At 41.8% G+C, this 71533-nt stretch overlaps 3 protein-coding genes and 5 non-coding genes across 9 annotated transcripts; 3 read left to right on the top strand and 5 right to left on the bottom strand.

The window, feature by feature from the left end:
* The first annotated feature begins 24921 nt into the window (after nt 1-24921).
* On the top strand, nt 24922-26973 carry LOC148671487 (uncharacterized). Its single transcript, XM_088631780.1, has 7 exons — nt 24922-25053; nt 25261-25395; nt 25512-25646; nt 25895-25960; nt 26422-26513; nt 26635-26759; nt 26861-26973. The coding sequence occupies exons 1-7, from the start codon at nt 24973-24975 to the stop codon at nt 26971-26973; spliced, it is 747 nt and encodes a 248-aa protein (XP_088487906.1). The 5' UTR covers nt 24922-24972.
* Nucleotides 26974-34198: 7225 nt separating this feature from the next.
* trnat-cgu (transfer RNA threonine (anticodon CGU)) lies at nt 34199-34270 on the bottom strand. The gene has a single exon. It is a non-coding gene; the product is annotated as a tRNA-Thr (tRNA).
* Nucleotides 34271-35077: 807 nt separating this feature from the next.
* Nucleotides 35078-35171, top strand: trnai-uau (transfer RNA isoleucine (anticodon UAU)). Its single transcript has 2 exons — nt 35078-35115; nt 35136-35171. It is a non-coding gene; the product is annotated as a tRNA-Ile (tRNA).
* A 3613-nt stretch (nt 35172-38784) lies between these two features.
* Nucleotides 38785-43306, bottom strand: LOC148671484 (uncharacterized). Of its 2 annotated transcripts, none has more exons than XM_088631778.1 (5): nt 41900-43306; nt 41077-41271; nt 40753-40972; nt 39742-40071; nt 38785-39554 (listed from the first exon to the last, which is right to left on the bottom strand). In XM_088631778.1, the coding sequence occupies exons 4-5, from the start codon at nt 40009-40011 to the stop codon at nt 38913-38915; spliced, it is 912 nt and encodes a 303-aa protein (XP_088487904.1). In that variant the 5' UTR covers nt 40012-40071; nt 40753-40972; nt 41077-41271; nt 41900-43306; the 3' UTR covers nt 38785-38912. The 2 variants fall into 2 exon arrangements, with proteins under 2 accessions (XP_088487904.1, XP_088487905.1); XM_088631779.1 differs by having other exon boundaries at nt 38785-39551; nt 41900-43305.
* Nucleotides 43307-47317: 4011 nt separating this feature from the next.
* On the bottom strand, nt 47318-47411 carry trnai-uau (transfer RNA isoleucine (anticodon UAU)). The gene is made up of 2 exons: nt 47374-47411; nt 47318-47353 (listed from the first exon to the last, which is right to left on the bottom strand). It is a non-coding gene; the product is annotated as a tRNA-Ile (tRNA).
* A 3900-nt stretch (nt 47412-51311) lies between these two features.
* Nucleotides 51312-51383, top strand: trnaa-ugc (transfer RNA alanine (anticodon UGC)). The gene has a single exon. It is a non-coding gene; the product is annotated as a tRNA-Ala (tRNA).
* Nucleotides 51384-56468: 5085 nt separating this feature from the next.
* Nucleotides 56469-56550, bottom strand: trnas-gcu (transfer RNA serine (anticodon GCU)). Its single transcript has one exon. It is a non-coding gene; the product is annotated as a tRNA-Ser (tRNA).
* Nucleotides 56551-67831: 11281 nt separating this feature from the next.
* On the bottom strand, nt 67832-70434 carry LOC148671480 (uncharacterized). Its single transcript, XM_088631052.1, has 4 exons — nt 70415-70434; nt 68233-68833; nt 68016-68131; nt 67832-67940 (listed from the first exon to the last, which is right to left on the bottom strand). Exons 1-4 carry the CDS (start codon nt 70432-70434, stop codon nt 67832-67834), a joined length of 846 nt encoding a protein of 281 aa, XP_088487178.1.
* Between the last annotated feature and the right edge of the window lie 1099 nt (nt 70435-71533).

Genomic DNA, 71533 nt, shown 5'->3' with positions numbered 1-71533 from the left:
AGCAAGGGAGTTTTTATGTCCGTTGCAGTTCTTTTGCAACATGAATATAATTATATCGTTATTAATTTCTTGAGATACGCGATTCCATATTATATTCCCTTTTAATCAAATTCTAAAAGTATGCTTGTTGACTCCGGTATCGTGTTAGTTAAAGACTTCGATGCTTAAAATGTTTAGGGAGAAATGGAATACTGGTGTGTATTTTTTTCTTTAAAGTACCAAGACCAGCCATATACTGTATGTTTATGTTCCAAAATTAATATCGTTTATGGCCTTCACACGCGTTGCAGTATGCTCCTATTCTTTTTATGCTCAGGCACTAAGTAAAAGGAGATGCTTCATATTGCTTGACTAATTTTAAAAACTAAGTTAGAAATGCAGACGCTCCCTCGGTGCGCTGCTCTGGTGCGCCGGCTCTTACACAGTGCCTGTCTGCCGTAAGCGTTACAATATACATACCCAACACTGCTTGTACCCATCTGTCATGCAAATAAAACACCTTGAATTGAATTGAATTGAGGGGAGAAGGGGGGGATACTAAAGCCAATACTGGCTCAATGGGCTTCGACGTGCTAATGCGTTGGTTTAACAGTCCGGGTGTGGCAGGCTTCCAATGTCAACTCGACTCGATTGGAAGACAATGAACGTATTTTAGCCCTAAATGAATTAATAGCAAACATGGTTTACATAAAATACATTTTTCCAAGAAAGTTTATAATAATACGATCTATAGTTGAAATCTGAGCCTACTTTAAAAATAAAGGAAAAGCATTTTCAGAGAGCAATCACGCCATGTTTATGTAGAAAAAGCGATTAGGTTTATGAGCAATCTAATTACCTAATCGCTTAAAACGCTATATAAAATAAAGTTTATTTAGAGATGAATGATCAATGTGGTAGTTTAAATAATGTGAGTCAGGAAACTAACACAGCGCCACCGGATTTAATAACACAATAAAAACGCTATAAAATAATGTGACACAGTACAGCACAGTACAATAATACTGACCATGACTTTAGAAGCATAAATTACCTTACACTCGATTTAAACACAAGCTGTCTTTCTGTATGAACCTCTAAGCTGGTTCATACAGAAACTGTAGAAATGCATTAGCCTGATTATGATTAAAAACACATAATTAAACACGCGTTTGCGATTTAAATCAGAACACGATTTAAATCAATATAAATGTTTATATTGTAACGCATACTGTCCAGCCTCCATTTCTCTATAAAAATTTACTGTTGCACACACACACACACAATAGAAGCGGGAACCGCTGTCAGAAGGGAAGATATGTTCAAAATATCGCAAATATCGATCATGTTGCGATATTTTGAAATATAAAAGTCAACTGATTGTCCATAATATCGCTTACCTATATTTTCGAAGAAATGTTTGTTAAAAGAAAAGTTCAGCACCAGCTGGATTCGATCACACAACCTACCAGTTGGTAGTCACGCACCTAGACCAGTAGGCTACAAGAGAGCTCGCATGATCAGGCAGGCGAAACAGCCCTACACAGCCCTGCCGCAGTACACGGATATAATCATACCGTTATTAAATTCTTTAGATACGCGATTCCATATTATATTCCCTTTTAATCAAATTCTAAAAGTATGCTTGTTGACTCCGGTATCACGTTAGTTAAAGACTTCGAAGCTTACAATGTTTAGGGAGAAATGGAATAACGGTGTGTATATTTTTCTTTAAAGTACCAAGACCAGCTATATACTGTATGTTTACGTTCCAAAATTAATATCGTTTATGGCCTTCACACGCGTTACAGTATGCTCCTATTCTTTTTATGCTCAGCTACTAAGATTTCCCTTCAGTGGTAAAATTCAATATCTACAACGGGCACAGTAAAGACGTTTACAGTAAGTCTTTCTACGACAGACCAACGGACCACGAGTGCCCCTGTCGGTCAACCAATCACGCACCGCGGTATGCCGTGTCATCATACCTGCGGTATCTGTACCGCGGTGTCTGTGCCGCGCACTTTGAATGGCTGCATCTGTATATTCAACAGTGCAGGTGCATCCAAAGAAATAGAGTTTCCCAAGCCCTCGGAAAGAATGACCATTTCCAAAGATGTCTGTTGTAATTTACACACCTTGCCCCAAGGTCCAGTCAGTCAAAAGCATCTTTATTAATAAGCCTCAGTGCCTTGGTATTTTTTATTAATCTAATATCAAGAATCTCACAATGTGCATGATGAGCTGTGGAATATATGTATTGTTTTATATACTGTAAAATTGAAATACCACCTCTTTCTGGTTACTTATCCTTTATTGCATAATCAGGGCCAAATAAAACTAAATCAATGTCACCTGCTGGGTTCAAAACGCCTTCAGGGGACACCAAATAGGAGGCACTGGACTATAAATACCCATCCATGTTATAACACACTCACCAAGGGTTTTTTAGTTTAACTCTGAGCTTTGAGAGATTTAATACCTATGGTACCCATATTCATCCTTTATTTAAGGGAAGTACACATCCTAGACACACAGGAAACCCTCTTGCCCCAAGGGAAGACCGATACTTTGGATGGTAATGATTCAACCTGGCTTACAACAGACATCTTTGGAAATGGTAATTCTTTCAGATGGCTTGGCAAACTACCTGCCCCAGCTAAGACAGGTACTTTGGATGTTAATGCTTGAAACTAGACATCTTTGGAAATGGTAATTCTTTCCGAGGGCTTGGGAAACTTTATTTCTTTGGATGCACCTGCACTGTTGAATATACTTTAAACCCATGCTTAGCCATGTTTTTAAAATTAAATTATAAGAATTTCTGTGTTTGATAATGGTAGCAAAGGCTTCCTCCACCCACTGCTTTGCTAAAGGGGAGTCCTGTTTTCTGGGAGAGGTGGAGTCTTTGCTCGGGGTAACTTTCAGCTGAGTGCAATATACCTTTCACTTTTCACCTGCAATCGAGACAGGAGGTACAGTAACTCTGAGACTTGACTACGGTCCTGGATATTGAATCACCACTACGATCAAGAGGTAAGCCTTTACATTTTTACTTTTAAATGCATTTGCTGATAACCTTTTAAAACTAATATGCAGTCAGGCAGATGCATCTTTATTCTTAAGCGTATCTCAGTGCATTGATATTGCTTTTACTAATCTAATATCAAGAATCTCATCATGTGCATGCTGAGGTGTGGAATATATCTTTGTGTTAAATGGTATTGTTTTGTATATTGTATAATTGAAATACAGCCTCTTTCTGGTGACAAGTATTGGCTTAGAAGACTTCTCCTTGCATTGTATAATCAGGGCCAGTTCAATGGGGCATTTAATTAATTGAGAGCTCTTTCTAGTAGATATGAATGCAGAATGGATACAGATTAATTGCAATAGTGTAACTGCAAATGAATATAGATGAGAATGTTCACTTTTTTATGAAACCATTATTTATTTTGGAGTAATGAGCAATACAATAAAATCATTATGCTCAAACTATGAGAGAGAAAATTAAGGATAATTTAAGAAATCAGTCTTAGCTTGTTTCTATACACAAATTATATTATTTATTTTCAAAGGAAACCGGCAAGGATTCCCCTGGTGTGCAAGATGTGCCTGAATACTTTTGATCAGCTTCCTGCTCACTTGAAGAGGGCGTGTATGAAGCACGCCACGGCAGAGGAGATCAGGATGGCCTCTCAACAGGCGAGGAAGGACATGATAAATCACCTGAAGAACGGGGTCATCGTGATTTACAACAGAATAGAGATCGTGTCTGGTGAGGCAAACAGGATAGCGGTTGTAAGACTGCTGGAGTCCTTGGGCCTTTTTGTACGTGGGAAGCCTGAAGACACATTGGCAAGGTGAGATATTTTTAATTTGTAAGGCTTCTGTAGTTTCTTTTTGAAATCATTGTTACAACATATTATGTAAAAGCATGTTGAACAGAAGGAAGAGATGCCAGAGGCTGCTCCAGAAACTGAAGCAGAAGCGGAGGAGGAAGGGGAAGATGGGGAACAGTAAGACTCTCTGCTCAATAGGGTTTCTAGTGCTTTATTTTTTATTTGCACGTTGTATGTATAAAAATTGATTTTGTTTCACAGAGGCAAGAAAAAATGTAGCCTTAATTGGGATGTCAGTGAATTGGTAGATATACATATTCACACAGGGCCACATCTAAAGCCATTTTCTCCCAGAAGCCAACTAAGAAAACGGAAACACTTATAATACATGTAATTGTCCATGTGTCTTATATCTACAGGGTGTCAGTTAAAGGTAATCTAAAAGCTCTCCGAAAAAGAGTTGCCCTGGCTGGACTTCACAGAAAACACTCTCTTGATTCTCCTCTCCTGGCTGGCTTTAAACAATACCTTATCCAGGGCCTGGGAATGGTAAACTGCTCCAAGGAGGTAGGTATTGGTACATGGTTTTACTCGGCTTAAACTTCACATACCACGGATGTTGGTCATAAAAATAATGACTTTCTCTATATATGTTTTTCAGGTTGAAAATGTCTCCAGGTTCCTGTTTTTTATGGAACCATCGGAAGTTGCCTTAAGTTTTCTGAAGGACATTTCCAAAATGCAGACATTTGTTTCCCAGTTGAAGATGACTGGGCTGTCTCACCAGACCATTGCAGGTTATATCATTAATATCAGCAGATTCCTGCTCTTCATCCTAAAAAACACTAACCTGCAAGTGGAGGATCCCAGTCTAGCTAAGAGTTTAATAGACTTCCAGAGCAATCTAAAGGATATAAAAAAGAGAAACAACAAGAGTGTCATACAGGAAATAACCAGAAAGAGGTACTTTACTTATTAAATGTTGGTTCAACTTATACTTGGTTTTCTATTCAAACACATGAATGTTGCCTTTTGGAGGCTGATAGTATTGCTCTCTCTCCCCCAGACAAACACAGCTGCAGAGTCCTCCACCTAAACTAAGCGATAGCTTGAAGGTGTTGAATGTTGCAAAGAAATATGTGCAGCGGATACTGGGCAAGACACACACCTCTCACCACGAGTGAGCGGATTGTTGTGATGCTTTACCTGCAGGCCATTCTCCAGCTGAAGCACCTTCAGCGCCCAGGGGTGGTAAAGAATATGACACTAAGCATCCCTTCATACAACCGAGAATTTTGATTATAGATGTTCTTTTCGAGAAATTGTATTTAATTAATATTTGTAAAAAAAAAATCTTCTGAATTCAGGTCCTGGATTGGATACAGTGAAAAATAGTTGTGAATAAAAGTGAGCAAAACAGGGTAATAATCTCTGTCAAAGAGCACATGGCTGCAACTCAGCGATTAGCTTCCTTTGCACTAAATGAAGAAGAGGAAAAGGTGAGTTGAAGGTTTTATTGATATTTCATTGCTAAAAACTGTCTTTAGCATTCAATGGTATGTGAAGAATACTGCATTTAAACTGCATTTTTATTTTTTTTATTTTCTCAGATGTTTCACTGCTACTTCATTAACTTACGCTGTAATGCAAACTGCAGAATGGAAATAGAACATTTTTTTGTGTATGCAGGAGGAGAACCAGTTCACAATCCTACCTATGATCTGCGAAAGACTGAGTGAAAAGTACATTGAATTATATTATTATTTTGATGTATTTTCTTTTTACTTTTCTGTGGCTTGAAAACAACTATTTTATATATGTTTGTTTTGCAGGTACCACCTACCACTGATTACTTGCTATGTTGCAAGAAGGGCATTTGAAATGGAAATAAAGAAGCTACCTATTGATCAGAAAACTGTCCTGAATGATTATTTAGGTGTTTCAAATGGAACTGTTGAAAACCTAGCCAGAAGGCTGACAGATGAGGACATGTGGTCAGCCAGCGAACTAATTCATGGCATTGTAGAAGCAGGATCTCTGTAAGTGTCACAGTGATATCAAAATTCAGTATTTGAAAGTCAATATTTAAGATAAACATACATTTCTCATATTTTTTTAAACTTCAGTTCAGGATCAGGAGAGCAATCTTCAGGCTATGGACAAGAACGTACAGCTGCTATACGGTAAGTTTTAATTCAATATCCCTCTTTCAGTTACCTTTTAGCCACTCTGTCTTAGATCTGAGATATTTAAGTTTTCTTTTTACAAATAGGTCGACTGTGGCAGCTGCTGCATATAGATGCCCAAAGATGGATGATGCTGCAGCCTTCCAGAAGCTGATACAGATGTTTCCTGTGACATTAGATGGCCAGCCTCCCAGAAACAAAGAGCACCTGAGAGTGACCGGCATTCACGACCACCACTGTTACAATAGATGGAGAGCTGAGCAGAGGAAAAGGAGGCAACAGAACATATTCGGTAAGAACAGGATTTCTTCCCTTTTTAAAGAGTAATATTTCAAGAGTCTATTGCTGGATATATTCTTTGGGTGGATTTCTGATTTTTCACTACAGATCAATACAAAAGACAGTTACCAACAGAAAGCCAAGTGACCCATTATATAGAAAAAATGGGATGGTCAACCAATACACCAGCTGTGTCCGAGGTACTTCAGAACTGGAAGCCGCATGTAGAAGTCCAACCAAATGGCAAGGACATTGAAAATCTGGTAAAACTCCAAACCTGGAGAGGCCTGCACATTGTTGACGATCCTGTGAAAGGGAAGAAGGTTATAACTTCCAGGCGTTTCCAAAAGGGAGGGGTGGTGTGTGATTACCATAGCAAGGTTATCACAAAGACAGCTGGAGAAGCCCTAACGGCACAGATGGCAGAAGGAGACATGGGATATCTATTCTTTTTTGATGGACCTAAACAAAAAATGTGCATTGATTCGCGTGAAGAACACTGCACCTGCCACCCGGATATGGACACAATTGGAAGGCGCATAAATCATTCAAACAAAAAAGCCAACATCAGACCAATTAAAGAATCTTTTGTAATTGACGAAAAGACTGACATAACAATTCTGTTCTTGGCAAAAAGAGAGATTGCAGTGGGAGAAGAGCTCCTATATGATTATGGTGTCTCCAGGAAGTCGTTTAATGGCGAAGGACAATCTCTGGAGTGGTTGGACGAATGATCATAAAATAAAGCTTTTATTTTAATTCGACTTCTTGATTTATTGGTACATGCCCAGGGCAATAAGCAGTCTGAGGTTTTATTTCCAGACGGCTTAGATCAGTGAAGTAGTGCAACACACTGGATCATTATATTATTAGAATCTATTCTACTTAAATTATTAAGTAGGTTAGGGTTAGGGTTAGGTGCAGGAACACTGTATTTAGGATGTGTTTGCAGTGATTCTGTGTTTCTAGCTTCAACACAGTGATATATATATAGGCTCAGTGATTTATTGGTACATGCCCAGGGCAATAATCAGAATGAGGATTTATTTCCAGACGGGCTCTGCGGCTCCTGCGGAGTGGAGTCCTGCCTGGAGCCGTGTCGCAGGCGGTGGCTCCCGTCACTCTGTCTGTGCGTCGTGTCCAAGAGCTCCTGGGAGGAAAAGAGAGCCCTCCCACTCGGGGGCTTTTCCACGGTCTGTGTGAGGAAGGGCGGGTGTGTCCAGTAGCTTATCGAGCGGAAGCCTGGGGCGGCGGAGAGCTGTGATCGTGCAGACCTTGAGGTGTCACCTCTTTGTCTGCTTTCCCGCCCACACCTGCACGTGTCACAACCTAAGGTGTGGTCATGAGACACCCGTGGGGTGTTGTTCTGTTCTTGCTAATTGTTTCCTGCCTGTCACAGGCAGGAGTCCACGCGAGCAAGATGCGCTGGACAGAGCTCAGAGGGCGCAGCTGGGTGGCTTTCCTTCTGAGTGACGTTCCTACAACACTCTCCCGCTCCTCTTGGTGCGCTCATGCTGTAACACAGGAAGGCTGGAGCAGGTGGGTGTGGGCTGTGTACACCGCCGAAATAGCTTAGCTGGGAGAGCATTAGACTGAAGATGTAAAGGTCCCTGGTTCGATCCTGGGTTTCCGTGTTTTGTTTCATCGCGCCCTTTGTTCCTCTCTCCAGCGCCCCCTGCCTAAAGTGACGCTTCCCTTTCTCAGCCTGAAACGCATGCGAGACACCAGCAGCAGCCCCTGCAGGTTTCCGTAGTGTAGCGGTTATTACGTTTGCCTCACATGCGATAGGTCCCCAGTTTGAGACCGGGCAGGAACAGCCTCTTATTGCACGCTCCCGTACTTCACAGAGGTCTTGAGCGACCGGTGATTTGTTCCCAATGTATTTCCTGTGCCTTCATGCACTCTTGTACCAAACGCACGTTCCTTCTGTACGCGTACCTATCATTTGCAATTGGGCTGTGCCTACAAAGCAAGACGAGCTCTGTCGGCTCAAAAGCAGCGCAGCACCTGCGAGAACAACAGAACGATTAGCATCCAGCGGGGGCCTCTTAGTGAGCCGAAAATCTCATCAAGAATCGGCTCCAGCAACAGGGCTGGGCGCATTGTTCCATTCTCCGACCACTCTCGGTGTAAACAAGTCCCTCCTGGTCTCTGCTTGAAATGCACTTTCCTGCGTTTGCTTTGGTGTAACTGGCTTCCCCTGCATGGGCGAATGTGAAGAAGATCCTTAGTAAGTCATTGAAGAAAACCGAGAAGAGGTCGGAGTGGCCTCTGTCGTTCATCAACCATCCAGGCAGGCAGTACTCCTCCTATTCTGCCAGGACGCAGATTCGAACCGGGGTTGTTGCGGCCACAACACAAAATACTGACCACTATACGATCACAGCGAGTTACCGAGACAGACGCAGAGGGGTGGGAAGGATGTACTCTCTTCGTGTGACACTAGTCGGAAAAGTCCTGACGTTGTATTTCAACTGAGCCCTAGTATACATCGACCCTTCGACACTCTGAGTGCCAACTCTCTTGTATGTTTCCTCCACCAAGCAGGTCATGAAGGCAGCAATTATAGTTTGCTTACATGACGCACGGAACAGCATGGCTATATGGTCTAGCGGTTACGATTCCTGATTTTTCACCCAGATGGCTGGGGTTCAACTCCTGGTATGGGAACGTGTCAGTTTTGCCTCCTGCTTTCCAAAAGATCTGCACCATACAGATGCAGCCATTCAAAGTGAGCGGTACAGACACGTACCGCAGGTAAGATGACACGGGGTACCGCGGTGCGTGATTGGTTGACCGACAGGGGCACTCGTGGTCCGTTGGTCTGTCGTAGAAAGACTTACTGTAAACGTCTTTACTGTGCCCGTTGTAGATATTGAATTTTACCACTGAAGGGAAATCTTAGTAGCTGAGCATAAAAAGAATAGGAGCATACTGTAACGCGTGTGAAGGCCATAAACGATATTAATTTTGGAACGTAAACATACAGTATATAGCTGGTCTTGGTACTTTAAAGAAAAAAATACACACCAGTATTCCATTTCTCCCTAAACATTGTAAGCTTCGAAGTCTTTAACTAACGTGATACCGGAGTCAACAAGCATACTTTTAGAATTTGATTAAAAGGGAATATAATATGGAATCGCGTATCTCAAGAAATTAATAACGGTATGATTATATCCGTGTACTGCGGCAGGGCTGTGTAGGGCTGTTTCGCCATCCTGTTCATGCGAGCTGTCTTGTAGCCTACTGGTCTAGGTGCGTGACTACCAACTGGCAGGTTGTGTGTTCAAATCCAGCTGGTGCTGGACCTTCCAGTTTTATTTATTTATTTTTTAATCGCGTAACATAAACATATTACCGTATGCAAACTGTACTGTATACAATATGTATATGTATATTTAATGTCTTAACTGTGCCCGTTTAAGTATTGAATATTCATATCTAATTTTACCACTGAAGGGAAATCTTAACATAAACATACAGTATATGGCTGGTCTCGGTACTTTAAAGAAAAAAATACACACCAGTATTCCATTTCTCCCTAAACATTGTAAGCTTCGAAGTCTTTAACTAACGTGATACCGGAGTCAACAAGCACACTTTTAGAATTTGATTAAAAGGGAATATAATATGGAATCGCGTATCTCAAGAAATTAATAACGATATAATTATATTCATGTTGCAAAAGAACTGCAACGGACATAAAAACTCCCTTGCTTTTAACAGAGCGTTCCATAATTTCTAACTACGAAAATGCCAGGTGAAAGGATTTGTAAACATATTTTGTTAAAGCAAGTCAGTTTTTTTCTGCAACACATAAAATACATTTTTCCAAGAAAGTTTAGCCTTTGTCACTAATGAAACCACTAAATAAAGACATAAATATAGAAATCTTAAGATTTGTTTTATTTAATGTTGGTAGCAGGATGAACTGTCAGAGTGTATATTTTGTCGCAAAGTTGCTGCAAGATGTTAACAGTGAAAAAGGTATTTAGAAATGAGTTATTTCAAGATGAAAAAGAAAACATACACGAAACATGGTTTCATTACGACCAGAATCGGTCTTGAGATATTTTTAACTTGATTTACAGTATTTGAGAGGTATGTCTTAACACCGATACTACAGTGCTTAAGTACTGCTCACGTATGTTTCTAGGTTTATATTATGCATTTCATACGGTCAAATTACTTTTGAGCAACTAATAAGAAGCGCGAAACGGTATGCGTTTTACTTTCGTTTTGTGCTGGGAGCCATGGATTGATTAGAGATATCAAGTACATACAAGTCATTTTTTAAATGTTGTAGTTCATCTTGAAAAAATGTTACGAGTACATCATCTATCAACAATCACACAGGTTCTGTTTCCATATTGCGGATTTTGGTTAGGTATTATCAAATCCAGTGGCGCTGTTAGTTTACTGAGTCCCATGTCACATGGTCTGTGATTGAAACCGGAAAAAACGGTTTAATTCGTCACAGCCAGCACTCTTCAGGTGTGAGGGTCTTCTGCTCAGAATGAAACGCTAAAATGTTTGTGTATATTCTAATGGTAGTGGGGGCAGGGTGTGTGGGAACAGGTTTGGTTGAAATTGCATTGGAGATCTATGTTCTTCACACCTGAAACATTTTCTCTGAAAGCATTTTCTTCGCAGTTTAACCGATCTTGTTACAGCATGTTACAGTTTACTATTATTAACCATATTAATTTTAAGTGCTTAATGTAAAATCTTGTAAAAATATATTTTCATTGTTCAAATATACATTAAGTCTGACTATCATATAATAAGTTAAATACAAAACTAAAGAAAAAATAGGGTTAAATATAATTCAAAATATTTTGCTAACAATGTTAACTGTTTATGAATAATAAAATGTATTAACTAAGGAGTAGGATGGCACAGTTGTTAGTATGTTTTTTGTTTTGTTTCTTTTTCATAAATACAACAGTAGTACCTGATGTCTCAGTGGCTTTCAAAATTAAATTATGCATGCAAACCTGTGAACTAGAAAGATAACTAAGATATCCATCCATTATATTCCATAATATCCATGAAATATATGGCGCTGAAATACAGTATGTGTGACGCAGTGGTGGCCTGACACGGTGAGGTGCCCTGGCAGCTGTGTGATGCAGTGGTGGTCGGGTATGTAGAGGTGCACTGGCAGCTGTGTGCTGTGACGCAGTGGTGGCCTGGCACGGTGAGGTGCGCTGGCAGCTGTGTGATGCAGTGTTGGTCGGGTATGTAGAGGTGCACTGGCAGCTGTGTGTTGTGAAGCAGTGGTGGCCTGGCACGGTGAGGTGCGCTGGCAGCTGTGTGGTGTGACGCAGTGGTGGCCTGGCACGGTGAGGTGCGCTAGCAGCTGTGTGATGCAGTGGTGGTGGGGTATGTAGAGGTGCACGCAGCTGTGTGTTGTGACGCAGTGGTGGCCTGGCACGGTGAGGTGCGCTGGCAGCTGTGTGATGCAGTGGTGGTCGGGTATGTAGAGGTGCACTGGCAGCTGTGTGTTGTGACGCAGTGGTGGCCTGGCACGGTGAGGTGCGCTGGCAGCTGTGTGATGCAGTGGTGGCCTGGCACGGTGAGGTGCGCTTGCAGCTATGTGACGCAGTGGTGGCCTGGCACGGTGAGGTGTGCTGGCAGCTGTGTGATGCAGTGGTGGTCGGGTATGTAGAGGTGCACTGGCAGCTGTGTGTTGTGACGCAGTGGTGGCCTGGCACGGTGAGGTGCGCTGGCAGCTGTGTGATGCAGTGGTGGCCTGGCACGGTGAGGTGCGCTTGCAGCTATGTGACGCAGTGGTGGCCTGGCACGGTGAGGTGCGCTGGCAGCTGTGTGGTGTGACGCAGTGGTGGCCTGGTACAGTGAGGTGCGCTGGCAGCTGTGTGGTGTGACGCTGTGGTGGCCTGGCACAGTTACATGTGCTGGCAGCTGTGTGGTGTGACGCAGTGATGGCCTGGCATGGTGAGGTGCGCTGGCATATAATGAATATATTAATGTGCATCCAACACACAGTTCAACGCTAGCAACTACACAAAATCTAAAATAGGAGCTCTACTTGCCACTTACAATACCAACAGTACCAGCTAACTTTAGTAGTGACATTTTCATGGATCTTTTTAACAATAAAATTTACAACATCAGACTTCAGACACAATTAAACAGGCCTCAAAAAAGTCTGGTACAAACATTTTGAGCATGGTGAAACATGGTGAACATTTCCACCACTGCGTCACACCACACAGCTGCCAGCGCACCTCACCGTGCCAGGCCACCACTGCATCACACAGCTGCCAGCGCACCTCACCGTGCCAGGCCACCACAGCATCACATAGCTGCAAGCGCACCTCACCGTGCCAGGCCACCACTGCATCACACAGCTGCCAGCGCACCTCACCGTACCAGGCCACCACTGCGTCACACCACACAGCTGTCAGCGCACCTCACCGTGCCAGGCCACCACTGCGTCACACCACACAGCTGCCAGCGCACCTCACCGTGCCAGGCCACCACTGCGTCACAACACACAGCTGCCAGTGCACCTCTACATACCCGACCACCACTGCATCACACAGCTGCCAGCGCACCTCACCGTGCCAGGCCACCACTGCGTCACAACACACAGCTGCCAGTGCACCTCTACATACCCGACCACCACTGCATCACACAGCTGCCAGCGCACCTCACCGTGCCAGGCCACCACTGCGTCACAACACACAGCTGCGTGCACCTCTACATACCCCACCACCACTGCATCACACAGCTGCCAGCGCACCTCACCGTGCCAGGCCACCACTGCATCACACAGCTGCCAGCGCACCTCACCGTGCCAGGCCACCACTGCGTCACAACACACAGCTGCGTGCACCTCTACATACCCCACCACCACTGCATCACACAGCTGCCAGCGCACCTCACCGTGCCAGGCCACCACTGCGTCACACCACACAGCTGCCAGCGCACCTCACCGTGCCAGGCCACCACTGCTTCACAACACACAGCTGCCAGTGCACCTCTACATACCCGACCAACACTGCATCACACAGCTGCCAGCGCACCTCACCGTGCCAGGCCACCACTGCGTCACAGCACACAGCTGCCAGCGCACCTCTACATACCCGACCACCACTGCATCACACAGCTGCCAGGGCACCTCACCGTGTCAGGCCACCACTGCGTCACACATACTGTATTTCAGCGCCATATATTTCATGGATATTATGGAATATAATGGATGGATATCTTAGTTATCTTTCTAGTTCACAGGTTTGCATGCATAATTTAATTTTGAAAGCCACTGAGACATCAGGTACTACTGTTGTATTTATGAAAAAGAAACAAAACAAAAAACATACTAACAACTGTGCCATCCTACTCCTTAGTTAATACATTTTATTATTCATAAACAGTTAACATTGTTAGCAAAATATTTTGAATTATATTTAACCCTATTTTTTCTTTAGTTTTGTATTTAACTTATTATATGATAGTCAGACTTAATGTATATTTGAACAATGAAAATATATTTTTACAAGATTTTACATTAAGCACTTAAAATTAATATGGTTAATAATAGTAAACTGTAACATGCTGTAACAAGATCGGTTAAACTGCGAAGAAAATGCTTTCAGAGAAAATGTTTCAGGTGTGAAGAACATAGATCTCCAATGCAATTTCAACCAAACCTGTTCTCACACACCCTGCCCCCACTACCATTAGAATATACACAAACATTTTAGCGTTTCATTCTGAGCAGAAGACCCTCACACCTGAAGAGTGCTGGCTGTGACGAATTAAACCGGTTTTTCCGGTTTCAATCACAGACCATGTGACATGGGACTCAGTAAACTAACAGCGCCACTTGATTTGATAATACCTAACCAAAATCCGCAATATGGAAACAGAACCTGTGTGATTGTTGATAGATGATGTACTCGTAACACTTTTTCAAGACGAACTACAACATTTAAAAAATGACTTGTATGTACTTGATATCTCTAATCAATCCATGGCTCCCAGCACAAAACGAAAGTAAAACGCATACCGTTTCGCGCTTCTTATTAGTTGCTCAAAAGTAATTTGACCGTATGAAATGCATAATATAAACCTAGAAACATATACGTGAGCAGTACTTAAGCACTGTAGTATCGGTGTTAAGACATACCTCTCAAATACTGTAAATCAAGTTAAAAATATCTCAAGACCGATTCTGGTCGTAATGAAACCATGTTTCGTGTATGTTTTCATTTTCATCTTGAAATAACTCATTTCTAAATACCTTTTTCACTGTTAACATCTTGCAGCAACTTTGCGACAAAATATACACTCTGACAGTTCATCCTGCTACCAACATTAAATAAAACAAATCTTAAGATTTCTATATTTATGTCTTTATTTAGTGGTTTCATTAGTGACAAAGGCTAAACTTTCTTGGAAAAATGTATTTTATGTGTTGCAGAAAAAACTGACTTGCTTTAACAAAATATGTTTACAAATCTTTTCACCTGGCATTTTCGTAGTTAGAAATTATGGAACGCTCTGTTAAAAGCAAGGGAGTTTTTATGTCCGTTGCAGTTCTTTTGCAACATGAATATAATTATATCGTTATTAATTTCTTGAGATACGCGATTCCATATTATATTCCCTTTTAATCAAATTCTAAAAGTATGCTTGTTGACTCCGGTATCATGTTAGTTAAAGACTTCGAAGCTTACAATGTTTAGGGAGAAATGGAATACTGGTGTGTATTTTTTTCTTTAAAGTACCGAGACCAGCCATATACTGTATGTTTATGTTAAGATTTCCCTTCAGTGGTAAAATTAGATATGAATATTCAATACTTAAACGGGCACAGTTAAGACATTAAATATACATATACATATTGTATACAGTACAGTTTGCATACGGTAATATGTTTATGTTACGTGCTTAAAAAATAAATAAATAAAACTGGAAGGTCCAGCACCAGCTGGATTTGAACACACAACCTGCCAGTTGGTAGTCACGCACCTAGACCAGTAGGCTACAAGACAGCTTGCATGAACAGGCAGGCGAAACAGCCCTACACAGCCCTGCCGCAGTACACGGATATAATCATACCGTTATTAATTTCTTGAGATACGCGATTCCATATTATATTCCCTTTTAATCAAATTCTAAAAGTATGCTTGTTGACTCCGGTATCACGTTAGTTAAAGACTTCGAAGCTTACAATGTTTAGGGAGAAATGGAATACCGGTGTGTATTTTTCCTTGTGATATTTTAAGCTCTAGTTGAATGATAGGTGTCGCATTTTAAATCATTTTCGTAGTTAGAAATTATGAAACGCCCTGTTAAAAGCAAGGAAGTTTTTATGCCCGTCGAAGTAAAACAAAATGCCTGACAAAGTATGGCTTGGACAGATTCCAAGTGCTTGTACAAATGTGCTAAAGAAATTATACTTTGAGTATACAGCTTGTCCAAAGTCATCCATTATTAATACTATTAGTAATATCTTCAGTAAAGGCTTTGATGCATAAATATTTCTGATAAAGGTAGGTTGTGTACTTTTGTCCAACTGAGCAATCTTGCTTTCATAAAATATACCAACATTTTAATGACTGATGATTAACATGCTGTAATACACAGTTCAAAATTAAAGGCTCAAATGCTGTACATGAGAGGTTAAGCTCCCCCTGGCGGTTTTACAAGGCGACGCCGGATAGTTAGTCACGTGACACACGTGAACCGCGTGATACCCCGGTGGGCGTGTCGCGGTATGCCGCGAAATACCTCACCCATTTTGAATGGCTGCATCTGTATACGAAGGAGCCACATTTAAACCACTCGATCATGTGCAAAACGTACGAGAAGAGGGGGCACATGTTTTCAACCAAGGACCTCTCGCGTGTGAGCCGAACTGATCATCGCTGCAGCTCAGAAACCTGCCAGAGGTGGGAGGGGTGACTCTGGTAGACAGTTTTGACCTTCGGCAATAGGATTTATACTCTCCAAGATGATATTTGCACTTCCTGGAGAGGAGATTTTCTCCAGTTCAGTAGCCCGATTTTGTCGATTGTGTGGAGAGGGCTGTAGAATGTGGGGCCGCCTTTCCTGCTCCATCCATGACAGGCATGCTGGGCTCTGGTGTGAGAGCACAGTCAATCAGCGCACTCCAACAAAGATACTGGAAGCAGCTGAATAGCACTGGCGAAGCTCAGCGCTGGGCCACTGGGCACGAATTCCCATCGTTCCCTTTCTCAGCCCGAAACGCAAGCAAGACACCAGCAGCAGCCCCTGCAGGTTTCCGTAGTGTAGCGGTTATCACGTTCGCTGCGTGACTATGTTGGTGAAGCTCTTCTGTGCCTAGACCTGTAGGAGGAGCTTCTCCCAGACAGCCCTGTCAGTCTCACAGTGCCCATCCTCTCCCTGAGACACTGACACAAGGAGGGTTGGGACCTCAGTTTTCCGCCTCCCCTGAAGGACGGCGCCTGTTTGTGCAGCAGAGTGTCGCCATCAGGATGCTGGGGCATAAGAAATCCACACGGACCGCAGGGTGAGTGCTCCGTACTGGTCCCAGTAACACCTCTTGCAGGAGCAGCAGCAACCTGAGCTTTTCCGGGGGGAATCTCCCATCCTGGTGCCGGCTAGGCTCACACCTGCTGTGCTGCCGTGGGTGAGCCCAGTATAGAGAAAAAGGGTGAGATCTAGTCACAGGGGAGAAACGATACAAGCGAAGGATTACTCGGCTCCCAGCACTTGAAAAGACCGACAAATGACTCGTTCCCGCCGGAGCTGAATGTACATGCATGTGTCGTGTCGTCTTCTTCCCCCGCCCCGCTGTGTTTGCTGTACTGTCTTTGAAGCCGGCCCCCGAGACGAGACGGGCTGTTCCTGTGCCCCAATTAACACTTTACAGGTGCCATTCCCTGGCATTGTGGCCATTGTCGGTGGTCACACGTGATAAGATAAGGTGGAGGAGAGCGGGACATGCCCAGCGCCAGACATTCAAGGAGGGGGCTGTGCAAGGTGAGGTGAGGTGCGACACGCCGGAGCCCCGACGCTGCTAATGCGGAGCACTTGTTGAACTGGCATTGAAAGGACGTGTGCGCACGGAGCAAGCCTCCCCTGCGGCGGAGCGTGGAAACTTTCTCACCGCGCTGCAGGAGTTGTGTGCGCTGCAGCGGTGCCGAGAGAACAGCACAGAAGGCAGCAGGCTCTGGAGAGCGGGTAACAGACGGAGCCTTGTGGGCAGGCGAGCAGGCCCGTTTTTTGGAAATTGCTGAAAAGGCTCCGGTGTTTGTTCGGTGTGTGGCAATTTACATCTCTAAAGATCTAACCTGGACTGTGAACACTGACTCTATCATGAAGAAGGCTCAGCAGCGCCTTTATTTCTTGAGGTGCCTCAAGCGATGGGGGATGCCAATTCATGTGTTGGTGAACTTCTACCGCTGCACCATCGAGAGCGTCCTCACCAACGGGATCACCGTGTGGTATGGCAACACCTCTTCACGAGAAAGAAAGGCACTGCAGAGAATGGTCAATATGGCCCAGAAGATCATCGGCTGGGGTCTCACCGAGATTAAACAGCTCTATGAGGACCGCTGCCGTGGTAGAATTCTGGCCATCACAGAGGACAGTCACCACCCCGGGCATGAGCTCTTCACCCCACTGCCCTCAGGCTAGAGATATAAGAGCATACGGACACTTACCACTAGATTCTTCAATAGCTTCTATCCACAAGCAGTGAGACTGGCGAACACATTTAGCCATCCCCCTCGGACCACACCTACACCATCACCATCTACCTCTTTATGATTTCTTATCTATTGTACATCTCCAGTCATTGTTTACAGGTCTGTATTGTTTACATTCAAACTGTCTACATGTTTACTTGCACATTGTCTATTGTTTGTTTGTACATTGTCTTGATGCACTGTTTGCACTTTGTCTTGTTTTTTACACTTGTTTTACAATCGAGAGACTTTCTGTAAGTAAGAATTCCATTGTACCAGTACCGGTTACATATGGCAATAAAGTTCAAGCTCAAGTTCAAGTTCAAGTTCAAGGCGCACGACGCGAGCTTACATAGTGATCTGCCGGTCTTGGAAGAAAATGAGAAGTGTACTCGGTTCCTTTTCAGGAAAGTGGTAGGCTCCAAGTCTGTCATGGAAAGTGTAGTTGATGAGGAGGGACGAGAGAGAACAGAGCCGAGTGCTATCCTCTCCTGCACCGAGGCCTTCTACTCAAGACTGTACAGCTCTACAGAGGTAAAGGATGAAGAAATTCATTTTTTTACCTCAAAGCTAGAAAACGTTTTGAGTGAAGAAGATAGGGAAGTACTTGAGAGGGATTTGACAGTAGAAAAGCTGAGACAGGCTATGGAGAGCTTACAGAAGGGGAAAACTCCGGGTGCTGACGGGCTCCCTAAAGAATTTTATTGCCTTTTGGGATCTGCTTCAGGATTCGCTACTGCTCCTATTGGAGGAAAGCTATGAGACAGAATTGCTGAATGACTCCTTAAGAGAAGGCACTATCTCTCTCTTGTTTAAGAAAGGAGCAAAGAATGACATAAAGAACTGGAGACCCCTCAGCCTGTTAGGCGTGGACACTAAGATCCTGTCCAAAGCCCTTTTCCTGCACCTACAAAATGTAGTGGCCTCACTGGTAGGGAAAGAACAGACTTGTGGGATAGCAGGACGCCTGATGAGCGACAACCTGGCCTTGTTGAGGGATGTCTGTCTGTACTCAGAGGATCGCTCCCTCCCTCTGTGCATTTTAGGTGTAGACCTAGAAAAGGCCTTTGACCGCCTAAACTGGCAGTACTTAACATCGGTACTTGAGCACATGAAGTTTGGCCCCATCATGAGAAAGTGGATTAACCTGCTGTACACAGGTAGCAACAGCAGAGTAATGGTTAATGGCAATAGATCACGCCCCTTTGAAGTCTGTTCAGGGGTGAGGCAGGGCTGCCCATTATCCCCCTTGTTATTCGTTTTGGCTATGGAGCCCTTAGCCTGTGCCTTGCGCCAGGATCAGGCCATTAATGGGATACCAGTGCCTGGAAGCGGGGGAGGAGAGGTAAAGACATCTCTATACATGGATGACGTCACCCTGCTCCTCTCTGACAATGCCTCAATTAGCAGAGCTCTGCAGTGCTGTGATTGGTTCTCTTTGGCTTCCTCTGCAAAAATTAATAAATCAAAGAGTGAGATTTTTTATCAGAACTGGAGGGACCCAAAAGAAGGACATGATCTCAGGCTGCAAGAGAAGAGAATTAAGGTCCTGGGGGTGTATTTTGGAGAAGACATGGGAACAGTAAATTGGCAGAACAAATTGCCAATCTTAAACAAAAAACTGATACAATGGAAGGACCGAGACCTCACCATGACAGGGAAGGTGCTGGTCATCAAAGCCGAGCTCTTGCCTGTCTTGAATTTTCTGGCTTCTACCTTCCCTATCCTACACCGTGTTGCAGTGGTGCTGAGGAGATTGATGTTTTAATTTCTATGGGGTGGGAAGCAGGAAAGACTCAGAAGGGAAATAATGTACAGGACGCTACTCTCAGGAGGGAAGTCTGTCCCAGATATTGCTACGAAGCTGCTGTGCATTTTCCTGGCCTCTGTGCTGAGAGGCTTTGCAACAGCACCTGCAGCGCGTACCTGGACTTATTTTTCCAGGCTCGGTAGGTAAGGAGGTGTTCAGAGTGTGGGGTGTCAGACCCAAGCTGGATGTCCCACTCTCTGACACATGCCCTGCAATTTATGGGACAGTTAAAAGTTTTCTAAGATCTCACCCAATTGGCCATATTCCTCTCTGAGATGTCAGCGTCCAAAAACTGGAAGATTTCGTTGCACCCCAGAATAATAGGCAGACCCCTGTGGGCATTTTAACATCAGCCCAAACAAAACAAGGCATGTGTGGAAACACACATCCTCTAAGTTTCTGTGCAACATTCACAGAGACGTAGCTGGAGTGTCGTCCACCAGTGCGAACCTTCTTGTACTGCAGGGGCCTCACCCCCAGCCCTCTCTGTGTTAGAGTGGGTTGCGGTGAGGAGGACCCATCTCCTGTGGTCCTGCTTTTTTGCTAAGGTCTTCTGGGCCCAGTTTGAAGACTGGTTGCTAGCTCTCTCGCCCCAATTTTCCCTGACCGCTGCTTTCGTCATATACGGCATCTCTCCTGTCAAACTTCCTCCTGACGTGTTTGACAGGATCTTGGCCATGGTGAACAGTGGGAAAGACGCCCTGTGGAGAGTGAGGAACATGGGAGTATTCAAAGGCATCGAGGTCCCAGTCAAGGCAGCAGGTAGCCTGGCCCTGTTCATCACCCAAGAGAACTATTACCTCAGAGATCCTCAGAGCAGAAAACCTGTGGTAAATAGACTCCATAGGACTATGTATCTGAAGAAGCTGTGAAAAACATTATCATGTTAAAGTAAATAATGGGATTTGCAGCGGAACAAGAGAAATTGTTGTTATGTAACTGTTACCATGTCAAAACTTAACAAGATGTGATCATATATACTGTTTTAATGTAACTGTATGTATATTAATGTAAAGCTTTCTATTTTGTGATTCCCTGTATTTATTTGTGAAAAGAAAATAAAGTTCTTAAAAATCAAATAATCCAAAAGTTGATGAGTAAAAAAAACAATTTAGTACAGATGCACATCCATGAAAAACCATTAAAGAGCATAATGGTTGTTATCACATGGACTTGTTTGACTGATGAGGATTAATGTTTTGGTGGCGGATCAATTAAAGGACAACAACCAGAAACACTAACTTTTGTCTTTCCAGAGTAGTCATTCCAAGTTTATTAACTTGTCTCTGTTTTTGTTTGTACTTTTCAATAGCCACTGATGTTATTTACAACAGCTATTTTTGGACTAATTTTAAAGAATTGGGACATTAGGCAAAGTGATGGCTCTGTGGCTAAGGATCTGCACTTCTGACTGGAAGGTTGCTGGGTCACGTCCTATGGTTGGCAGAGGAATTCTACTCCTTTGGGCTATTGACCAACGTCCTTAACCCCAACTGCTCCAGGGGTGCTGTATAAATGCCTGACCCTGTACTCTGACCCCCAGCTTCTCTACCAGTCTGTGTATCTCATGGAGAGCAAGCTGGGGTCTGCAAAACATTAATTCCTAATGCAAGAAATTGTATATGGCCAATACAGTGACCATATCTTGTTGACACATGGTAATCTCCCAGGAACAAGTTTATTCCATGCTGAAAAGAGAAGAAAGAAAACACAATGTTTTGACCATGGAGCGTTCTTCAGTTATGATTTGATTTTTTACAATCATACCCACACAAACGTTGCAATTTTTAAAAATCTTGCAAACACATCCCATATATGTTGACTTTTTAAAAAAACAATTTGCGGATATTTTTTTCAAGAAACGCATACTTCTTTTCTTGTTGTTTTTACGTGGTGACTGTCAGGAATCCTCAGTGAAAGGTATGCAGATCCTGTGCAGACACAGGAGCAAGTAGTTATTGAGACAGGCGAACAACCCAGAACATCAGGCAAGGTCCAAGGTCGAGAGGCAAAAGGGAGTTCAGTAACCAGTAAGCGAGATTCAGAGTTAACGCGAGGTAGAGCTCAAGAGAAGACTCAATACCAAGCAGCGGGAAGAGGGTTTGGATGGTTAAAATAGTGCTGCCTGCCGCACAGAAGAGTGTGTGCTGATGGATTAACACGTGCGGCGGCGCTTGCTATTATTAACCTGCTGCTGGTACTGGTTAGTACTTTTGTGAGTTGATCTCCGCTGGGTGGTGGTAGTGACAGTGACAGAATGCTGTTTTGCGATTGATGCTATATCAAAATATAGCGTAATTAAAAAATTAAACGGAAATAAAAACATTTAATGGACTTGTACATCTGTTGCACTCCTACACTATTAACATGCATTGGGCGTAGAATTTCAATTTTGTTTCCACTTCATTCAGATGTGTTTTCTATTTTTCAGATTGTTGGCAATGCCACATGTTAAAGGAAGACAGAGGAGTATGAGGCCAGACCTGTGGTCAAGGGCTGGTGGAGTAGGGAATGTGATCAAAGAATTTCTGAAGTTTTCCAAGTTCGAAAAAAAAAAAAAAGGTGGTATGACAATATGTGGTCAACACTGTCAAACAGAGTCCTTGGAGAGGATTGCTCCAGCAACAGGAAATGGTTATCAGTGATTTGGCATGAAGATAGAAAAAAAGTAAGAACCCAAGTGCTTAGGGTGCAGAAGAAGGAGAGTATTGATAAGGATTCCAAACCAGATGACAGTACACAATCTATAGTCAATATTTCAAGTCAAAGTGAGGGACATAGTTTGGAAGGCAACACAGAGCTCAGAAGTTCATCAGAAGATACAGAAGATGCATGGGCTGCACACGGCAGCACAGACAGTGGTGACATGTTAGAGGGAGAAAAAATCTGTGTAAAATCAGAAAAAAAGCCTGAAGAGCACAGTGAATATTCCCAGGGGGCAAGCTAGCCTGGGACGTCACCTCCGGATAAAAGGGGATGAAGAAAGATTGTGCCTAAAACTTTCCAAGTATGTCTAAAGGCTGAACAATGGAGAAAAATACCATCTCTAAAAAGTTACATCTAAACGAAGGGGATGAAGAAAGATTGTGCCTAAAACTTTCCAAGTATGTCTAAAGGCTGAACAATGGAGAAAAATACCATCTCTAAAAAGTTACATCTAAACGAAGATGACCATGGACCCAGATGTTATATAGCGAGTTCAGGAAGATAAATCCTTGCTGCCCAATAGCCTTCAAATACCAATACATCAGGAAAGAGAACAGCAGAAAAAAAAAAAACTTTCTGATGATTAAAGCAGTCTGTACCTTCAGGTCCTGCAATGTAAAATACATAATGACAACAAGACACAAACCAGTGGGCAATGATGACATCACAATTGATGTTGTACGAGTAGGGCAAATACAGCACAGTAAAAGGGAAACAAAATTTTGACACGTCAGCCTTATCGTCGAAAGATTGCCCGTGCCCTCACAAAAGGAATCAGCAATGTATACTACAGGAACCTGAGCAGAACTCCGCTTGCTGAAATTGCAGCAGGCAATTTATCTAAATCACTAACACAGAATGTCCTGAAAGTCATCTCATCAGAGTTCAGGAACAGTAAACGCATTCACTATGATCCAGTGATTGAATTACATATGGCACAAAAATATATGAAAGCATGCGACTTCTACACTGTCCATTTCCCAGGATATATACAGATTTTGCAGTTAGACACATTTTGCTGCCTATCTTTACACAGAACAGAGTATGCAAATTCTTATTGCCCATCTAAAGATGAAGGAGAAAGTCAGCCTTTACCTGGATGCGACAGGAGGGGTGGTCAGAAAAATTCCATCGGAGAACAAAATAATTTTGTACTACAGTCTTACGTTACCTGGGGGTGGAAAAGAAAGCCTCCATTACCAGTGTCTGAAATGTTGACAACTGACCACACCATTGTCAGTATAGAACGTTGGCTAAGTAAATTCATGTTTGACATCTCAACATGTACTACCAAGAGAGTGCAGCATGTAGAAACTGACTACAGCTGGGCCCTGATTCACAGTGTTTTTTTTGCCTTCAATGGGGACACCATCCATGCATACTTAAATCGTGCAATGAAAGTCTGCCAAGGCAAACTTAAGTACACAGAACTTCAGATGTTCACTGTTCTGCACCTTTGCTCTGCCCATGTCATGAAGGCTGTCTCTCAAGCAATTAGTAAAAAAACAACAGACAAAGGACTGCGAGACTTTGCAACATTTTCCTTTGCCATCCTGCAAAACAGCACAACTTTGATTGTCTCCAGAAATGTTTTCAAACACATGTATTGTACTCTCAAGCAGGAGGTTCACAACTGAAGTCCAATCTAGTGTCTGCCTCCTTAACGCTTACATTTCTCAAACAACCACACCAGACCAGATGGAAAAGGAAGCGGAAGTCAAAGACACAGATGAGGTACTGTACCCAAAAATGAGAAGCAGCCTGGGCCGCTCTCCTTTCGCTGTGGAGTTCAAAGGTATTTATGAAGACAGCATATCAGCTCAAAGACATGATGACTATGGGACACAACACAATGTGAACCCCTATTTCTGTTGCAAAGATACATGGCACTATTTCCACTGTGGAGTGGAATTTTGTTAGGTGACCTGGCAAGATATGCTTCAGACAGCAAAAAAGACATATCAATGTCAGAGGTAGCACAAACAAGAGCCACTAATTGTCATGTTGAGACCTGGTTTGGCATTGTCAAGCAATCAATACTTCAGCACAGGAGGAAACTGAGGCCAGCAGAGTTTATTACGATAATGAGACAATCCCTCCAAGGCCGGTACAGAGAACATATAATCCAAAATGCTCTCCCCAAAAAGGTTTTGACAGCACCATTGATCACCACTAAGACACGTCATGAACATGCACAGGAACAATGGGCAAAGAGAGCACCAGGTGTAGGCAAAGAAACAAAAAATAAATTCTACAGTGCACCACAGAAAATTCCAATCCCCCAAAAAATGAGAAAACAGGAAAAAAAAGTTAGCAATAGAAATATTGAAACAAGTGAAAAATCGCCAGATGACAACAACAGCCTGCAAGTACAGCAGGGGAAAGCAGGAACCACATAATGTAAAGAATGGCAGCACAAAGAAGAAGGGAAAGTGTCACCCAAGCAAGCTGCCGTGGGCATGACTGAAGTGATCACACCACACTGTGATGCACGCCCCATCTCAAAACTTATAAAAGAGAAAACAGATTTCAGAAAGAAGGTAGGATTTGTATTTCAAATATTTCTCTGTGTGGACATTCACTTCTTTTTCAGAGCTTATGAATGTCATCTTCTACTACTGTAGGTGTTCTTTGTTGTTTCTCTCTAACTTGTTATACTTGTTGACAGTGGTGTGTAATCGCAATTTTCATTATGTTAGCTCCAGTGATCTCTTGTGTATGCTTTTGGCTTGGTAAATCTTTTTTAGGTTCACGCCCTTTGGAACATCAATCCTAGTGAATTAGTGGTTGCAGTTTTGCCATCCATGCACAGTGCAGACACATATATTCTCAGACACTCGGAGTTTGTGTCTCTGAAACCAGATGAGTGGCTCATAGGCGAGGTAAGATGAAAGTGTTTGATTGCATGCATTTGTTAAGGTTTCTGAGCTTTTGTGTAATCAAATGTGTGAGTGCGTGAAATCACATCTTCTTCAATTGTGTTTGCTTTTTCCATAAGACCATTGAGTGTTACTTTCAAGTAGCGAAAGAATCCATGGACTTGGGGAAGAAGGTTTTCCTAATGAAGCACTACACAACTGGTGTAATCATGAGTGGGAATAGAGAGCGCATGGCTAGACAACGTTTGTCCAAGGTAAGGACATCAAACACAAATGTTGATGGGTTACATTAGTGAGGGGCAAACATGGTTTTTCACTAACTGATGATTGTTTTATCAATAGAGAAACAAGGAGAGCTACAAGCAATCAAAACACGTCACAACTGTGCCCATGGTGCTGCCTAAAGAAACTACCTTTATAGTCAGAAATCAAAATTCAAAGGTAGCACACCATCCCTGTGAGGCAGCCTGTTGTACTAATCTTGTCATTCTTTTCATTACAGGTCAACTTTGAAAACTATGAAGCCATTATTAGCTTTTTTAACACTGGTGTCCACTGGAAATTGTTGGTAAGTGTGGTGCAGGTAATCCAAAACAGCGTAGGTTTATAATTACACTTGGAACCATTACACAGTTCAAGTGATTATCCCTTTTGCATCTAAAAAAATTACAAAGTCACAATATATTGGTTCCTCTCCTGTTAAAAAAGGCAGACATGGATAGTGAGTATCCAAGGCAATAGTGACAGTGCACTTTTCCTAAAATATTATTGTGAATACTGCTGTGTAATGAACAGACAACCAAGCAGGTCAAAGTGTCATGTAGGAAAAAAAAAGTACTGTTAGGTCATTTCCTGACTGTCTTTGCTGAGGTTTGCAAAATATTACGTTAAATAATATAAATATAAATAAAATATTTAAATACCAAAAACTTTTGTTTCCACAACATTAAACTCCTGAAACTGCCTGTGTGTCTGGCCCCACATTAAATGCAACTTCATGTCTGATGATGGGCCCTTTGTTTCTTGCAGTATCTGTATGCTCCATCCCAGAAAGTCTTTGTGGTCGACCCTATGGGGAGTGACGAGATGGGAGACTCCACTGCAGCGGCAAAAAGGTTCAGGTAAGAAATCAAGCATTGGTTTCGTGGTGAAACTCTGCACGGGCACACATGCATTTCACATTCAAATTCAGCATGACAAATATGTCCTCATTTATCAATAACCTATTATTTTGATTCACAGGGACTTTCAAGATGCGAAGGAACGTCCTAGGAAAAGAAGACTGGTTGAATATCATCTGGCACCCAAGCGTGATTGGTCACACCAAGCAAGCAGATGCCTCAAGCTGTGGGGTCTTTTTGATGCAGGTCAGCATAACCTTTCCATGCAGAAATTTTGGACTGTCTCAAAACTATTGTATGAGATATTTTTAGGGAAATAATAATTGTGACAAACCTTTGTCTGTTAGATGGGCGCAGACATCGTGAACAATTTCCCGGATATTCCAACATACATCGAGATGAACAGCAGCGCCAAAGAAATAAGAAAGTTGCGGGAAGACCTGTCAATCAGAATTCTTGAAGCTTCAGGTATTGTACCATTTGATCATCATTGCCTGCGTTTATTGGTGTATGTTGTTTTCCTGAAGCATGTTCTGTCTATGTAACAAGTCTGAATGAAAAAAGATTCTCGATTTATTTATATGCAGAACTCATTTGGGTACTCTTTTTGTACTATATAACACAGAGATGAAAAGTTAATTAAATCACATTTCGCACAGTTAAAATTCAATGACACTTTGGCCTTCGTCGTGGTTGACACAACCATAGTCTGGGAAAAGTGTGGGTCTTGATTGCCCATAGTGAAACAAACTGGTTGAACATGGCTGTGTTATCATGTGCCCCCTTAAAGTCATAGCAACACACGCTGACCCAAAAAAGGGTAACAGGTGTTGACAGGAGTATTCTGAGACATGACAATGTCCGGTTTAAGAAGCAGTAGAACACCTAATCAGGAAAAGCTCTCTATCAAACTGTCTTCAATTATGCAACAATGTTCTGTAGATAACAACATTGGAGAAATCAATCTATTTGGCATGTTTGTTATAGCTCCTCTCCAGGACATGTGTCTGATGTGTGGAGAAACACTGGTGCGGCAGACAAACTGGGAAAGTGAACATCATCTCTATCTGTATGTGTAATTGTTACTTCCCAGTGTGTGGTCTGTGTTTTTTTAATGTTCCACACTGCTGATCCTTTGATTGTTCTTCCTCCCCCATAAGCCCCCATTGGCCCACCATTACACCACTGTTCCGTATGACATCATGATCAATTAGCTTCTCAGCCAGAGTGCATCTTATTCACTATATAACATGGAGGTTTTCTGAAGGAAGAGCCTTTCATTTGACTTTGGTCCTGCTTGGTTTTGCTTTGCTTCATTTAATTGTGGTTATCGCTTTGTTTCGGCTTTGTTGGTTTGTTGTTTTCTGTTCATTTCTTTGTACTTTCGTTTGTTTGTGTTTGTCCTTGTTTTGCCATTACCTTGCCCTAACGTGTTACATGTTCAACCTTTGTGTTCTTTTGTACCCTGTTCCTGTCGATTACTCTCGTTTTCCCTTATTTGTATTCCTAGTTCACTTTTGTTTTTGTGTAAACGTTTGTGTATAAGGTTAGTTCAGGTTGTTGGGTACATTCTACACACTTAATTGATTTTGTATTAGTAACACTAGTTAAGTACAGGTGAGTGCCATTTTTCTTGTATGGTTTTGAGTAGTCAGGGGAGGTTAGCTAGGGTGTTGAAGACGCAGAAGACCGTGTGTTTCGGGTTTTCTTTTGCAGTCAGGTTAGCTTTCCCTCACTTTTTTTAGCCAGCTCCATTTTGTTTGGTTATTTTCTTTTCTTTGGCACCACTCTAGTTCCCTTACCCCTGTGTGTTATCGTGTCTTACCAGTCACTTATTTAACTTAAAATCATCACTTTTACACCCACCTTTGTTATCGTGCTTCCTAGTCACTTTGGAACCCACCTGCTTCCAAAAGAATTATTCTAAATGTTACACCCCTTTACCCCTAGATACTTGGGGTCGTAACATTATTATGTGTAATGTATGCACATAATAACAAAACATGCCAATGAAATGTGATAGCTGAACTAATATAAGGTTTACTCTGTGTAGGTCCAGGGTGACAGTTGTGAAAACTGGTTCCATGAATTGTGCATCTCAAAAGAAGAGTATGAAAGCGCAAAGAATGAAGTAACATGGATATGTACATTTTGCCAACCCCAGTTTGGTGAGTATGCTCTGCATGCAAACTATCACTATGAAAGGGTTTTTTAAGCAGGACATGTAGTTTTAGATTCAACAAAAACATAGGATGACATATTTCAGTGGATGTTATAATTGTTTGTTATTGTTAGGAAGTTTGGATTTCAGGGTTATCTTCTGGCATTAATGGTTCTATAAATTAGAGATACCTTTTCAAAAAACACTCCAAAGAAGGCATAAAAAGGCATAAAAGATTATTGATGATCTGTGCAATTTATTACATGACACAGGCATCTCAAAGATAGAATTACTGTGTATCAGATTGATGATTAGATATGGATGCATCAAATCAATTACTAGGTTTCTTTCCAATAATATAGAAACAAAGATACGACCATGAACACCTAAAAGAGCTTGCCACTTAGCACAGAAACAATATAATGTCTTGCTATAAAAACACAAAGTAAGAAAAAAAGAGTTTGATCAAGAGAGATTTGACAAATTCTGCAAATACCTAGATCTTGATCTGTGACCCATTTATACTCTTTGGATGATTAACATTCAACATAATCAGTAAATGTCACTTTTGTAAATACACACATTAATCAACTTCATTATGAATAAATGTGGTATGAGTGTTAAGCAATTTTAATTAAATATTAAAAAATTTTCAAGCAACGGATGCATAAATTCAGTACGTGGTAACTATTATTTTCACTATATTCTGGAGCCTTCTAATGCAATTCTTCGTTACACCAACTACGGTATTAAGTTGCTCAAGCCATATTAAGAGGTGGTTTAAAATAACTCACTAGTCACTTCTAGGGGGCAACAACTATTGCTTTGTGTTCGTTGCAATTGAGAACAGGTTTAGTACGGTGCTGCGGACTAAGCACAGCAGCAATGTTCGTTGCAATTGGATTTAAGGTGCAGCACAACTTCAGACCACAGCTGCGTACTAAACACAGGTTGATCTCCTGTCAATATTTCACTTCCAGTTTGTTGAAATTAACCCCTAGACTTTGCCCTACTAAGGTCTAAATCAAGCTCAAGCAGAGACAACCCATTCATGGCTTTCATAACTTCCATTAGTCTCCACCTCTGTCTTCCCTAACTCATTCTTGATCTTTTTAAACCAGGCGTTTAACTGAAATTCAGCCCACTGATACTGTTTAGTCTGAGAAAAAAATAATAATAATAAACTCTACTCCCGACAGCCTGAAAAAAAAAAAACATGGATTCCTATAGCCTCAACTGAGCAAAAGAGCCAGTTCCTGCACCTTCTGAAGTATTATTAAAAAATACTACCCTTTTTAAACCCCCCAGCACTGGCTGAAGTGGCTGTGTGTGTCCGGGCTCAGCGGTTATATAGGACAGGACTCAACGCGCAGCAGGTGCGACTCATTGCTCTGCGCTGCCCGTGCGGAATGCGCGTCTCCTCCCTCTACACACCACCGCCTCGCTAAACCGCCTTCATACTCCCCAGCGGCAATAACATCTCCATTTATTACATTTATTCTTCCCTCTTAACCCAGAAAACTCCCGGGACGTTTCTGTGAACCGGTAAAGCTCTCTCTGTTGGTGGTCACAAGTAGAAACAATGCACGAGCTGAAAGCAGGAAGTCAAGCACTCCTCCCTCACTGTATATCTGGGTCCAGACTTCCGAAAACTCCTAAAATTGAATTTCCAGAACGCCATATTAAAGTCTCCCATCCGTTCGTTTCAAATACATAAATTATGTATCGGGTACTTTTCTGATGTATTTTAATAGTTTGGCACTGTGCCTTGTTAAATATGTCACAAGCAAAGTTTATCAACTTCACTTTCATGCGAGGTTTTGCGTGGATACAAAGACATTAGATGATATCTATAACACACGTGAAGAGTGAATCTGAATTAATCAGAATGCCTCGCTGCACCAGAATTGTTATTTACGTATTTTAAAAATACATCTGGTGCATCTGAAGACAGAATAAAACCCAGAACTGTAAAAGGACGACAGACCATTAAACTGTCTGGTGATATTGCTGCATGGGGCGCAAGATCACAATAGAACACGTTATTGTAAAAAATGTTAACATTCGTGAATTAGTTTTTTTTTTAATTATACCAAATGTCCGTTAAATAATGAATGACGTTTTTCAGACCATAAACACTATTATATGAAAGAAAAACATTTACTATATATCCATTTAACTTGCTTTTTAAAAAAAAAACATTACAATACGGTAGATGAAAATTGTTGTTCAGCGCTCTTGTATTAAATATACTCTACCAGCCTTTTAAGTCATGTGTCAGAAATAAAGTGTATAAAATTCGCTTAATCAAACAAAACACAAACGCTACGAAAAAGAAAAAAATGTGTTTATCCTGCAATTTTATCTCGTTGAAACGTTTTTTTTTCTCTGTGGCACTAACGGGCTAACGGTTAGGATTCCTGGTTTCCTGATTACACAGAAATGTGTCTCTCTTGCCTTACGATGTCCAAATGATCAGTTCAGTGTAGAAAAGAGCACCGTAAAACCCCGTCAGGCGTGCAAAACGTAAAAATGAAAGAGATCGCTTTGTTTCTGCCCGCTTTCTCACTGAAGCCCTTTGGTGTGTTAATAGAAGGTTATAACCGCTACACCGCGCGATGTGGGGAGGGGTGATTTGCAAGCAGAGTTTACCTTTTAGAAAGGACTTGTCTCGGGATTATATTTCCACATTTTGAAGAGATTTTCTCCATTTCTGTAGCCTGATTTCCACTATTGCTAGAGAGCTGTAGAATCTGGAATAACCTATCCAGCTCTGGGAACAGTGTGTAGATGACAGGTTTGTGACTTTCTCCTGAGCACGGTATATGAATCCATCAGATTAAAGACACTGTGAGCATTTGAATAAAATTAAGGATAGTCTGTCCCAGCTCACCGCGATGGTATAGTGGTCAGTACTTTGTGCTGTGACCGCAATACCCGCGCTTTGAATCCGGGTGACAGCAGCCCAAGACAAGAGAGTTTCCTTCGTCTATATTAATTCAGTGAAGGGGGGCATTCGTGTACAGCGAACGATCATCGAGTTGATGTGTTGCCCCATATAAGCAATGTGAACCAACACTGCTTTACAAAGGAGCACTGCCTGAGCTTATCGTTGGTAAACTGGAGACCAGACCGACCTCTTCTCTGACGAGAAGAAAAGGACAGGAGCCGCAGTATTTAATATAAATAAGAGATTTCAATTTTCTGTGGCGCAACTAGTACCGAACACTTGATCTCGGGGTTGTGAATTCGAGCTCCACGCTGGTAAGAAATCATATAGGTTATGATAAATTTACTTTTTTAAAATAAAAAGTAATATTATAAAACTTTCCCGATACCAGTTTGCAGGTGACATGTTCTTTATAAAAATAATCTTTAGTATGGGATCAATAACCGCGCCAGAACAAATATCAGAAAGAATTTCCTGTCACTAAGGAATTTAAGTAAAGTAGAGACATAATCAGAAAATCTACATATAGGAAATGTTAGTTACTTTGTATGTGCTTTAGTTTTCTTTTGTATACTGAAAAAATTTCAAGGCGTTCTAGTCGCTGTACTCCTCGTAGATAATCTCAACGAAATCACAATACAGTACAGGACACGCAGTGAGGAGCTCAAGCAACGAATAGTCTTGAACATGCCAAGCGTAAAGGCACACTGCACATCTGCGAAACATCACATCCTAGTTTAGTTACAGTGAGTTTATAGACTGGAAGCTAGGAAGTCTCAGATCACTTTTTTATTTAAGGTTCAAGCAAACCCAAATACCTTTGCAAGAGACATTTCAGAATCCCAGTCAAATCCAGTACGATTGCTGGATCCCTCGAATTCGACTATATCACAGATCTGCAGTCCACGATTAGAATACTTTAGGTGCGTTGTGTAAGACATACCGTCCAGAGCATTTCTAAGACAGGAAATACATTTTCATTACGAAATGAGATATACTGTACGTAGAGTGAAATGGTCTGGTACGAGTCCTAAGTTTGAATAGTTCAAAATAGACGAAAAGGGGTAATTACAGACTCTTTCGAAATGTAAGAACATTAAAGCTGTGCGGACCTTATCTTGATTTACCTAGTTTAATCGTTTTCAGAAAGTGTAATTGTATTATTTTATGTACCCCTGACGATTCTACTGATGTTATAAGTGCTCTTGTTTATATTGAATCTATTTTGTTGTTCAAATAAAAAGTAAAAAAAAAAACTTTCCGGATGCGGCTGCTGTAAAACTAAAATGACATCAAAGGCGTTGTACGTAGAGTTCTGAAGCCTGCTCCACAGAAGAACTAGCTGAGATGAAAAGTTCAATATTCTACTGACAGGGCTACTCCCGTCAACTCAGTTTCTTTCTGAAACAACGTTTTTCAAGAAAAACTTACACTTTGCAAAATTTGAAATAAAATACTTGCTTAAAAGTGCAGATTATTTTTTTTCCCAAAAACTGTAAATGGAGAAAACCACCCGTTGGAGTCTCTGTCGTACCATTGCTCAGTGCGGTCAGGTCCGGACTAAAATGATAGTAAGGTGCTGGTTCAAGCACATCTAGGCACGCCTTTCTCACTGTTCCATCGTGAGCATCATCTAGAGAAAAAATGGCATGTAATGTTTAATACATCATTGACCTTATTAATAATTTGAGGGAATACAAATGCTTTGCATTTATCGAATGTATCGAATTACAGCACGTAACAACTGACTACCTGAGTCGATATCACCGGGCAATTTCCAATAACGACCAACATCAGAAACTTCAAGAAAAATAATATTCCATATCTTGGAATGTAGGGCGGGAGAATTAATTTATACTCCTGTTGCATCTTGAGCTAAACTTTTTTTTTTTTAATATGACGCAGAATTGCTCAAGATACTTGTAATCGTCTTAAAGAGAGTTTTCATGAAAACGTACATCGGCTAGCTCTCCACTGTTAATTGACAGAACTTTGAAGAAACATACAAATTACACATCTTAATGAACATGAAGGGAAATCTATGGAAGCCCGTTTCCGCCAGGGAGTTAAAAAAACGCGCTATGGTATCTCATTTACTTAAAAAAGGTCTTCTTTAGCTCAGCTGGCAAGACCTGGGTTCGAGCCAATGCAGTAAGGCACGAACTAGGGTGGGAGCTGCGAGGGCACAAGCCCTAGAACCCGAATCCGTTACAATAACAAAAGGACAGACATTGAAATATGGGCTATTTCGAAGTCGCAAATGTGAGATATAAAGTAGGAATTCTGAGTTACTAAGTCGCAATTCTGAGATACCATAGCTCGTTTTTTTTACTCCCTGGCGGAAACGGGCTTCCATAGAAATCCGGGTTGTGAATAACAACTGTCACTACACACGATTGAGTTCTTGAGCCTGGCACCTACCTAAGACCACTCAGCCATCCTGACAAGCAGTGGAGGATGCCCGTTACTTTGTCAAAGGATCATTACCTACTTTTCTTTTCTTATTTTTACAGAGATTTCTACATTGCAAGACAATTGACGATTTAGATAAAGGTATGTCGTGGTAAGCAAACCAGGCACGGACGGGGTTTGAACCCGCGCTCTTCGGTTTACGAGACCGACGCCTTACCACTTGGCCACCACGCCCACAGCTCAATTTTCTTTCCCATCAAGGCTAATACATTTTGAAAATCAATAAAAAAAATCTTTGTGCACAAATTGCAATGGCAGGAGAAGTAAAGCAAATATGATTATGATGTACAGTAATTGTTCACTTAGTGAAATACTCACTTTTTTGGCCCACTGAATATAGTTCTTCTGTGGAGCTGGCTTCAGACTCTGCTTATAGCGCCCGTCAAATAAAATAGATATTTTATTTTTACAGGAAGACGCATTCCGAAATGTATCTCTGCAGTTTTAGAAAAGTTTTGAATGGCATATTTTATACAACGCACAAACCGTATTCTAATTGCAGACTGCAGATCTGTGCAGCAATCGTACTACATTTCACTGTGATTCTGAAATACGTCTAGCAAACATATTCAGATTTCCTTGAACCTTTAATAAAAAACGACTTCGCTTTCAATCTCTGATGTCACTGTAAACATCGGACGTGATGTTCCGCAGATGTGCAGTGTGTGCCTTCTTGTCTTATTCAAGTTTACTGGATTTTTTAAACGAAAATACAAACTGGACAGTTTCAGACACATGAAGACTCATAAATGTCACTACAAATGACAAATTTGTAGTGTAAATCCGCCGGGCTGATTTACGTGTCTGACCATCTCTCTCCTCCCTCTTTTGCAGTGAGCACTATTTTTTCATTTTCTTCCCTTGTAGTTTCCTCGCTCTTTTACTGTCCCTTTCTCCCACGGAGAGACGGAAAACATGCCGAAATCGTTTTCACCCTGTGTTTGTGCAACGTCAGTGTGTGAAGGGAAAGTAGTCTACGCGGCTCCAGTAGCGCAATCGGTCAGCGCGCGGTACTTATACAGCAGTGCACAGCGGAGTCATGCCGAGGTTGTGAGTTCAAGTCTCACCTGGAGCAGTGTAGCCTGTCTTTAGCTACTGAAAGCAACTGTCCACTTTAGATACTGCTACTTATAGGTCGTCCTTAACACCTTATCTAACGGGATTGTAGCCTGTTAGGTATTTGCTGGAGATCCGGTCTAAATTAACATCAAAGGAACAGGTAAAGGTTTATTCCACGTCACACCCGAAGAAGGGTCCACGTTGTGTTTCCTTCTCTTTTCAGCATGGAATAAACCTATACTTTTTCATTTGCAGCTGATGCAGGTCACTACTTAATTTCATCAGCTGTGGACCCTCTGTTAATCTCTACACAGATAGATGAGAGATATCTTCTTAGACGAGAGGCCTACTGGGACTAAGGGAGCACGATGGGGTACCAAAGACTTGAAAAAGCTCTCGCATTAGATTCTGTTTTTGTTGTTTCCCAGATTTGTTTTTAATGTTATTTTTGTTTTGAAGTTGTTCCGTTAAGTATTTTTTAATTTTATTTTCTGTAGTCGTTAGACTACTACAGTGATTTACCTAGGTTCCCGGAAGGCTTCTCGCATTGTGGTTGTTGTGTTTTTGGGTTACAAGTATTTTTTTTTTCTATTGATAGGACCCCACGCATTACTGTGGGACTAGTTAACTTAAGTTCTTACATTGTACCTGAAATTACCACATAAACTACTACTCTGTTTTTCCTTTTTTTTTTAATAAAGGCACAAATTATGTTTTTTTTTCTTGTGGCTGATTGGCAATGTTCCTACAACGGGTCATTGCTACGAACCTGGCTGCTGACATTTGTTCTCAATTGCAACAAACCTAAAATAACATCTGCTGCCCATTAGATCTTACTGATGTAGGAGACTAACTTAAACCACCTCTTCAAAGGGTTTAAGTAACTCAGTAGTGGAACAATTGATAGCTTTTGAACTGTTCTGAATGTAGTGGAAATAATATGGTCACAAAGTAACGAACATACAGTATTCACCACTCGCTTGAAATATTTAGCTAAAATTGTTTTCTAGACACCACAACTATTCACAATGAATTTGATCAATACATGTCTTTATTAATAAAAGTGTAATTTATTAATAATTAAGATCAATGTAAACCTTTATTAGTAGCTGTATTACCGGTTAATCTGATGAGAATTCAGAACACGAGTCTCTCGCTCAGTAAACACGCTTTATCGTTTACTGAGCTTTCGATGAACGTCTAAGTGAAAGACAAATTCACTATCTTCACTTTTTGTTTAAAGAACACTTTTATCACATGTTCTGTACTCCCCATGTTGTTTAGCGGTGCTCTTTTCTACACGCCTGATTTGAGGATCCCCAGCTAAAATATTTTTTACTTAACAGGCTGGATTTGAGCGTCTTTACAGAGAGCTGACTTGGAAACCTCACATATGCAAATGGTGACACTTTATTTTCGCTCCACATAAGAAACTCATAAATCTTTGAATGCTTTCCTCTTCACCTGCAGCACTAGCATTTGTCTACAGTTTGTGGCATCTTATCAACACAATATATTTCACCATGGACTGAAAGATCAAATGGTTTTGGCAAAAGATAAGGAGATCTCCTGGGCTGTAAGGGATCAAACCCCCAACCATGGAGTTATTAGAACGACAATCGATCCAACTGAGCTACCTGGCCACATACACGTGAGGCTCTCTGTGCAGCATAAAATTTAATTTAGAGAATTATTTTTCCTTCTGAATTTAAACCCTCACAATTATGTGTACTGGCTTTCTGGAAGTGGTGGATATGATGAAGAAGAGATCAGCCTCTGTGATGCAATATCAAGTGACACTGACCTTCTGTTATACTGTTCCCTGCTGCATTTTAACCTACTGGGGAAATACTGGTATCCATGCATGTAAGGTTTCCTCCTTGTCAAATTATTTTCAAGCACATTTTTGTTGTTGAAAATCAACCTTGTGGATTTCCATGTTGTGTCCCTCTTCTGTTAGTGTCACCCAAATTGATACATTGTGCTCTGGCGTTTCTTCAGATCATACCATTTTGTACAATACTGTATCAGTATTGTAGAACTCATATCATTAAAGAAAATAAGGCTGTTTTTGTATATTTTATTATAATTGTATTTATATGTGGAAATATGTTATTTTAATATCGACGTAAATTTGAAAAATTATTTCCCCCCCCTAAAAGAAGGCAGCCTAACATTTTCAGCTGACAAAAAATTATATGAATTTTTAAAGATCCAGACTGAAAGTTTATAAAATATAGTTTTACACTATCTGCTGCTGTTTTGGAAGTATACTTATTTTACAGGTGCAACTGTGGTTAACATTGCTGCCATGCAGTGCTGGCGCCCTGTGTTTATTTCCTGACCTGTTGTTCTATCTGTGTGGAGTTTGTATGTTCTCCCCATGTTTGCTTGGAGTTTCCGCCAGGTGCTGCAGTTTCCTTCCACAGTCCAAAAACATTGTGATATCATTTTAGGAAGTGAATTTCATGATCATAAGTTTTCTAATGTCATTTTGTCACACCTGTCAAAGTGTGAATTGTTTGAACTTTCATCTTTCCTGTCATTTGAACCCAGACGCCTTTGTAACAATCTGTAGTTAATATTTCTGCAATTTTAAGTGAGGTAGCAATGCTGTATATTTCAACGAGCCGTTCCTTTCTTGCAGGATGAGGACCCTTAATTTCTCTTGATTTGTAGGGAAATGTAAATAACAGTCAGGATGTCTCATGTTGTGCCTGGATTTGTCCACAGTGGCTTTTCTCCTTTGTGTGGTTCAATGTATACATATTGATAACAAACATTTAAGTTTCCCTTTCCATTGGGGTTGATATTTTCATTGTGAGTTGCCAAGAGCTCCTTCATTTTTAATTGATAGTTTTAATATAATAAATTAGACATTATAAGCACATAAAATGGTTCTAAAAAGTTTCTTGCAAAAAACCTATTAAAATTAATAAAAAATTGTTCCCATCAAAAGTGTTACATTCAGAATTTACATCAAGGAATGGTTTAATTTCTTATTTCTGAAACATCAAATTGTAGAAAGAAGAAAGAAATGGGATGTTCAAGCCTCCCTTTTGTAAAACACAAGCTGCAGATACAGACATTGAGGACAGTGTGGAAACAGTGGAGTGATGTGGACTCAAGTCACAGTGTCACTGAACAACCTCACCCACACTGAGTCCCCTGTCTGTAGTCCCCTTTACCTGAAGTGGGGTCTCCCTCAATGTCCCCTGGATCTCTGTATCCAGAGGGCGTCTCATCAGAGAGGAGTCTCCCTGTGAACAGACGAGCAGGTCAGTAATGGCTCTGACACAGATTGGCCTGTCAGATACCTCTTCTCTCCCAGTCAGTATTTATTTGCTGGTGTGAAATTAGGTTGAAACTAATGACAAAGGTTAGTCCAGGTTGGTACAGGGTGTACTCCATCTTATTTATAATAACTGACCTGACAGCGTCTGGACTCTGGGGCACACTCTTTTTCCAAAACTCTCCACCTCTCCATCTTCTCCTTCAATTGTTGCTTCTCCAAAACTCTCCTCCTTTCCTCCTCCTTCTTCAGCTATTTCTTTACCTCCTTTTCACAAACTCTCCTCCTCTCCTTCTCCTCTTTTGCTTGTTTCTTCTCCTGCTTCTCCAACAGTTTCCTCCTCTCCTTCTTCTCCTTTGCTTGTTGCCTCTCCTCCTCTTCCCAAAATCTCCTTCTCTCCTTTTCCTCCTTTGCTCGTTTCTTATTCCCCTCCTTCAGCTGCTTCCTCCTCTCCTCCTCCTGAGCTCACCTCCATTCCTCCTTCTCCTTCTGCATCCTCTCCTCCACCTGCTGCAGGCGTTTCTCCAGCCCCCGAGCGTAGGCCTTCCACCTCTTCTGCTCCTTCTTCTCCCATCTCACCTCCTGCTTCTGCTGCTCCCTCCTGTTCTCCTCCGCCTCCTGGGCACGTCTCCGCTCCTCCTTGTTCATGGTCCTTCTAATTGCATCTGCTGCCTTGGTGCGTCTCCTCTCCTGCTTCTCCTCAGTCTTCCTCCTCTGCTCCTCCTCCTTCTCCCGTCTCCTCTTCTCCTTCTCCAGCATCTGCCTCCTGTCCTCTCCCTCCTTCTCCCATCTTCTCTCCTTCCTCCTCTTCTCCTCCACCTTCATCCTGTCCTCCTCCAGCTTCCTCCTCTCCTTCTCCTCCTGCACCTCCTGTCTCCGGTCCATCAACCACCCTTCCAGCTTCCGCCTCCTCTCCTTATCCCGCTCCTGGGTGTTCAGGGACCGGTGTCTCCCATCCCGGACATTCCTGACTTTCTCCACTGGTGCCGCTGTCCTTTTGCCCCCTTGCGGCTCCTTCCATCTCTTCAGCTCTGTAGTGTTGCTCTTATCCTCATCGACCCCGGAACAGCACAGCATCTTGGTGAAGGAATGGGAGGAGCTGACCTGCTTTGAGAGAGAGGAGTTAATATAGACACACTGACTGGACACTCCAGTACATTAACACTGCACTGAGAGAGAGGGGTTAATACAGACACACTGACTGGACACTCCAGTACATTAACACTGCACTGAGAGAGAGAGGGGTTAATACAGACCCACTGACTGGACACTATAGTAAAGGTTCACTCCTCACCTCTCCTAGAATCACAGGAGCTACAGGGTCCTCTAGGTGTCTCAGCACCTGTGTTCTGACTTCCAGCAACTCTGGAGGCCTGTCTTCAGGACTTGGACCTTCCTGACTCTCCTGATTCCTCTGCCTCTTTTTCTTAGTCTTCTTCACCCAAGCCTTCTCCTGGGAGGTGATGGGAGAGAGGTGAGGGAGGGGTCTGGGGACAGGCAGCTGGCTGGACAGTGAGGCAGTGACCTGGGGCTGGTCAGTGTCAGGATTAGAAGAGGTGGACATGTTGTCCTCTTCATCTTTTTCAGGGCTGACTTGGAAAGCACGCCTCTTTGCACTTGGACACTGAAGACAGACACAGGTCTTTGCTGTTGGGGTCAGTTCTTCTTAGTCTTAATATACCCTCAGTATATGCATTGTGACTGTAATAAGAGTCTGCACAGTTGACTCTACACAAGGACAGAGGGGGCAGCATGGAGCAGTCGGCAGGGAGTTTAATGAGCTCAGCGGCATCACAGGTGAGTGTAGAGGGAGGGCCCAGGGGCACCGAGGTCCAGGAAAGGAAGGGGTGGACAGCTGGTTCTCTTTGAAAGCCTCGTCCACCTGGATAATGGGCTGTGGAGGCTGAAGACACACAGGAGACCTTGGTAATGGAGACACCCTTCACTTCTAATTCTGTACGCACTATAAGGTCCACATGTACTGAATTTCACCAGGTGAGTCTGCACAGTTTGTCCAAGAAGATCCTGGACAAGTGTGTCTGTACAGTTTTTTTAAGTGTTTGTACAGGGGTGAGTCTATACAGTGTGTTTAATAAGAGTCTAAACAGGTCTGTTTATATAGTGAGTCCTAATAAAAGCCTGTACAGTCTATACAGTCTATACAGTGTGTCCTATAAGAGTCTGTACAGGTGAGTCTGTACAGTGTGTCCAAATAGAGTCCATACAGGTGAGTCTATGCAGTGTGTCCAATAAGAGTCTGTACAGGTAACTCCACACAAGGACAGAGGTTCTGTTTGCTTCTCACCTGTCCCGGAAGCTCAGGAGCTCTGACACTCCTTAGAGGAGGGAACTTAATGGGGGCAGCATGGCGCAGTCAACAGGGGTTTCTCTGAGCTCAGCGGGGTCACAGGTGATCGAAGAGGGAGGGCCCAGGGGCGCCAAGATCCAGGAGAGGGAGGGATGGACAGCTTGTTTTCTTCAACAGCCTCGCCCACCTGGATCGTGCGTCTCCTGGGCTGTGGAGACTGAAGACATACAGAAGACCTTTCTGTTCCTGCCGAGTCCCACAACAGGTCAAACTGTCCTAAGACTACTACAAAGAGAAAAAATAAACCTGCTATTCACAGACCTCAGCTACAGGGACTCCCAGGTACTTCTGCAGGATGAGGTCAACGTCAATGTCGGCTGCAGCCTGGTGGAAGCACTTGTTCACCTCGGAGAACTCACACCTGACCTTCGTGTTTTCAAAGAAGGACTTCAGTGTCTCCACCACCTCTTCGTAGTTGTCATGCTTCATGATTCCTGTGCCCTGGAAGGGAAAATCCTAGGAAAATGGGGAGAGAGAATCAGGCAAGATGTCCTGACCATGTCTGCAGTCGTCAAACCAAACCTCCATTATATGAGCTTGTGTTGTCTGTTGTCTTCACTGTTTTAATTTTGGGATTTGGTAAAATTTCTTATCATATCCTTTGTGAAACTTCACTAACTCAGTACCAACTCCTTTACCAGAGAGAGAGAACAAAGACAGTGAATCATCATCATCATACCTCCACAGCGCCAGACAGGAGATGCAACCTAGGGGTGGAACTGTGATATCTCTAAAGCCAAAAGAGAGGGGGGGGGGTCACCCCACTGTTAATAGAGCCAATAGAGAGATGGGGTGTCACCCCGCTGTTGCCATCGATGACCAAGAGTCTCACCACCCACTCTATGATGCCCCCTAGTGTTGATCTGTAAGCGGTGTGTTTTTCAGCCACCCACTTGAAATAACAGCAGGCTGGTGTCCCAGCCCAGCTCCTGTCTCTCTCCCCTTGGATCTGGGAGATTTCCAGGTTGAGTGGGGTGACGCAGATATCTTGGAAAGCTGAGGGGTCAGGAGAGTCACCCCAGCCCCTGTACCGCCCCGATACCACAGTGTAAGCTGGACAAGGGGAGGGGTTTCAGTGACTCACTAATCCCACATATGCTGCCTCCAATCCAAACTTGGCCAGGACCTCATCGTACAACTCCAGGCAGTCCAGCTGGATGGAAGACATCGCATTCTGAGCCCAGGTCCGCACCCGGCTCTCCTCAACCTAGAGCAGCCCCTCCAGTTCGACCCACAGGCCCTCCCCGAGCCACCACAGGGCAGCCAGGGCCTTACCTACACTCTTACCAATAGTTACACTATAACTAACACTTACACAAATACTGCCAATATTACAACAGTAACACTGCAATTAAGGCTTACAGTATCATTATTACTAACAATAACACAAACTTATTAGTACACTAATAATACCAATAATAACAGTAATACTATCAAAAGAACTAACATGACAATGAGTATTAATATTCTGACACTAACACTATGATTATCACTAATATTAACATGAATACTAACATTAAAACTAAAATTAAAAGTAGCTCTATCATCAATAATTCTCACATGAATACTAGTATTCAGTAGTGCTATCATCATTAATACTCACATAGACACACAGACACTACACATACTCATGAACACACACCCACACACATCAAACACTCACAAACACCCACACACCCACAGACACCACATACGCTAATAGTGATAAAAACACAGCACTCACAGATTTCTGTTCGTTGGTCTGGACTCTAGAAAGTTATAAAGTGCTCTAGAAATTTGCAAGCGACTCTGGACCTCAACACCTGTTGATGGGTCACTTCTGTCAGACACAGCATTGGAGCCCAAGCCCACCTACACACACATTCACACACACTGACCGATATACACCCACACATTCACACACATTATGACAAACTGACAGACACACAACCACACACTCACACACATTCACACAAACACTACACACACTCACAGATACAAACTCACAGACACACACATAGACACAACACACACTCACAGGCACCACGCACATTTATACACACAATCAGACACTCACACACATACAGTACTCGCACACATTCACAGACACACACATACACACTGATAGACACCACACACTTGCAGACACACACCCACACACTAACAGACACACACCTGCACAATGACAGACAGATCACACTGACAGACACACATTCACACACTGACAAACACCACACACTCACAATCACCACAAACTCACAGACACACTCTACAAACACTTATACTTATAATAACAGTAATGCTATCACTAAAACTAACACTACTGCTACTGTTAATACTGTAACAGTAACTCTATAATTAAATTTAATATTAACATTAATATGACCATTAAAACTAAAATCATCAGTAGTGCTATCATCATTAATACTCACATGAACACTAGCATTAGTATTAAAATTACCAGTTGTACTCTCACTAATATTAACATAAATACACTAGCATTAGTATTAGTTGCTGTCCGTGACGTCACACCACACTTTGTGACGAAGGCGAGACATCTAGCCAAGAACAGTGACCTGCCGCGTGTCGCCATGGTTACCATACTTATGATTTGTAAACAAATTGAAAATGCATTTAAACTGTTACTTACACAAATTTATTAACTTTGAATATAATTTTCTAGCTCTAGGATACAATTCCTAAATAATAATTTGAACAAATCATTCTTTAATTTCAGATTGAACATTATTAACACTAAACGCATGTTAATTAATAAATATTGACTCTTTTCTAGATTTTAAAATGGATCAAGAACGGGAAAAGAATCAGTGCTCACCAATCGGTGAACTTAATCGATTATTCTACGTTTTATTAGTTGAATTAATTGCTTGTCGATAGATAAGTGATCAATAACTCTCCTCCGTGCGCTCTGCGCGTCTCCCGCGGTCTCGCTCTCTGATTCCGGCGCTCTGCCCGGTGTCTGTGACGTCACAGCGCTCTTTCTGACAGAGCAGAGCTGGAGGAGACTCCTGTCCGGAGCCTGGTGGGCTTTTCTTACAGATATAACATCCCCAAAAACAAAACACACCGGGCTATTAAGAGAAGTGATTCATAACAGCAGGAGGAGGAGAATGACAAACCGAGAAATGAAATTCATTAAACACTAACAGAAAAAAAAATGTTTACTTCACAGAATAATGCGTTATAAAGCATACTCCTGTGGAGCAGAAGAGAAAGAGAAAGGAGCACAGGTCTCTATAACAAGTGCTTTTAAGCGTTTTACACGAATCTCCATAGAATAGAAGCCAGGAGGATCAGACTCCTGATCCTGGAGGTTGAAGAGGAGCTCTTGGTTTTATTTTCACTCGATCTCTCAGTTCCTCTGTGGGTTTGATGATTTAATTAACTGTATAACTGTTATCAGACTCTGTTTAACTGTATATTTATAAGACTCCCCATGAGAGACGTGTGGGAGACGTTGAATCCCAGGGCTGGTGTGGAATCACACACAGACAGGTCTTCTGTGTGATCTGAGTCCCACTGCTCAGAGCTACAGACTGGTCAACTGGTCACTATTGTAGACACGACCATCAGTCTGCTGCTGCTGATAATCATATTACACTTATAAGAGTGGCAATACTGCTGTTCATTAAATAAGTAAAAATAATAATAAGAGATAATCACATATTGCTCAATTGTCAGTCAAACACTTCTGATAGGTTTATTTCATGCTGAAAAAAAGAAGAAAGATAACACAACGTTTTGGCCGTGGAGCCTTCTTCAGGTGTAAGAGAGACAGGGCAGTAGGAAAAGGTAAAGTAGTGGGAGAACAAAGGCTGGGAGGGAGGAGGAGTGAGAGGCGGGAGCAGGGGACAGAAAGAGAGTCCAATCAAGAGGTGTGAAGTCAGAATAGATGTAGAGAGGTGTGACAGAAAGAGGGTCTTGGAACAGCTGTGAAGAGACGGAATGCTGGTTTAGTGAGAGAAGCAGGCAAGTGGCCCAGGGAGGAAGAGATTTAATCTGTTTCTCTACTGTACATGTTTAAATCCACTTAATATTGAATATTAACATGGAATTTTACAACTAAGGCTAAATTTTGGTAGCTGAAACAGAAGTACTGTATAGTACAATTTTGTTTTGATTTGAACTGATGTTTGCACCTCAATAATCCATTCGTCGTTGAAAGAAGAAAAGGCAGATGTATTTTGAATCTCACGATGATCCTGTTCTCAATCCAAAAGAAAGGTTTAAAGTGATCCCACTAGAAAAAGAGTCAATTTCTATATCTAATGTTGTCCCTCAAACATTTTGTAATATCTCTGGGAGTGTATACAGTAGAAGCCTGGTTAACTGCTTAAATTCAAACTAAACAGGACTATGGGAATGAGATTTGATTTCGAACTGGGATTTAAATAAATAGGAACGCTGCACTACATTGTGCTTTATGTAAGACAAAAGGTGGGCTTCCTGTGTTTTCGATAACTCAGTTGTAAGAGCGGAGGAATATAGTGGAAACAGCTGGGAACTCTTTGTTCTCTGGTTTGAATCTGGCTGGAAGAAAGGTGTTTTTTATGTTCTTTAATCAAAAAGTGAAAATTTGTCATTCAATTAGTTGTCCAATGAAAGCTGAGTAAACGGTGAAGCAGAGCCTCTTGTTCTGAATTCTTCTAACATTTTCTAGGCTTGTAGACTCCTCACTCTTCCTAAAACAAAGTGCCGCAGATAAAGATACAGTAGTTGTCGGGAGTTTAGTTCAGTGGTAGAGCACATACAGTACAGTACCTCGTATGTATGTGGCTGTTTTCAACCGCCGGCGTCTCCACTCTGGATTTCTTCCTAAGCGCGATATCTTTCCTTACTTGTGTGTGAATTTCAGCGCGACACATAAACCCTTTGTCTGTTTTATAAATATTCTATTTTAAATCAGTTAAAACAAAAAAAGTACTAATTACATACACGTAGAAAACACATGTATCTAATTTGAAAATGTGTGCAATGTATTACTAGTTGTGGAGCTGAGCTCACAGTAGAGCAGTTGATATTGTTAAACCACGTATTGTTTTTAAATTATGCCACTAAACACTGGCACGGTGTTTGTGCAGTCCTACCCAAGCTTTCTATCGACTGGATGAGTCTCCTGTTCCATCTCCAATTCTTTCCGCACATTTCACCTGTTTCACCACCTTTATCATTAGACTATAGCCACTAATATGAGAATACTGTTCTGAAAGACTGTCTTAAATAATAATGTTGAAAAGGGTAATGATAAGAGTTTTTTTCATTAAGGTAACCATACATTTGCCTGTATAGTACAACTTATTTTCTGTATCCGCAAATCCCCAATATTAATGCTCTCTCCTGAGAAATACAAGTGTAGAGTCAAATCATATTAAATAATACAACAAATCTATTCAATTAACACCCCTATGTGACAGAACACATTTAAGACTTACACCCCTTTAAATATGTATTTCCTTCATTTCAGTTCTCTCCCCGGGATACCTGAAAATTCATTATAGTATAATAAAGTCTGTGCATGCATTACCTGTAATACAGCTACTAATACAGATAACATTAAACTTCATTATTAAGATATTACACTTTTATTAATAAAATATGAATTGATAAAATTCCTTGTGAATAATTGTAGTGTCTGGAAAGCAATTGTTCATTACTTAATGACGATATTATTTCCACTACATTCAGGACAGTTCCAATGTAATCTATTGTTCCGCTTAGTCTGCTTAGTCTCCTACTTTAGTAATGTCTAATGGGCAGCAGCTGTTATTTTAGGTTTGTTGCAATTGAGAACAGGTTTGCTACAGAGCTGCTGACAAATTTCAGCAGCCAGTTTGTTGCAACTGACCCGTTGTAGCTACCAATCAGCAGCAAGGAGAAACAAACATTAGTTTTGCCTTTTTTTTATAAAAAAAAGGAAAACCGAGTAGTAGTTTATGTCGTAATTTCAGGTACAATGTATGAACTAAAGTTAACTAGTCCCACAGTAATGCGTGGGATCCTATCAACAGAAAAAAAAAATAGTTGTAACCCGAAAACACAACAAACACAAAACGAGAAGTCTCCCGGGAACCTAGGTAAATCCCTGTAGTAGTCTAGCAACTATAAAAAAAACAACCAAACGCAACAACTTCAAAAGAAAAAGAACATTAAAAACAAATCTGAGGAACAACAAAAACACAGAATCTAATGCGAGAGCTTTTTCAAGTCTTCAGTGCTCCTCTCGTCTCAGTAGACCTCTCATATATTTATGTACAGGTCAGCTGGAGGTAAACAGCTGATAGTAATTTAAGTAGGGAGCTGCGACAGCATGCGTGGGCTGCAAATGGAAAAGTCAAGGTTTATTCCATGCTGAAAATAGAAGTAAACACAACGTTTCAGCTGTGGAGCCTTCTTTGATTGTGACTCGAAATAAACCTTTACTTGTTCGTTTGATGTTAATTTATTTCCATCAAATACCTAAGAGTATCTAAACTCGACAGTTGCTTTCAGTAGCTAAAGACAGTACTCCAAGTGAGGCTTGAACTCACAACCCCGGCATAACTCCGCTGTGTATTGCTGTATAAGTACCGCGCGCTGACCGATTGCGCCACTGGAGCTGAGCAAGTTGTACTCCTCATACAGACTGACGCTGCAGAAACACAGGGTGAAAACGGTTTCGGTTGTGGATTCATCTCCACATGGGGAAAAGGAACAGTAAAATAGCAAGGAAAATACAAGAAAAGAAACTGAAAGAATTGTGCTAACAGCAAAGGGGGACGGAGGGAGGTGGTCGGAAAAGTAAATCAACCCGGCGGATTATTTGTAGCGACATTTTTTGAATCAATCAGCACACGGATTTCTCTTCATGTGCCTTAAACTGTGCAGTTTGTATTTTCGTTGTAGATAGGTTTCTTCAGACGTCCAGTAAAGTGACAATAATGGAGAACTAGCTGACGCACCCCGTTGTGAAGACCCTCTGTAAGGTGATTACACGTTTCATTTTCAAGTCGCCTCCTTTACACGCAATTGCAGCCCCGACACTGAGAGAAAGCATGAGAAATGGCTTCAATTTCAATGTGAAGCGCAGTTCAGGCTCGATGGCTTCACATCTCCCATCAATCAAATAAAATTGCAGTGAAGCGATCTAAATAAGACTCTGAAGTACTGGGAAAGGCGATTATTTTGAGCGTGCCTCCCATGGTCTGCTACGAGGCTGAAGTTGGCTTCTTATTCGCCAGCTTCTTATTCGCGTTTTTCGTTCCACCTTAAATGCTGCTGCTGTGATGTTATGTCGCCTTTCGCCTGTAGATGGCTCTCTTCGATCAGTACTAATCCAGCTGGAATACTGTAGACATCTTCACTGAAAGGGAATATCCAAATAAATAGCGACTGTCCAAATTATATTTTTGTATGGAATAGATTTCAGAAAATCGCAAACCAAATTTAAAAACTCACCACAACACGGACTTACACTGGGAAAAGGTGATTGCACTTCCTGCTTATTGCTACGGCCTTCCCCTCGATTATGAAAATGTCTCACAGTTCTGACACCGACGTGTGAAAGACAATGTAACAGACTATCAAAATCCTGAAGTACAAGAAATTTTAATGCACCAGTATTTTAAATATGACCCTCTGATCCTGGGATGTCAGAATACATTTCGAAAAAGTATGGCACGAATTGCACGAATTGCAATGGCACAAATTGTTGAGAATATCACTGACCTTGCCGATATTTGCAGGGGATACGAATGTTTTGCACATGTTGAACTACAACACGTAAAAATTGAGCTTCTTAGTCAATATCACCAGGAATGTCCAAAAATGACGAACATCAGTAGCTTCAAGGAAACTTAGACTCGCACATGGAGTTTTATCTTCGAATGGAGGGTGGGAGAATTCATTTGTACTCTCGTTGCTCATTAGCTAAACTATTTTAAAAATATGACACAGATTTGTTCGAGAAACTTGTAATCGCCTTAAAGAGAGTCTTCTTGAAGATGTGCACCAGCTAGCTCTCCACTGTCAATTGACAGGACTTTAGTAAAAACTCTTCTCATACAACCAACATACAAATTACACATCTTAAGGAACAAATCCGTGTACTAAATAACATAAAACTGTCGCTGCAAATTATCACCAAGCTGTTTTAAGTGTCTGACCACCTCTTTCCTACTTTGCAGCGAGCACAAATCTTTCTGTTTCTTCATCGCTATTTTACTGTCTCTTTCCCCCATGTGGAGATGGATCCACAGCCGAAACTTTAGGTCAGTTCCTGTTACTCTGTCTGATTGAAAGAGCTGTATTAAAGGCACTCCCATCTCTGCAGGAAAGTTACTGCTGCTCTCAACACAATATACTGCAGCCAAATATAGCGATACTGTCACTGCCTGTGGGCCACGTGTTCCTGCTGTCAGTCTATTATGTCATGTTCATCCACACCCAGAAACATTACTGCTGTAGCACAAGAGTTATATAGGCGCAGTCCATAGAGCAAGAATCTCTTAATCTCAGAACTGTGGGTTCAGCCCCCACATTGGGTCCCTCTGTGTCAATTTGATGCCCCCAATCCTCCTAGCATGACCTGATGGCATAACAGTGATACCCAGTACCCAGTGTAATTCAGCTTTCTTTCCACTTGATTCAGATTTTGATCTGAAATCATCGAACGAACAAGAGTTTGTCTAAATCGAGGGAGATCTGCTCACAAGCAAGTATTAAACACTTCAGCATTTACTGTTCGAATACCACACTTTGTCAAAACACTGCCGCTTCTTAAGCTAATAAGTAACGGTTTTTGAGCACGCATTGTGTTGTTAATGCTTATATTAAAAAAGCATACATTCACATAATGGAATTTGGACTGAACAAAGTAGTCCAGCCCCTTTACAACATTACATACCCACTGATTAAAGCTTAAAACTACAGCAGCAGGAGTAACAATAATGGCAACAACATGTTTGGAGTTCGGCATTTCATTTATTCTGCGGAAACATCGTATCGGAATGAACTGCCCGAGATAAAAGAGTAATTGCGGCTTCAGATCGTTTTTACAGAGCATTGTGTTGTTCTGTTCATGCTGACTACACGCTTTAGATTTGTCATTTACTGCAAGCGCTGCTTTTCCAGGTTTTTCTGAAATTCCTCGCATTTGAGCCAGCACTAAAATATTTCATTCCCCTCGCTGAATACATCGTGGAAACGGTATTTGCAACGGAATGCTGTCACACATGAAACCTTTTTGTTATTCGGTTCTGAAGTTTGAAAATGAAAATAAAACGGGGGTCACTTCATAGGCTTGAAAGAAGTCCAAGCAGTATAAAAACCCACAAATTCTCACAAATTGCATTGTGCTGCACCTTTCTTCTGCTGCTTTTATAAATCAGCCTTAAACATTTGAATGCATACCTTACTGCTGCTAATCACATTCACGTGTTTACGAAGCTTTTTTCTGTCCGTTATGTTTTTGCTAAGTAGTTTCTCCGTTTTCCTCGTACAGTGATTATCAGCGAGCACAACAAGACTGAAACAGTGTAAAGGCAGGTAAAGAAGACAGGGTAAAACGCCTGACTGTCGGGTGGGATTTGAACCCGTGCCTCTATTTGGATAGCGAAACACAAAGCTTAAAAGACACGAAGCTGTGAATTTACTGTTTTAAACCGCTCGACTATCCAGAAGAATGGGTGCTGATTGCACCAGTTACATCCGACTTTCCGTAACTTTAGGACGATTAATACGACTGAACAAACACAATTTGTGGCGTTTAGCATGACATGGAAAACGGTACCGGAGCATTTGGGTCCGGACTACCAGACTCAGAAACAGTTTTTACCCCCGCGCTATCAAACTATTAAAATCCCAGCCTCTCTCACTCTCACCTCACCTCTCACCTATGATCTGAACCTCACAGTGCCTTCTTTCTTACCAAAAACCCAAACACACATTGAAAATCTACCTCTACCATACATGTCAAAAGCTCACTCCCCATAATTTCTATCCCTTTATTTCATTCTTTTGATGCATGTTTTTGCACATAACCTGTTACCTTTTTGTTGTTTTGCACACTGCCTGTTGTTGTTTTTTGCACATCGGCTGTTGTCTCTGTCTCTGTGTTTTTTTCTTTGTACTACTTATGTCCGAGAGCTAGCTAAATAGCATTTCGTTATACCATATACCTGTATATGAGTATAATGACAATAAACTTGAATTTGAACTTGAACTTGACATAGTCTTATTATTATTTTATCGTTTACTCGTTTAAAAAAACACGGTCTTCTCGTTCCAAAGTCAGATTTTTAGTGCTTTCGAACGTTACTTCCAACCTGGACTGACAGCTCACCCGATCTGTTTGTGATCAGACCATGGAGTGGGGGGCTGTACCAAGCAAGCAAAAACAAGGCAGGATATGCAAGAATACGAATCACTGGCGACAGTTATGTTCTCTTACTATTGAGACTCCTACATTGCGAGTTTTTTGAAGACTTTGAAACTAAAGGAAAGCGATTCCCTTTTCCGTCGGGGATGTAGTTCAGTGGTAGAGCGCATGCTTTGCATGTGTGAGGTTCTGGGTTCGATTCCTGGCATCTCCAGGTGCTTTATATTACAGTACTCACATCGCAATCTTCTGTTAAGTGAGAACTCTTTGCTCATGTTTTACGTTTCCTAGTTAAAATCACTGTTTCATCCACTGTGGCAGTGAGGTCAGCACAGGAATACAGAGACAAGGTGGACTGAATAAGAACTGGATGTCCTGTGGATGCGAGCAGAGCATAATAATTTAAATGAAAAAGAAAGAAAAGCCCAGCAGTGACTGTCCCCTCTGTACTGAGCCTGATGGACAGCAGCTCTTCCAGTTGAGTCCCTCAGACCCTGAGTCTGTCCCTGTGCAGCTCCAGTCCACACAGATGTTCCAGCCCCTCCAGCTGTGGCCCCAGTGTCTCTCTGAGTGGAGCTGACTGTGAGACTGAGACTCTCTAACAGCACAGTGGAGCTGAACTGATACTTAAACACTAATACACCCCCAGTCTGAACAGAGTGAGGACAAATCTCAGCTCCTCCTCCTTATTCTTATAGGTAGTAGTAGCAGTAGTAGTAGGAGGAGCAGTAAAATATTAGTAGTAGGTATTAATAGTAATAGTAGGTAGCAGTAGTATCAGTGGCAGGAGTAGTTGTAGTAATAGCTGTAGTAGTATTAGTAGTTATGCTGTATTTAAACTTTCCTGTACAATATAGCAGAGCTCCTGTGTTACAGCCTCACCATAATAACTGCAGCAGCAGGAGCATAAGTGCAAGAGTCAGTTTGAAAAAGCAATTATATGATGATTTCTTATAAAAATCAGTCCTTGTTAATACAGCCTAAAAGCGGTGCTATAAGACAGAGCTTCACTGGAGCTGCAGGTCAGACTCTGCAGTGAGTCTGTGGTTTGTGCTCTTCTGAGCTCGTCCAGCACAGGAAGCCAGGCTGTACTGTGAGGCTGTGGCTGGTTCCCCTCTCTGTGAACTGGGCTCAGGGGTCACTGATCTGGCAGCTGTGGGCTCTGTTCCAGGTCAGGAGCAAGAAGCTTCTATTAACCCTTTCCAGGACCTCCAGCCCTTCAGTATTACTGTCCTGATTCAGTGTCTTTACTGTAAGTCAGCCTCCAAACCTCTGTCAGAAGTGTTTAACAATTGCAATTGAGCAATATGTGATTATCTCATATTATTATTTTTACTTATTTAATGAACAGCAGTATTGCCACTCTTATAAGTGTAATATGATTATCAGCAGCAGCAGACCGATGGTCTTGTCTACAATAGTGACTAGTTGACCAGTCTGTAGCTCTGAGCAGTGAGACTCAGATCACACAGAAGACCTGTCTGTGTGTGATTCCACACCAGCCCTGGAATTCAGCATCTCCCACATGTCTTATAAATATACAGTTAAACAGAGTCTGATAACAGTTATACAGTTAATTAAATCATCAAACCGGCTGAGGAACTGAGAGCTTGGGTGGAAATAAAACCAATAGCTGCTCTTCAACCTCCAGGATCAGGAGTCTGATCCTCCTGGCTTCTATTCTGTGGAGATACGTGTAAAATGCTTAAAAGCGCTTATTACAGTGACTTGTGCTCTTTCTTTTCTGCTCCACAGGAGTATGCTTTATAACGCATTAGTCTGTGAAGTAAACATTTTTTTTTGTTTAATGAATTTCATTCCTTGGTTTGTCATTCTCCTACTCCTGTTGTTATGAATCGCTTCTCTTAACAGCCTGGTGTGTTTTTATTTTGGAGATGTTATATATCTGTAAGAAAAGCCCCCCCTCATGCTGAGGTTGTGGTTTTGAACCTCACCTGGAGCAGTATGGTCTGTGTCTTTAGCTACTGAAAGCAACTTACGAGTTTAGGTGCTGGAGATGAGGTTTAAATTAATTTGGAAGAAAAAAATAAAGGTTTATTCTGTATCACACCCAAAGAAGGCTCCTCTGCTGTAATGTGTTTCCTTCTCGTTTCAGCATGGAATAAGTAGTTGCAAGAAAATCAGCCGCCTGAATAGGGACCCTGAGATGAGAAGTTCAATATTCTACTGACTGGACTATTCCTGTCTACTCTTTCTTTCTGAAACAGCTTTTTTCAAGAAATACTTACAATTTGTGAAAATTGAAATACAATCTTGCTTAAAAATGCAGATTATTTTTTCCCAAAAACTGTAAATGGAGAAAACCAACCTGTTGGAGTCTCTGTGGAACAATTGCTTAGTGTAGTCAGGTTGGGACTAAAATTAAAGTAAGGTGCTGGTTCAAGCACAACCAGGCTTGCCTTTCTCACTGATCCAACATGAACATCAGCTAGACAAAAAGTGGCATGTAATGTTTAATACCTTATTGATAATTGGAGGGAATACATATGCTTTGCATGTATCGAATTACAGCACGTAACAACTGAGTACCTGAGTCGATATCACCGGGCAATTATTTTCTTAGAAAGATATCACCGAGATATCTTCTTAGACGAGAGGAGCACAATGCAGTACCAAAAATTTGAAAAAGCTCTCACAGTTAGATTCTGTGTTTTTGTTATTTCCAAGATATGTTTTTAATGTTCTTTTTCTTTATGTTTTCAAGTTTTTTGTTTGTTTTTATAGTTGTTCAACTACTACAGGGATTTACCTATGTTCCCAGAATACTTCTCCTTTTGTGGTTGTTGGATTTTCAGGATACAAATATTTTTTTTTCTATTGATAGGACCCCACGCATTACTGTGGGACTAGTTAACTTTAGTTCTTACATTCTACCTGAAATTACCTCAATAACTACAACTCTTTTTTCTATATTTAACTACAGTTGCTTTCCAGACACCACAACTATTTATGATGAATCTTATGAATACATGTCTTTATGAATAATAGTATTATTTATTAATAATTAACTTTAATTGATATCTTTATTAGTAGCTGTATTACAGGTAATGCATGTACAGCCTTTATTATGTGATAGTGAATTTGCAGGTATCTTGGGGAGGGAAGAGAACTGAAATTAAAGAAATACATATTTAAAGGGGGTGCAAGTCACCCCTGTCACATCTGGGTGTTAACTGAATAGATTTGTGGTATTATTTATTGTGTTTTAACTCTATACTCGTGTTTCTCAGGAGACAGCAGAATTATTGGGGATTTGTGGCTACAGAAAAAAGTGTAAACTTTATAGGCAAATGTAAGGTTACGTTAAAGAAAAAGAAACTTAGTCACCTTTTTCAACGTGATTATTTAAGACAGTTGTTCGGAACAGTATGTCTTCTCATATCTGTGGCTGTGGTCCAACAATAACGGTGGTGAAACAGGCGGAATGAACTGGAGACTCATCCAGTCGATAGCAAGGTTGTGTAGGACCGCACACACTAGGTGACAGTGTTGAGTAGCGTGGTTTAAAAGCTTCACGAGCCAGGCAGGAATCGAACCTAAAAACTTCTGATCCAAAATCAGACACGGTATCCATTGCACCACTGTCCCTACTATCCTCTTACTCTACTGCACTACAGTGAGCTCATAGTCGCTACTAGTAATACATCGCCCCGGTCAACATGGTCTCAATTAGATTCACGTGTTTTGTACGTGTCTATAATTACTACGTCTTTCGATTTGTCTGGTTTAAAAAATGTCTCTTTTGTCTATTCAGACAAAGAGTTTATGTGTCCCTGAAATTCACACACGAGGGAAGTCACAAGAGGAAGGAAAGATATCGCGTTTTAAAAGAATCCAGAGTGGAGACGCCGGCGATTGAAAACGACGCTTCATAGAGCACGCTACCACTGAACTAAACTCCCGATAGCGAGTCTTTTCCGCAGGTCTTTAATTGTGTTAGGAAGAGTGAACGGTCAACAGTGTACATTTTAAAGGTCAAAGCAAGACAATCAGACGTGAGGATAGATCAGAACAGGAGCCTCTGCTTCTCTGTTTGCTGAGCTTTCGGTGAACGTAAAAGAAAGAACGTGAAAGACAAATTCGCTATTTTCACTTTTTAATTAGGAACAAGTAAACACCATCCTTCGAGCCGGATTCAAAACAGCGACATAACAATCGCTCGCTGCTTTTTGAAACAGTTTTACGCTCTAGCAACTGAGCTATGGAAAGGTCAACTCAAAACCCACACGTTTTGTCATACGCGTAGCCCAATGTAGTGTTTCTGTTTATTTAAATCCCAGTTCGACATCAAATACTCACTCCCATAGTCTCTTTTAGTAGAAGAAATAGACCAGGATTCTACTGTATATTCTACCAGAGATCTTACAAAACGTTTGAAGGGATATCAGTGCATGCCGAAATTGACTCTTTTTCTAGTGGGATCAGGATCATACAAAACCTTTCTTTTGGATTGAGAAGAGGATCATGGTGACACTCAAAACATCCCTGTCTTTGTTTTTTTCGAGGACTAATGGATTATTGAGGTGCAAACATCGGTTCAAATCAAAACTCCGCTACTGCAGTTGCTTCTTGGAGAGTTTCTTCAAATCTTTCAACTGAACGTCGATATCTTGGGATATTAACCATGATATCATACAGAGTGTGGTTTTCTTTTGATCGAAAATTGTATTAAAATATGAGCCTCTTTTACCTTTGTCTTGGATGTTTTGCAATGTATAATACTTTCCCTTGCATCCTCAGATAAACATTATAAATACCACAAAGTTACAATATATGGAAAAGCATTTACTTTTACATATATTTTAAAATTTACTTTTATTTCAAGCTACATTTAGTGCTAGGTAAAGATAACGTTGCTAATCCTGATGTAGTAGAAATGTAAGATGAATTGATAGTATTATCTGAGCTAAAAAAGTCCTAAAACGCCTCCTGTAACAGGTAACTCGTAGCAAGATTCAACTCCAAACGTTGCTATTGCATTGTGCATTATGTAAACACGCCCCGTTTCAGCTTCTGGTGAGTGCAGTTTTTCAAAATTGAAATTAACAAGAACATTTTTCAAGATGCACCATGTCCCTAAATCGTTCATCAAGACTACTATTAATATCAGGTGAAAGCAGTACAAAACATAAATGTAACCTAAATATTAAGAGACTATTGTCTGTCAGCTACTGCTGTAAGCCATGTTAAGCCAACGCTAGAAATATTACTGCTCTACTACGGTAGCAAAAGTCCACAAACCTGACTTAGAAACGGATCACAAGTCAAAAGTACAAACCGACAAGGATGGGATTCAAACCCACGCGTGCAGAGCACAACAGATTAGCAGTCTATCGCCTTAACCACTCGGCCACCTCGTCAAGAAAATCAGCCCCTTCGCATATGATTTGGCGCGCTCAAGATGATAATCTTTCTCCAATCTTGAGGGTCATTTTCCTCTTCCACCTGCCATTGCACTATTTTGCTTGAGTGATGTCAAGCCAAGCGTGTGTTGTGCTTCAGTGACGGGTGTAGAGGACACCCTGTTGTACACAGAAAGCACATGGAAAAGCTACTCACACCTGGACAGGGCTGGCAACACTGTAAGGATCATGTTTTTCGACTTCTCCAGTGCCTTCAATACCATCCAGCCCTTACTTCTAAGGAGGAAGCTGGAGGAGATGCAAGTCGATGCCTCCACGACCTCGTGGATCACTGACTACCTGACAGGCAGACCACAGTCTGTGAGACTTCAGAACTGTGTGTCTGAACAGGTAGTGAGTAACACAGGGGCACCTCAAGGGACAGTTCTTTCTCCATTCCTCTTCACCCTCTATACTTCGGACTTTAAGTACAACTCAAAGTCACGCCACCTGCAGAAGTTCTCAGATGACTCTGCAATTGTGGGATGTATCAAGGGTGAGCAGGAGGAGGAGTACAGAGGACTGGTCAGCAGCTTTGTGAAGTGGTGTGGGGTGAACCACTTGGAACTGAATGTTACAAAGACAAAGGAACTGGTGGTAGATTTCAGGAGGAAAAAGGTCAAACCTACTCCTGTCTACATCCATGGGAGTGGCGTGGAGATGGTGGACTCGTACAAGTACCTGGGAGTCCACATCGACAATAGACTGGAGTGGTCTAAGAACATCGAGGCCATCTATAAGAAGGGACAGAGCCAACTTTACTTCTTGAGGAGGCTCAGGTCCTTCAATGTGTGTAGTAAGATGCTACACATGTTCTATCAGTCGGTGGTAGCGAGTGCCATTTTCTACGCAGTGGTGTGCTGGGGCTCTGGGATTGGAGCAGTGGATTCCAAAAGGCTGAACAAGCTCATCAGGAGAGCAAGCTCTGTCATTGGGTCTGACCTGGACCCCTTGGAGGTAGTGGCTGAGAGGAGAATGATGTCCAAACTACAGGCCATCATGGACAACTTCTCCCATCCCCTCTATGACAGGCTTGCAGGAATGAAGAACACATTCAGCAATAGACTGATTCATCCACGGTGCGACAGGGAGCGCTACAGGAGGTCATTCTTGCCTTCTGCCATAAGACTGTACAACGCATCCACCTTGCGTCTTGGCAGAGGCAACATCGACAGTGACCTGTTTCTGGACTAAACGCATCTACACATCTACTGCTACATCTGTTCTCTTTCTTTTTCTTTTTCTTTTTCCCGTTTACAACCATTTTTTGTGCAATATATGCCAGGGACCTGTGCAATACATTTATATTTATATCTATAGCTACATCTATATTTATATTCATATGTGTGATACGATTTTCTGTGTACTGTTCTGTTCTAGTTTGTTCTTGTGTGTCCGGACTGTGAGTAACTCTTGTATTGTATTGTATGTATTGTACTATTATTATATAATTCGTTACACTGTGGCTGTGTTGTGTGTGTTAAGCTGCTGTTGCACTGCAATTTCCCTCACGGGATCAATAAAGTATCTATCTATCACATTGATCTCCTTGGACATGAAAAGTGTGTTTCAATGGGTGGCAGGAGAATTCACTTATACTCCCGTTGCATCCTCAGCTAAAGTAATTTAAAATACAGTGCAAAATTGTTTGAGAACTTGAAGAGCAAAAAGACGGAGCTGTATTTTAATATTTTCGTATATTTACCTTAATTTGAATATAAATGTTAATCTAAGTGCTGTTTCAATATCATGTAATTTTGTTGTACTTTTAAAATATTTTAGCTGAGGATGCGAGGGGGGATATTACACCTTGCAAAACATCTAAACTAACTGTAAAAGAAGCTGGCATTTTAATAAAACTGGCGATCAAAAGAAAGCTACAATTTGTATGGTATGCAATGGAACGAGGTTTATTCCGTGCTGAACAGAGAAGAAAAAACAACATTTCATGCATTGGGCCTTCTTCAGGTGTGGAGAAGGTGTTCTTAGCACACCTGAAGAAGGCTCCACGACCGAAACTTTTTTTTCTTTCTTGTCTTTTCAGCATGGAATAAACCTATTACTTGTTCCTTTGCAGCTTACGCATGCTGACGCAGACCCACCTGAATTTGTATGGTTTTATGCTCAATATCCCTCAATATTGAAGGTCAGATCAGGAATTTGAAGAAACTATCAAAGGAGCAACGGTAATAGCAGAGGATGTTGATTTTGAAATAATGTTTGCACCTCAATAATCCAGCAGTCTTCGCTTGCCAGACTTCCTCAAGATATTCGGTGTTCTATACAGAAAATCGAAAATAAAGCGCAAATGTGCCAAGAGGGGTGGTCCGAGGCAAAGACTGCGCCAGAGGAGGAATAAACTCTGCACGATGACACTGTCTAATATTCGGTCCCTGAAAGGCATCATATTCTCTCAACTGCCTGCCAGCATGTGACTCTTGCACGAATTTCGCGATGCCTGTGTCCGGGCTTACAATTCAGGAATATCAATGTTCAGACGCTGACGATGAGTGATTGTGTTTTGTATTATTTAGAGAATTAAAAAAAAAACACTTTCAAAACTACAGCTCGAATGAAATAAGAACAGCTTAATTGTCTCTTTGTTGTAACAACTGTGCCAAAACTGTTCATATACATCAGAATAGTACCTGAACGTGACAGGACTTTATTGGATTTTAGGAAATTTCTTTTTGCGCATTTCCCACTACTATCAGGAATACCTTCCTGTTTTCAGCGTGTTTATTGTTTCTGCCTGTGATCTCGGAAAGAAAGACCCAGTAGCAGTTCACTGAAATATTCCGGGAGTTTTCTGTGGTTTGAGAGGAGTGTATGAAGATGATAAAGAAGGAAGGACACGCGCGTTACTCACGGGGAGCGCAGAGCAATGAGCCGCGCCTGCAGCTCGCTGAGTCTTTTCTTATATGACCTCTGAACCCGGAAACAAAGCATCTCCAGCCTGTTTTGGAGATTTACAGTTCAGAAAACGGCTGTCTCCAGCAGAAACTGATCTTCCTGCCTTAGTTAAGGTTATCGGAATCGGCGGCTGCTGTGGGGGTATAGCGCTTGTATCTCTCTTCTCTGGCTAAACACTATCTACTGTAAAGTATAGAAATAGAAGATGAAATACAGCTACAAATATTTCAGTAAGGCCGAGCAGATAGGAAAGTTTAAATCAAATGTTCTATAAATAAATTTGCCTATATTTTCGAACTCTCTTTTCAAGCTCTGATATAATCCTCTCTGCTCCTGCCGCTGTCACTCTGCATTCCGTAGGGCTACAGGTTGATTTCACAATGCCACATTTAATTAAATACAGGAGAAACCGCAAGGACAATGATATGTTTTAATAAATCTTCTTCTGGATTTATATTTCGGTCTTTCACCGTTGAATGCATACATTGGCCATAAATCTTTACTCGATTACAGGCAGCCCAAACAGTTCTTAAGGCAGAAATCGAAGCCTATTTGACTTTCTGCTAATAACGTGTAAGTGTTCATGAAGCATTTCACTGCCCATCATGTGCCTACAAACCGGTTTCTCCGTTTTCCTCTTCCTGTCGTTGTCAGTGAGCACAACAAGACTGGAAAAATGCAAGAGAGGGAAAAGAGAACAGCTGGCAGGAGTGGGATTTGAACCCACGTGTCTATTGAGAGAGCAGAACACCCAAGCAATGAAAAGACAGGAGTCCTTGAGTCTGTCACCTTAGACCAATCCTGACAAGCTAAGCAAGTCATTGTGTTAAAAGCACCAGTAGGTCACAAAACTGAGAAATGCTTTGCTGGAGAAGCGCCACGTTGCCTGTTGTTGCCTAAACGGATCACGGAAATCAAATATTCGGATCGATTCAGAGTGTGCTTTACAGCCTTTGTGTAATATTTTAAATTGTATTTAAAAAGTGTGTACTGTGTACTACCTTTAAGACTAGTTAGTGTGGTAGAATATGGAGATCATCTCCAGCTCTGAGCTCAACTGCAACAAGAAGTCATGCTGAACAAGTCAGAGCCCAGCTGATCTTGTGCTCAGTGTGGTGCTCAGGACTCAGGAGTATTGTTGTGGTTCTAATTTGCAGGGGCTCTGAATCAGAACATTTCAATTTATCTGTTCAGTAAGTTAAAATGCAGGACACGTTAAAATCAGATTATTACTGTGTCTCTGTCCCGTTTGTATTTAACCGAATGTTTAAAAGATACCAGTAAGGACACACAACTACTAATGCGGTACTTATTGGAAATAGTCCCAAAACAAGTACGTCCGGCAGCTGGTAGACCCCTGTAATAATTTTGCAGTGACACTTTGAAGATTTACACTCTATTTAAATATTAATTTACTAAATTTCAGTTCTCTTTTCTCACACTCCCTGGCATAACTGAACTCTCACTCTCGCATACTAAAGGCTTTACATGCATTAGCTGTGATACAGATTCTAATAAAGACAGAATGAAACAGTTTGTTTTGTGTCTCATGGTGATCCTCTTTTCGATCCAAATGAAATGTTTAATATGATCCCTCGAGAAAGAAAAGGAGTTAATTTCCGCCTGGAATGAGTGATGCTCCATCAAACATTTTGTAATATCTCCGGAAGTTTATACAGTAGAATCCTGGTTTGTGGCTTAAATTCAAGGTAAACAAGACTAAGGAAACGAGTTGGAAACAATGTCGATCTGGGATTTAAATCATCCGGAACATTTCACTACATTGGACAGTATGTGCCAGAGAGCAGTCCTGACATCTGTTGATAGCTCAGTAGGTAGAGCGGAGGACTGTAGCGGAAACAAGAGGGGATTCTTAGGTCGCCGGTTTGACTCCGGCTCGAAGGAAGGTGCGGGTAACTGTGTATTTCATTCAAACAGTTAAAATAGCCGATCTTTTTTTACTCAGACTTTGATCAAAAGCTCAATAATTGACGAAGCAGAGGCTCTTGTTCCGAATTCAGCTCACGTCTGATTGTCTTGTTTTGGCCAAGATCAAATCTTTGAATTCAGGGACTACTCTGTCTGCTTTGTACAGTAATTCAAAAGTAGATACAAATGTCACATTTTTATTGTAGATATAAAGGTGTTCTGTTTTCAAAGGATAGGTACTTAATTGTCTTTATGATTTGGTTTTGATTTTGTATCGTTGTATTATTAAGTTTGTGCTTTTTGTGTTTTTAACATATTGTGAACTTATTTTTGAAACAAATGCTTACAAAGGCAGACATGGCACACATCTGTTTATACCAGCGGTGGATTGTATATTTTTATTAAGTACAAGCTACTGCGCACTTCTGGGAGTATAACAGGTTTGATATAAAGTGGCAAAAATATAAAAGGGGAAAATACCCCAGACTGCGTGTAAAGGCCTCGTTGTGACTCTTGTTTTATTGTTAAATACGGCGTACTGTGCACGAAATGTTGCAGAAACACAATCTGATAGTTAAATAATTATTATTTGAATAATTTGATAAGTATGTGGCCCCGGATCCAAATATTCAGTTCTGATTTTTTTCAAGTGATATCTTCCCTTCCTCTGGTAGAAGTAACACGATGTGAGTAATTGTTTTTTGTTCTTTTTTTTTCACGTTGCGATCCAAAAAGCCTCAGATGCACAGTCTGACAGCAACCAAACCAGAATGGATTCTGCTGGGAGCCAGACTGAGCTCATTCTTGCTCCCTGTGCTGAAAACAGAATTAGCTCTTACCCGAGCACCATCTACCGCTGTTGGATTGTACTCTACGTCCTGCTGCTCCAGCAATTATTTTGACGAAAGACAGATCACTTGTACGCTTTTAACCTTCTCGCAGCTACAGGCGAGACTGAAGCTGGCGATATAAAGGCACGCACTGGTACACCTTCTCTAACTTTCACAATCGCGATAAACATTTTTTTAAGACCTTTGAAAAACTAGATATAGATATAGATAAAACTAGATAAAAAACATGAGCTTTATCGGTTTTTACATTAATCGATTTTGAATCAAATTTGATCTTTTTACATTGCATTTTACGTTGAAATGTAGCATGCATACCTAATCCACCAACGGACAGAGCAATATTTTACGTTGCCTTCCAAAGCTTCCAACGTGTGATGGATTTGTATGGGTGTCTGTATGATACCACTACAGCACTGGCGCAGGTGCAAAATCCACTTTCACACGACTTTTTCAGTGTCTTCTCTCTCAAATGGACCGAAGCACAGGAGCCAATATTAGAGAAAACGACAAGTGTTTAAACAGAGGATGTCCCAATGTCTGGGACAACGCATTGTGATTTTGTATAAACGCAAATGGTTTCTCATTTAAAAGCCAACAATATTCTTTTTCTCCCTGGCGCTAATAAGCTACCACACATGCAAGCTGTTGTGTGAAAGAAAATTCATATGTCCATAGGAAGGCAGAATAAAATCCAGAACTGTGTTGGTGATATCGATAAACAGGGCTCATGTTCACAACAAAACTTTACTGTATAAAAAGTTAAAATTCGTAAATATTTTTTTTTTATTATGGCTTTGTTATTTACTGTAGTTATTCAGGAGAACATTATGTTAATCGTATAGATAAAACGTTTAATATATTCAGGTGGGTAGCTACGTCAGCATGCGTATCTGCAAAGGAACAAGTAATATTGTAGGTTTATTCCATGCTGAAAAGAGAAGAGAGAAAACAAACCTGAAGAAGGTTTCACAGCTGAAACGTTGTATTTTCTCTCTTCTCTTTTCAGCATGGAATAAACCTATTACTTGTTCCTTTAATATATTGTTCGGTTTGACTCAAAATGCTTTACTACTACAAGAGAGAATTATAGTATGAAGGATGAGACACATTTATGATTTCTTGGAAGAAAATGTTTTTTCTTTGCATTCGAAATGAATCGAAACTTTAGCGCGACACACAAACCCTTTGTCTTTTTTTAAGATATAATATTTTTAAACAGACAAGTATAGAAAAACGTTTTTTTTACTAAGCAATTTTGGCCGGGGGCGATGTATTACTAGTAGTGGCGCTGAGGTCACTATGGTGCAGTTGAGCACCGTAAGATTAGGGCCAGTGACGTAATGTATAACGCATCTGACTTCGGGACAGAAGATTGTAGGTTTGACTCCTGCCTGGCTCATGTTGCTTTTTTAACACGGTACTGTCTGAAGATCAGCTCCTGCTCTGAGCTCAATAGCAATGCAAAACTGTGCGTAACAAAGCTGGCGAGCAGCTGAACTTGTGCTCAGTAGTCAGTACGGTGCTGAGGGTTCAGTACTGGCGTTGTTCTAATTAGCACGAACTGCAATGGCTCTGAATCTGACCATTTCTATGGAAGCCCGTTTCCGCCAGGGAGTAAAAATAAAAACGCGCGATGGTATCTCAGAATTCCGACTTAATAACTGAGAATTGAGACTTAAAAACTCAGAATTCCGACTTTATATCTCACATTTGGGACTTCGAAATAACCCGTATTTCATTGTCTGTCCTTTTGTTATTATAACGGATTCGGGTTCTAGGGCTTGTGCCCTCGCCGCTCCCACCCTAGTTCGTGCCTCACTGCATTGGCTCGAACCCAGGCCTTGCCAGCTGAGCTAAAGAAGAGTTTCTTTTTAAAGTAAAAAAGGACATACAACGGAAATATTTAAAAAGAATAAGTTTCAGCTTTTATAATTGTGAATTCTTCTGGATGTGAAGTGTCTATTTCTGTATCTTATTTCATATTCTGTCTTCGTTTTTGTATTTCTGGTGTTTAAATAAAAAAAAAAATTAAAAGCCCACCGTCCACTATTCCATCTGTGTACTATGGAAGCCTCACCTCGATTCGTATTCTTAAACCAGATGAACGCCTGGAATAAGTTAATATTACTTATAAATAGTCATGCTACAATACTCCAGTTGAAGGCACGCTTCTAGCTTTGTGGTACTCTGGTGCGTCACAAATTTATGTTTGAATTTCTGTGGATGAACTACTATAGGTGTACCCTCGCTCACTTTCTTTAGCGACAGTCGTTGCTCTTCATCTGAGTGATGTATTTGTCTGTTTTTCAGTTCACTTCCCTGCAAGGAATATTTACCTCAGAGCTCTCTTTCACAGACTGCAGGCGCTATGTTTGTTAACAGGTGTTATAGTGATGACATCTTTCTGTATGATCAGGACAGGAGCTGCAAGTCCACTGTGTTGTGGCTCCAGTACAATTTTAGCTTATTATTATAATACTTTTTAACAGCGACAGATTCTTAAGATCACGAGGTGTTTACGATATGATTTCAGTATTAAGATGTTACTACATTCGGAACTGTCCCATAGGATTCAGTGTTCTATTAGTTTGGCACTAAACTGCTTAGTCTATTGCAGGAATTGTACTTAGTCCTGTCCTGTAGTGTCCTCTAGAGAGCAGCAGCTGTTTCCTTGGGCTCATTGCAATTGGGAACATTGTGATTACTGAGCAGGGGACTAAAGTCAGCAGACGAGCGAGTTGCAAATCGGTATTAATCTGGCGTACAGAGCTGCATGCTAATCTCTGGATCATCTCCAGTTAATGTGATGCTGTTCTTACCTTGCAATTGACCCAATCTGACTACTGGCACCAACAACCCTGTTATTAAAAATAAACTTCTTGTGTACCTACCGTGATACATAAGTTTGGTGGAGAGGTTTGGCAGCCCATATTCAGTCAAAGGTGTGTGTGCAGATCACTGTGATATACAGGCATCAACAAACTGACATACAATATTAAATGTTTAACTGATAAAACCCAAATGAACCAAACCTGAATAAATTAGTGGTGGAAAGGAGTCTTTTTATATAGCAAAAGGTCTCTGATCCTTTGGTAAGAACGATGGGTATATAACCCATTGTCCTCAATCTTAGAAATGAATCCTTGAGCACTGCTGTTGTACCAACGGTCCTCAAAAGTGCTGCCACTTCCCCAGTCCCATAAAAGCCTAACATTACCCTTTCTTGCATAAACTGTAGAACGTGCCTTCACATTTCAGTTGCAGTTTAATCTATTATCACCCTACTCCCCACATCATAACCTTCGCTCTTCTAATTCTAGTCTCCTAACTGTCCCCCAAGCCCGTCTACACTGTATGGGTGACAGGGCCTTCTGCTGTTATGCCCCCCAGCTCTGGAACTCTCTCCCCAAGGATACTAGAGTCACCTTCCCTAAACTCCTTCAAATTCAGACTCAACACCTTGTTCTGGAGAAGAGCCTTTACTGAACTGGTTCCATTCTTAACCACTCTGCGTCTACTTTTCTTAGTACCGCCATCAATGGTCTCCTCCGTTTGAATTGTTTTATCCTGTGTATTCTTATTGTAATTATGTCAAGTGCTTTGACAAGCCACCTTTGGAACCATTATATAAAATAGTTTATCCTAAACCCTTGAAACTTTAATAGGGCACTGCAGTAGGGCTAAAAATTGACAGTGTTAGTGGGCCAGCAGGATTTATGCAAATTATAGGTAGTCACAAAGGAAGACTAGGATTCACTTGAAATTCATGACATGGGACACTGAAACAGTGGAGAGGCTTTGTGTAGTAAGCATTCAGTCTCAATCTACACAGTCTGTGCTGCTGGTAGAGGTGGTTGTGAGCACCTGTCTTCCGGCTCAAGGGCTGGGATCTCCAGCTCAATCCTAATACTTCTCATAACTGTCCACTACCACTGCTGTAAAACCAACACCCATAAGACAAGACCTCCGAGATTCTAACTGTACCATTATTCACTGATGTTTGTGCACCAGTATTGTTCCTCTGCTAAGGAAGGGAAGGCCTACTTTATACCAAGCCCCTGTTGACAATTCCTTCCTTGTGTTTCTTTTAGTCAGTTTGTGCAGCCTAGAATAGGACACCACATCTCACTCTTACTGAGCACTACAGTAGCAACTCACACTCCATAAGCACTACCCCTCTAGGAAACGGGAGGATTTCCAGTATATTGAACACCTGTCTCTCCCCCAGTAAAAAAAAAGTCACAATGCCCTGCCCAAGGAATAGTGCGGCCATCTTCCCCCACTACAACACTTTATTACTCCAGCCATTTTCAGCCCTCATTGGCAGCAATACGGGAAGCATTCTTGAAAGGGGAACCCCCACAAATACTTCCATTTATTAATGGGTCTCACTTCCCTTGAATTCCTCCACCCAATTCAAACCTATAAACCATAAAGAAACAAGGGCAGGCAGAAGGGTCTTTCACAGCTTTATTGTGATATTGACATTACAAGGCGACTGGAGGCAGGAGAGTCACAAGGGCCAGGCTGGAGCCTTCATTCAGGCACCTGGGGAGGAAGAAGGAGAACAATCCAGCTGAACTGCAGGACACCCACCCCTAGAGGAGCTCCTCCTGCCAGACCCTACCTGTTCACTGGCCAACATCTCCAAAGTCCTCTGCTCCCTCCACATCCTCACTGGTGCTCTCAGCATCTTCACTGGAGCTCCGAGGGTCTCCCTCCTCATCCTCAGTCCAGTCAGCCCCCACATCCAGAGGAGCTTCTACTGGTGCCACAGCCACCCGACTGCTGGTCACCAGGCTCCTGGTACCTGTGGACAAGCAGCACCCAGGAGTGAGGGATCCGCTATACCCAGAGTAGCATCACTATGGGACTCATCTAAACAGTCCCTTTGTCCAGCATGGGATCATTCCTCAGTTGTCCAAGCATGGTTGTCTCTTGGGCAGAGATGCATCCACAAGGGATTGAGAACCAGACCCACCTTCATTCCAGCTGCCAGCACACCTGGACTCACAGCAGGCACAGACCTCATGGTCACCATACAGCTCCTCCCACCTGGAGGAGAGGAAGACAGGTGAGGCCTCCACCTGGCATGTCCCAGAGCACCCTCAGCAGGCTCCTTGCAGAAGTACCTCTTAGCCTCCCTGTTGTAGGTGCAGGACTTGGTCCCTGGTGTTGCTTTAGCAGGAGCTACAGCCATGACAGTGCATGTACAGCTCAGTCACTTCATGCTGCAAGAGGGAAAGTCACAGCATTAAGGGATCAAGGCCAATAGAGGGACAGAGAAGGACCTTCTGCCATCAGTGAAGTCAAGCTGGCAGCTCTAGGCACTACAGCTGCCAGTCTGGTTCACATCTAGATCATGGATGGAAAAGCAGACAATGGATCAGTAGAGCAAGAAGGCTGAGCAGCCTTGTGGCAAAGTAGGCAGTGGCCTAGAAGTACATGGGCTGACCCAGGAAGTACTCATCCTTAGGAGAGAGCGAGAGCATTACACCTGCACACAGCACCCCCTGCAGGCAGGAGGAGCCACTCACTCAAGGAGCTTACAGTTGGTGGTAAGCAGCACAAAACTGTTTGTTCTTCAGGTCCTTGAAGAAGGTCCTTCTCCTGGCCCACGTGGGGACAAAGCCAACCTTGTAGGAGTAGTGGAACCTGCAGGACAGAGGGGATGAGGGGCTTCTGGTCACTTTCCCAGCAGCTTCTCAGCAGCAGCAGAGCCCTGCCTACCTGTTGTAGGAGCACTTGACTGGCACAGAGAAGGGAATGAAGCGATGCACAGGTGCACTGGAGGAGGGTGGGGCATAGCGGAGAGTGTTGGAGTACACCAGGTGGCCCTGGACAACCTGCAGGGTCACAGAGGAAGGGATATTCCCAGAAAAGGCAACCCCGACACTAGCCCTACAGCTCACATCGATACACTGCATGTAGATGAAGACCCGCTTACCGATCGCTCGGTGCCGCACTCGTGAAGCCCGTAGATGAAGTAGAAGTAACTGCGTGTGGTTCGGCTGACGCTGCAGTTGCCCAAGGTCACCTCCGATGGCCGACAGCTGAAGCCGAACACGAGCCGACTGACCCTCACGTACATCCTGCTGGAGTCGCACCACACAGCCACTCCTTGGGTGCCCCCGATGGCCGGGCGAGCCGGCTGCCGCCCTCGCTGGGGAGGGAACAGGACGCTCTTGATGTAGGCGGGTAAGGGGCGGCTGCCGGCTTCGGGCTTCATCTTCTCCTTGTCGAAGTAGGGCGAGTACGTGTCTCTGGACACGGGAAGGCGGCGAAAGTCGGGAGCCAAGGACTGCGAGTCGTTCTCGCTTGCAGACAGGTCTTCGGAGGGCCCATCTGCCAGGCTAAAGTCCTCCGACTGGGCCGCGTCTTCAAGAGCCGGGAGGTCGGCCTGGAGCGCTAATTCCCGAGAGTCCAGGCAGAGATCAGTGCGGGGAGCCCGGCCCCTGCGCACAGGCACAGCACAAAGAGAAACGAACGCATTGCCAAATTGACGTCCCGCTAAACTGCTACAGAAGTAAGACAAGTAAACCACCAAACTGTGTTGAAGCAAAAGAGCATAAAGTGTGAACGCGGTGACTAGGTTTTTATACTAGCAGGACTATGCTACCACACACATGGTCACACTACCGCTCAATCAACACAATCAATTACATACAAAGACCCGGATTGTTCTCAGCGTCTAATTAGAACCTGCTTTCAGTCTGAGGCGGGACTCCGTGAAGCCGCCTGAACACTTTCCCGTGTGTATCTGAGCTCAGCGGAGGAGTTCCACGCAATTTCGACAGAATTAAATCACCCACACGTGTAAAATTTGCTCAGATTAATTTATTGTTCAATTAGTTTCTAATTTCCAAGGACAGTGTGTTAAACTCGCTGCCAGACAGAGTACGGAACATGCGACACGTCCGTCCACACTTTCTTTTATCGAGGGGGCTGTTCTATCAACATGTACCGCAATGAAAATAATTTTACTATTTTTCATGTGTAATTGCATGTCATATTAAAATGTGTAATACAAGCATTTCTTTGCTTCCCAGTAAAGAAATACTGATCAGCTTTTGACATGATCTGACAATAATTTGTCTGATTTTCCAGAGATTGCTTTTGATCCGCAGCACTGAGAACCAATGGAAGCCCGTTTCCGCCAGGGAGTAAAAAAAACGCACTACGGTATCTCAGAATTGTGACTTAGAATCTCAGAATTGCGACCTAAAAACTCAGAATTTTGACTTTAGATCTCACATTTGCGACTTCGAAATAGCCCATATTTCATTGTCGGAGTTCTGAGTTACCAAGTCGCAATTTTGAGTTACTTAGTCGGAATTCTGCGATACCATAGCGCGTTTTTTTTAACTCCCTGGCAGAAACGGGCTTTCATACATTTCAATTAGTCTCATCAGTGTAGAACAAGTTAATGTAGAACCATTGCTATGTCTGTCTCTTGTTTGTATATAAATGAATGTCTTTGACAACTTAATGTTAGTTTTTAATTTAGTTTTACGATGTAGGTCATGCGTTAACATATGCACGAGCATACGAAATGTCTCCCTCCTGATTCAGCTAATGCTCCATAGGAGTGAAGCGATTCCTCCTGCTTCTCGTACAACCATATCAGAACAGAAGCCCGTGTCACCCAGCTCTGATTCAAGAGCAACTCACATCTTTAGCCCCTTTTTTTTATTCGTGATCATAATTTTCTTAAGTTATGATCAATATTGAACTTCTTCTAAATAAAACGACAATAATCAAACATGCAGGCAGACTTTTGAAAAGTATTAGGAGTTGACAGGGTGCCCCTTTGGAATAGTCGTCAGAAAATGTGAGAAAAGGAAAGTTACCTAAGCTCTCACACACAGCATTAGAGATTGGAATCTGATTGTAAAAAAAAAAACTACCTGTCTCCCCTTCATTTAACGGTGCTGTTGTTTTTATTTTACATATTGTTAGCATTTTAATGAATTGTTAAAAGATTGATACACAAATCGCTAAATAAGAAAACGTAAAAACCCAACTGTAAGAAATTGACCATTCATATTCCTGAATTTTAAATCCCTGTGTTTATCTGTGTCCAAGTGCCTGGTGCAGCTATTTTGAAAGCAGAGTCTATGATTTATTGCGGAAGCGCATTGTCGCGCATTGTTGCCACCTAAATCTTAATTAATAAATACCAAATTATCTCCTAATTACGAGATAGCAACCATATCATATGTGTGTATGAACAACCTGTTACATTTGCAATGACAGTACCTACAGGCTATCGAAAGGTTTGCTGGCACTGTGGGATTAGTTTTCCTGACAATGTGCATGCTGAGAAATGCGCACCGACTGACTTTCTTCTCGCAATGAAAATGTTACCGTTTGTAGCTCATGTAAACACAGTTTTAACCATTCGCACACTCATATATATCCTGAATCAATAACGAATGTGACCTAGAATGCATTGTACCGCTTCAAACTGAAAGTCAGATATTTAGTCTCAAAACTACATAACTCAGGATTTTTTTTCCTTGATGGCAGCATTGGCTTCTGTTATTTAGATTCAACCACTGAAGAGGTTGGTTTTGTGTTTTTAGCTATTGAACATAACTGGTAAGTTTAAGTCAGTTCTTGTAACTCTTTCCGCTCGAAAGCGCTGTATTAATACCGGCGCACCTGTCTCCACAGGAAAGTTATTGCTGTTCCCAAACCAATGTACTGCAGCTTGTGGCCACGTGTTCCTGCTGTCAGCCTGTGATACCATGTTCTTCCACCGCTAGAAATATTACTGCTCTAGTACAGTAGTAAAAGAGGAAACAAATGCAAACACCGTTTAGAAAAAACACACACGTCTCAGGTCTTAACCATGACAAGGATGGGATTTGAACCTAGTGAACAGAGCACAATGGATTAGCAATCCAAAAAGTGACTCCTGTTTAATTTTCTTTTCGCTTGCTCGATTTGTAGTACGCTCCTCAATCCTTACAACCGATAAACAAAACGGCTTCATGTGCCACAGCATTCTGCTGCAGGTACGGTTTGCACCGTGTATTGGGCTGAAGTGGAAATCTAATAAGTAAATTGATTCTTAAAAATGTAGAGAGCTTTGAAAAAAATATATTGGTGCTTTTAGATAATATATTTCAAGGATGTAACTGCTGTGCTACAGTACGTGCAGAATTTTAGAAAACAGTTTGTCAACAAAGTACACTGTTTAGGTTAGTTTAGAAGACAATGTACCAAAACAATATATGCTGTCT

The sequence above is a fragment of the Lepisosteus platostomus genome, chromosome 5 (assembly GCF_059453375.1).
Source record: "Lepisosteus platostomus isolate fLepPlt1 chromosome 5, fLepPlt1.hap1, whole genome shotgun sequence".
In the NCBI taxonomy this organism is placed as follows: domain Eukaryota; kingdom Metazoa; phylum Chordata; class Actinopteri; order Semionotiformes; family Lepisosteidae; genus Lepisosteus; species Lepisosteus platostomus.
The sequence above is the reverse complement of the archived record's forward strand: the minus strand, read 5'-3'. Positions and strand labels throughout refer to the sequence as shown.

Excerpts from the sequence above, each read along its gene's own strand:
- LOC148671487 (XM_088631780.1), top strand. The coding sequence starts at position 24,973 with ATGACTGAAGTGATCACACCACACTGTGATGCACGCCCCATCTCAAAA. Across the intron at positions 25,647-25,894 it reads CTAGACAACGTTTGTCCAAG|GTCAACTTTGAAAACTATGA; the intron begins GTAAGGACATCA and ends TTTTCATTACAG. Across the intron at positions 26,514-26,634 it reads GCAGCGGCAAAAAGGTTCAG|GGACTTTCAAGATGCGAAGG; the intron begins GTAAGAAATCAA and ends TTTGATTCACAG.
- LOC148671484 (XM_088631778.1), bottom strand. The coding sequence starts at position 40,011 with ATGTCCACCTCTTCTAATCCTGACACTGACCAGCCCCAGGTCACTGCC. Across the intron at positions 39,555-39,741 it reads CTCCTGTGATTCTAGGAGAG|CAGGTCAGCTCCTCCCATTC; the intron begins GTGAGGAGTGAA and ends TCTCTCTCAAAG.
- LOC148671480 (XM_088631052.1), bottom strand. The coding sequence starts at position 70,434 with ATGCGCGACAATGCGCTTCC. Across the intron at positions 68,834-70,414 it reads ATGCGCGACAATGCGCTTCC|TTTGGTGGTTTACTTGTCTT; the intron begins GCAATAAATCAT and ends GCTTCAACACAG. Across the intron at positions 68,132-68,232 it reads AGTGCGGCACCGAGCGATCG|GTTGTCCAGGGCCACCTGGT; the intron begins GTAAGCGGGTCT and ends GTGACCCTGCAG.